Source organism: Ochotona curzoniae, unplaced genomic scaffold, assembly GCF_017591425.1.
Source record: "Ochotona curzoniae isolate NIBS_2020 unplaced genomic scaffold, NIBS_Ocur_1.0 scaffold_4937, whole genome shotgun sequence".
In the NCBI taxonomy this organism is placed as follows: Eukaryota; Metazoa; Chordata; class Mammalia; order Lagomorpha; family Ochotonidae; genus Ochotona; species Ochotona curzoniae.
In genome coordinates, this window is record NW_024467126.1 from 6,152,110 (window position 1) to 6,213,057 (window position 60,948).

A 60,948-nucleotide genomic window follows, 5' to 3' on the forward strand; every position below is an offset into this window, starting at 1 on the left:
GCCCCACTATCAACACATTAACAGTCAGGGCAGCAAGCCCATGATTTGACTCCCCGAGAAAAACCAGTGGGGAAAGTGACAGGGTGAAATACCGTGGAGTGTATCCCGGTCACTGGTGGGGTTGGACACCCTGCTCCCCAGAAGGAACCAGGTCCTGGGAGCTGACCCGGGAGAAATGGAACCAGTTTGCACAGAGCTGAACTGTGACTGTCCCTATGGAATTGCCCATTTTGGCTCTAACCTGCTCAGTGCAGCTGCTGTACCCTTGCTTGCTTGCTTGCCAGCGGAAAGGCCCAGATGTGGGTTTGTCTTTTTTGCTTAAAAGCTCACTAGAGCGACAGCTCAGGGCTGTCTCCCGCAGACCTGCTCTAAATGGAAGCAGTTGCCGGCTGGCTAATAAAGACTCCCCAAATTCTAAATTGGCTTTGGTGGTCTTTTATTCCATGCACCCTACAATACCTTTATCCAGTTCAATGTCACGCACGCCTGTACCAGGGGCTGGCTTAGCACGACGGGGAGAAGCTGTCTGGGAACCCACAGCCTCACAGCAGATACAGCCTGAGCACTTCGGAGCCACTGGTGAGGCAGGCGGCCACAGCCCTGACGCGGTGGGTGCCCGCGTGGCCCCGTAGGTGCCCCTGTGCCCCAGCCCTGTATGCAGACGCCCCACACCCGATGCTCCCAGAAGCACCTGGAGGTTGAGGTGGGGATGGGTTGGAGTGCTGGTGCAGGTCAGGTCCCACCGCCCGGCTGTCCACCACGACCCTGCCCGCCACGGGAGGCACTTCCTCGGCCCCACCGTCCACCCGGCCTTCCTGGGCAGGTGCCTCCCCGGCTCCTGCGGGCTCCGCCCCCTCCGCACACCTTGTCGCCGCCCGGGAGGAGGGGCGGGGCGGGGCGAGCCCCACGCGGAAGTCCGCGGCCGCACCTGGCGCGCACTCCGACCCGCAGACCCTGGCAGCCGCCAGCATGCAGGTGAGTCGGGCGCCCAGGGCCCGCACCTGCGGCTTCCCGCCTGCCGGGGCTCCCGGCAGGGCGGGTGCTGTGTGGGCGTCCACCCCAGCAGCTCCCTTCCGATGCCATGGGCACCTGGCCTGAGCGGCTGCGCGTGGTACCCCACACATCCCGGCTGGCACCGGGTCGGGGAGTGGCCGGCGTAAGGGTGGGGTCGCGTGTCCCCTGTTCCCCAGACCTAGGGGGGACCTGCTGGGGCTTTGGGGAGCAGGATAGGGTCCCAGAGGGAGGCTCTGCCTCTCCCGCCTAGAAAAAGCCCCCAGTCCTGGGCCAGGACCAAAACTGCCTCCCACTGGGCTCCCAGGGCCGCAGGTGGAGCTGAACTCTGCCCCTCCAGACTCCGCCCGGGCCCTCCGACTGCTCCAACCAGCACCCGGATGCCTAGCCTGGATCTGTGGTGTCAGGCGGGCGGAGGACTCGGCTGCTGCAACATGGAGGCCTGAGCCCCCATGCCTGACCTGCGTCTAGACAGCCCCATGCCCACAAGCACTCCACTGTGGCCACAAGGGTTGGGGGACAGGCCAAAGTGCAGAGGGTGGGCGGTGCACGGAGGGGTTTGTTGGGGTACTCAGGTGTGGCAAGGTGGCTCCTTGGAAGAGAAGGGGTGGGAGGGGGCTGTTCCCCTGGGCACTGAGCCCCACAGGCGCCAGGGCTCAGCTGTCCTCCTCCTCCTTCCCTGCACATTGTCAGCTGTGTGACACCCCAAGTCCAGACGGCCGTGGGAGGAAGATAGGAAGGGCAGGGCCCAGCCAGAGCCACCTGCCCCACCTGTGAGCAAGGGGCTGGGAGGGCATAGTGGCCCCTGCCCTGGGTGTCCTGTCTGGGCCCCACTGGTGAGGATCCCTGTAGGCTGGCTGCCCTGGGCACCAGTGGGATGTGGGGCTGTCAGCATTGGGCCTGGGGCACAGCAGGCAGGTTGATGGTGTGACTTGGAGCCTGAGGGGGCGGGGCTGCAACGTGGCTATCTTGCAGAGCAGAGCCCCGTGTGTGTTGCTTTACTGGGTCAGTCCCCCAACCCCAGTGACCAGTGGTCAGTCATGTGGGGTGACTGTGGGTGACCCCAGATCCTCAGCTTCTGGGTGTCTTGTTAGGAGAGGCTGGGATCTCCACGTGCCCCTCCCTGCCTGTGCTGGGGGATAGGGAGTGTGGCTCCATCATGTGTCCCATGGGAGACTCCAAGGTGGGCACGCCCAGGGCTGCTGGGGCGTCACCCCGGACCTGAGCCATCTGTCTCGGGAGCAGTGGTACCTGCCCCGCCCTGTGTGTCATGTGAGCAGTGCCCCGAGCCAGGGAGAAGTTTCAGGTACCAGGGCCACACCCAAGTGAGGTGTCTGTCCCTGGGCAGTCAGGGGCAGTGGGGTGCGGAGCATGAGCACTGGGGAGGCAGCTCGGCCAGGACTGGCCAGCCCTGGACTACCCAAGGGTGGGGTTGGAGCAGGGAGCAGTTGGCACCTGGTGCAGGGGGATCCCAGGTAAACAAAACAAGCTCAGCATGAATGGGTGCCCAGCAGTCACCTCCTTTATCTGCCATCAGAATGTGGGCCTGGCTGGGGCAGTCAGGGGAGGCTTCCCGGAGGAGGAAGCAGGAATGCTGCCTGGGAAGGGGAGTGAGCGCACAGAGGATCTCTCTGTCTCTCTCCATCTCTCTGTCTCTCTCCATCTCTCTGTCTCTCTCCATCTCTCCATCTCTCCATCTCTCTGTCTCCATCTCTCCTTCTCTCTCCATCTCTCTGTCTCTCTCCATCTCTCTGTCTCCATCTCTCCTTCTCTCTCCATCTCTCTGTCTCTCTCCATCTCTCTGTCTCTCTCCATCTCTCTGTCTCCATCTCTCCTTCTCTCTCCATCTCTCTGTCTCCATCTCTCCTTCTCTCTCCATCTCTCTGTCTCTCTCCATCTCTCTGTCTCTCTCCATCTCTCTGTCTCCATCTCTCCTTCTCTCTCCATCTCTCTGTCTCTCTCCATCTTTCTCCATCTCTCCTTCTCTCTCCATCTCTCTGTCTCTCTCCTTCTCTCTCCTTCTCTCTGTCTCCATCTCTCCTTCTCTCTCCATCTCTCTGTCTCTCTGTGTCTCCATCTCTCTTCCCATCACTTTGCTTTTCACATACACACATCTTCAGAAAAGCAAGCCAGAGTTCTGCCCTCTGGTGCCACCTTCACCTGCGACCCTGTGGGTCCTGCCCTGACCACTCCCTGCCTACAGCCCCTCGCCGCCCAGAAGGGCACCGGTGAGGATGCCTACACGGGTCTCTCTGGATCTGGGGAGCTATGTCACCCCAGCCCCATGTCTTTGCCGCTGTCACATCAGGCATGTGGCTGGAGCCCCCAGTCCCCTCACTGTACCCCTGGTCACTGTGGCCCCAGGGGTCTAGGAGTGTCCAGTACCTGAGGCGGCCGCTCCAGTCCGGCAGCTGTGCCTTCAGCTATGATGTGTGCAGCTTCTCCAGGGTGTCCAGTTCTGGAGCTCTCAGGTGTTCCCCAACTGCCCACTCCACGGCCCTGTAGGAGACATGTGTATGGGAGGTTCTCACCCCACAGCCAGCATGTTGGGGGCTCTGGGTGGCAAGGCACAGGCCCGCAGCATCTCCCCTCCTCCCTGTTTTGTGCCCCCAGGAGGAGGAGGAGATCCTGGCGGGGACAGAAGGGGACAGCTTCCCCCTGATGGACATGTACAAGCAGGAGGTGAGTCTGCGGGTACCCCCACTTCACCCCAGCCTCACCATGCCTGAGTCTCACCCCAGCCTCAGACCTGCCTCCCGCAGACCCCCGATCCCGAAGCGTGGGACTTTGTCTTGGTGGCCTCCCAGAGCACCCAGAGCAACCGTGAACAGATGGCGCGGCAGCAGCGCTTCCTGGATGAGTTGAGAAGGAAGGGCTTCCGGGTTAAGGTGGGCTGGCACCAGGCACTGGGCGCAAGTCGGGGCGAACGGGGGGGTAGGGTGTGGCCAGCGCCAAGACCCGTGGCTTCACTCCCAGGTGCTGGAGACCAGCAGCCAGATGTTCTTTGGAATTGGCACCAACAGCAGGGTCTTGGACCTGTACCATGCCCTCCTTCTGGAGCCCAAAGGCTCCTTCCCCAGCCCCAGCAAGGACCCCAACTTAGCCGCCACAAGGTGAGAGGGATAGGCTGGTGACCCTGAGCCCCCATAATGCCCTGTCCAGGCAGCGTATGGTACATCCGGGTGGCCATGGCCTGGTGGGTCAAGCCGGCACTTACAGGGTTGGGCAGAACTCACATAGGCCACTGGTGGGCCCTGGACAGCTACCCTGGACTTTGGTCCCCAAGAAGCCGCTTCTCCAACAGGTGCGCCATCCCAACCTCCTGACTGGCCCCTTCAAGCCCCTCCGCCCTGGGCTGGGGCTGGCTGGAGGGCCCTGGTAAAGGACTCTGAGTCTGGCCCGAGGCCTTGGAGGCCACCTCTGGATGCGGAGTGGCCACTCCAGGACTGGCTGTGCTTTGAGGGCTGGGCTGTCCACTTCCTGGCCCTGAGGCTATGGGGGCCCCATGCTGATAGGAAGCTGAGCTGGGTGTGGGGTCAGGTGTGGGGTCCAAGGGTCAGGTGCAGGAACAGGTGTGGGGTCCAGGGGTCAGGTATGGGATAGGTGTGGGGTCCAAGGGTCAAGTGTGGGGTTAAGTGTGGTGTTCAGGGGTTAGGTTGGGCTTAGATGTGCCCTGGAATGTGGAGTCTCTGGGGAGGCTGGGGGCACAGTGTATGGGAAGGGAGCCCCCAGCTAGGGCCTCACCCTGGATGGCGTGGGCAGGCCTGAGTGAGAGGACTAGGGTGGTGGGCTCTGTCAGGTCAGTGAGTACTGGGCCTGGGCCTGGCCATGCCTGAGGGGTCAGTCCCTGCAGGGCCAGGGTGACGTGACCCTACACGTGGGTTTCAGAATCCGAATCATCAACTTCATCCTGAACAAAAAGACAGAAACTGGAGGTGAGCTGTGACTGGTGGGTGACGTACGGATCACTGGGCTGTGTGATGGGCAGGGGTCCTGGGGTGTTTGTGATGGAGGAGTCCCTGGGTGTTTGTGATGGGCAGGTCCCTGGGCAGTGTAATGGAGGGTTCCTGGGCTGTGTGATGGGCAGGGTTCCTGGATGGTGTAATGGAGGGGTTCCTGGGTGTGTGATGGATAGGGTCTCTGTGGTGTGTGATTGGTTGTGTCCCTGGAATTGTAATGGGTTTCTAAGTGTGTGTGTGTGATGCAGGTGGTCCTATCCCCTGACCCTTGCCACCTCTGATCCCAGACACCTTTGATGATATGATGAAGGACGGGGTCTTTGAGGCCAAGTTCCCCCTGCATAAGGTGAGCCCTGAGCCTGCTGGGAATGCCAGGGATGGGACCCCGGGGTAGGGATCTCACTGTTGCTTGCCCCAGGGGGAGGAATACCTGAAGAGCAAATGGGCCCGGTGGAGAGACATTTTCCAGAATCAACCGATTGACAAGATCAGGTAACTTCTCCAAAGGCAATAGCCTCGGCAGCAGACACAGCAGTACCCACAGACACACCTGTACACATGGACATCCTTGTACACAGACACACCTGTACACATGGACATACCTGTGTCCACAAATACACAGTACCCACAGACACACCTGTGCCCACAGACACACCTGTACACACAGACACCTGTGCTTACACACACACCTGTACCTCCATAGGCACCCCTTGAACCCACAGACATTCCTGAGTCCCATGCACCTGTGTGACCACTCCCCAGGAGGCACTGGTGCTGCTGGTGTACCTGTTCTCTCACTGGACAGCTCTAATGGGGACTGTGTCATAGGGACTACTTTGGCGAGAAGGTGGCACTGTACTTTGCCTGGCTAGGCTGGTACACCTACATGCTGGTGCCTGCCGCCCTGGTGGGCCTTATCATCTTCTTCAGTGGATTCGCCCTGTTTGATGCCAGTCAGATCAGGTGGGTCTGGGTGAGGGGGGAATCCTGGGATACGGTGGGGGTTCCAGCAGGTGCTCGGGGTCCCTGGCCTGGTGAGAGATGGCACAGCACCTGTGCACCTCCAGCAAGGAGATCTGCAATGCCACCGATGTCTTCATGTGTCCCCACGGGGAGCGCCAGCACACCTACCGGCCACTCTCTGACACCTGCACCTTCGCCAAGGTTCATCCCCGGGGTGGGGGCTGGGGGCTAGGGGCAGGGGGTTCCCCCTTTCCCAGGATCTGGACACCAGCCCTGCTTCCTCTCCAGCTCACCCACCTTTTCGACAACGAGGGCACTGTGTTGTTCGCCATATTCATGGCGTTGTGGGGTAAGTCACTGCTGGGCAGGAACACGAGTGCTTAGCTCATCCCTTGGGATATTCTATGACTTGTCGCGCTCTACCACAGCCACCGTGTTCCTGGAGCTCTGGAAGAGACAGCGGGCACAGGTGGTCCTGCACTGGGATCTATATGGCTGGGACGAGGATCAGGTGAGGAAGAGGGAAGAGAGGAACCCACTAGTGCTAAGAATCAGGAGAATTTCCCATGACTAATGAGTGTGTGCCGTGTCTGAGGCCTGTGTCCTGTGTGTGTGAGGAGTGTGTCCTGTGTGTGTGAGGAGTGTGTCCTGTGTGTGTGAGGAGTGTGCCCTGTGTGTGTCTGAGGCCTGTGTCCTGTGTGTGAGGAGTGTGTCCTGTGTGTGTGAGGAGTGTGCCCTGTGTGTGTGAGGAGTGTGTCCTGTGTGTGTGAGGAGTGTGTCCTGTGTGTGTGAGGAGTGTGTCCTGTGTGTGACGGGTGTGCCCTGTGTGTGTGAGGAGTGTGTCCTGTGTGTGTGAGGAGTGTGCCCTGTGTGTGTGAGGAGTGTGTGTCCTGTGTGTGTGAGAAGTGTGTCCTGTGTGTGTGAGGAGTGTGCCCTGTGTGTCTGAAGCCTGTGTCTGTGTGTGTGTGAGGAGTGTGTCCTGTGTGTGTCTGAGGAGTGTGCCCTGTGTGTGTGAGGAGTGTGCCCTGTGTGTGAGGCCTGTGTCCTGTGTGTGTGAGGAGTGTGTCCTGTGTGTGTGAGGAGTGTGTCCTGTGTCTGAGGCCTGTGTCTGTGTGTGTGTGAGGAGTGTGTCCTGTGTGTGAGGAGTGTGCCCTGTGTGTGTCTGAGGAGTGTGCCCTGTGTGTGTGAGGAGTGTGTCCTGTGTGTGTGAGGAGTGTGTCCTGTGTGTCTGAGGAGTGTGTCCTGTGTGTGTGAGGAGTGTGTCCCGTGTGTGTGAGGAGTGTGTCCTGTGTTTGAGGAGTGTGTCCTGTGTGTGTCTGAGGAGTGTGCCCTGTGTGTGAGGCCTGTGTCCTGTGTGTGTGAGGAGTGTGTCCTGTGTGTGTGAGGAGTGTGTCCTGTGTGTGAGGAGTGTGCCCTGTGTATGTGACAGGTGTGTCCTGTGTGTGTGAGGAGTGTGCCCTGTGTGTGAGGAGTGTGTCCTGTGTGTCTGAGGAGTGTGCCCTGTGTGTGTGAGGAGTGTGCCCTGTGTGTGTGTGAGGAGTGTGCCCTGTGTGTGTGAGGAGTGTGCCCTGTGTGTGTGAGGAGTGTGCCCTGTGTGTGTGAGGAGTGTGTCCTGTGTGTGTGAGGAGTGTGCCCTGTGTGTGTGAGGAGTGTGTCCTGTGTGTGTGTGAGGAGTGTGTCCTGTGTGTGTGTGAGGAGTGTGCCCTGTGTGTGTGAGGAGTGTGTCCTGTGTGTGTGAGGAGTGTGCCCTGTGTGTGTGAGGAGTGTGCCCTGTGTGTGTGAGGAGTGTGCCCTGTGTGTGTGAGGAGTGTGCCCTGTGTGTGTGTGAGGAGTGTGCCCTGTGTGTGTGAGGAGTGTGTCCTGTGTGTGTGAGGAGTGTGTCCTGTGTGTGTGTGAGGAGTGTGCCCTGTGTGTGTGAGGAGTGTGCCCTGTGTGTGTGAGGAGTGTGCCCTGTGTGTGTGAGGAGTGTGTCCTGTGTGTGTGAGGAGTGTGTCCTGTGTGTGTGTGAGGAGTGTGCCCTGTGTGTGTGAGGAGTGTGCCCTGTGTGTGTGAGGAGTGTGTCCTGTGTGTGTGAGGAGTGTGTCCTGTGTGTGTGTGAGGAGTGTGCCCTGTGTGTGTGAGGAGTGTGCCCTGTGTGTGTGAGGAGTGTGCCCTGTGTGTGTGAGGAGTGTGTCCTGTGTGTGTGAGGAGTGTGTCCTGTGTGTGTGAGGAGTGTGCCCTGTGTGTGAGGAGTGTGTCCTGTGTGTGTGAGGAGTGTATCCTGTGTGTGAGGAGTGTGTCCTGTGTGTGTGTCAGGAGTGTGTCCTGTGTGTGAGGAGTGTGTCCTGTGTGTGTGAGGAGTGTGCCCTGTGTGTGTGAGGAGTGTGTCCTGTGTGTGTGAGGAGTGTGCCCTGTGTGTGTGAGGAGTGTGCCCTGTGTCTGAGGCCTGTGTCCTGTCTGAAGTTGCCTCTGACCTCCTCAGGAGGAAATGGCGCTGCAGCTCATCAACTCTCCTGAGTACCAGCCGCGACGCCACCAGCACTCGTACGTGCGCAGCACGATCATCCTCGTCGTGTCCCTGCTCATGGTACTCCCTGGGGAACGAGGCCAAGCCCTGGGCGGGGGCGCCTGTCCACTCTCCCCGCCCAGCTGCTGACCCCCACAGATCTGCCTGCTGATCGGCATGGCCCACGTGCTGGTGGTCTACCGCGTGGTGGCTGGCCCCCTCTTCAGCAGCTGGACCTCCGGCATCCTGAGGGAGGAGTATGTGACCACAGCCGTGGTGGTGACGGGGGCCGTGGTGCACTACGTCATCATTGTCGTCCTGACTAAGGTGGGTTGAGGAGCAGGGCCGAGGGCGGGCCGGGCCGCGAGGCCCCGGTGACTCCTCACGGTGACACTCCTGCAGGTCAACAAGTATGTGGCACTGAAGCTCTGCGACTTCGGTGAGAGCATTCGGGTGGGGTCTTGGAGCTGAGCCGAGGCCTGGGGAGGGGGCCTTCCCACGGTGCAGGGTTGGCAGGGATGGGTGAGGGACAGGGGAGGCCCAGCCACATGTCCTTGCAGAGAAGCCCAGGACCTTCTCAGAGAGAGAGAGAAAGTTCACCATTAAGTTCTTCATGCTGCAGTTCTTCACCCACTTCTCCTCCTTGATCTACATCGCCTTCATCCTGGGCAGGTAGGCCCTCTCCCAGCCACGTGGTCAGTGTGGGCCTTGGCCCAGGCCTGCTCTGGGTCTTTGCCCGTCAGTTCTCCCAGAGAGGGGCTCCGGAGGCCTCTCAGCCAGACTGTCCGCACAGCAAGTCCGTGGCTCTGTCTTCTCCAGGACCCTCCCCCAGACGATGCCTGGCCACGTGTCAGCCCCCGGGGGGAGTGCAGAAGTGGACACAGCAAGGGCAACCTGTGGCCCTGTGAGTCCACTCCCATGGCTTTAACTAAAGCACCTAAGAGGCCTCGGGCAAAGGGCTCACTCCAGCTCAGAGCTGGGTGGTCAGTGGCCACTGGACGTGGCAGATACAGGGAGAATCCAAGCACCTGAGCCAAGCTGACACCTCCAAGCTGTCCAGGGCCCTTGTCTTAGATATGCCCCCACTGATCCCCACCGACCCCCACTCACTCCCATCCACCTTGGCCCTCCCAGCACTGTAACCAGCTCAGGTCTCCCCTACTCATCCATCAGCCCTCACCACTGAATGTAAGCGTCTGTGTGAATTCTGGGGAGGCATTCCTGCTTACCCCACAGGGCTGCTGCCTGCTTCCATATGCCCAGTCAGGGCTCCAATGGGAGCCTGTCAGATCCTACACAGCATTGGTTCCACCCGCTGCAACTCCCAAGGCTTAATTATTTTTACTTGAAAGGCAGAGTTACACACACATACATACAATCTACCTGCTGGTTCACGCTCTTAATGACTGAAGTGGGTGGGGCAGGACCAGGTGAAGTCAGGACCTTCCTCCATATCTGCCACATGGGGGCAGGGTCCCAAAGATTTCGTCCAACCTCCGCTGCTTTTCCAGGTGTATTAGCAGGGAGCTGGATGGGAAGGATGGGAAGTGGAGCAGCTAGGACTGGAACTGGTGCCCAATAGGATGCTGGTGCCTCAGGCAGAGGCTTAGCTTGCTACCCAACAGCGCTGGCCCCACCCCCAAATCTTAGCTGAGTCCAGCATTGATTTAAAACTCCAAGGTCCAGAGTCTGATCTGATACTCAAGGCAAACTCTTGGCCAAGAGCCCAAATAGACAAAAACAGATTGCACTAAATGGATCGGTGAGGCAGACAAGCGTCAGGTGGGTGAGAGATGGGGAGGTGGACTGGCTTCACGGGGTGGGCAGACTTGTCCAAAGGCCCACAACCTTCCCCTGTCCTGGGGGCTGGCTACGCCAGGCCTCTCGGCTCTGCCAGCCCTGCCCCTTGTGGTGACTCTCCCCCTGGAATCACCCTAACTGGGTCAAAAGACCCCTAGAATCTAGGGGTGACCCAGCACTCTCTCCCGCCATGTCAGTTTTTGCTGGCCTGGCTGGACAGCTGACAGCCCTTGCCAGCACCATCTCCTACGGCTGATGCCCCTGCTGCCTGGGCCAGTGGCTCTCCTTGGCCTGGCCCCCACCTTCTCCTTTGAAACAGAAGGGGCCAGGGTTGGCACATCTAGTCCATCTATGCAGGGCAAGCAGGGAGACCAGCAGTCTTTTATCCTACCTTCGTCCCCTGACCAGACTTTCGCCTGTGGCCTGAACCTGTGTATGCTGCCCTTGCCCGCAGCCCGACCCAGTGATGGCTGCCCTTTGCCCACATCCTGACCCCTGCCGGCTGCCTCTCACCCACTCATTGCTGCTCCAGGCATGTGGCTCTCTACCACCCTCCTCTGGCCAGGCCGTGCTGTGGCTTCCTCTAGCCACGCCCCTACTCTCTGGGTAAGGAACCTAGCACAGCCCAGGCCCTCACCCCGAGCAGCAAACATGGCCTCCTGGCCAGTTCCCTGGTTCCCTGGCCTCCTGGTCTTGCCAGGAGCCTCGCTGGCCAGGCCTGTTCTGCCCACATGCCCAACCTGTATCTTACCACACGTTCAAGGTGCCCTCCAGCCTGCTGCCTGCGCCCATCTGAGGTGTGGCTTGCAGCAGGAACCCTCTCCTGCCCTTACTTCCTGTGTCGCTCAGTTGCCATGCACAGGAGCGGTCATGAGAGCAGGGGAGGGTTTGTCAGCTTCCAGTGGGGAGGCATCAGGTCATGGAGGCAGCTCTGGCATCCAAGGATGAGCTGGGGGGCAGAGCTTCCACTTGGAGTAACCCAGACTGTCCCTAGGACCAACACACCTTGCAAGCTAAGCTTCCCTCCAGACACCCTCCCACCACAGCTGCCCCTCAGCGTGTCATGGGGAGACAGGCCCTGGGTCAGAAACTGAATCCTATGGAGCTGGGGGTGCTGGTAGGGTAGAGTGCTGCCCGCCCCTGTGCCCTCTGTGTAAAGCTAGCCTCATGCAGCGCTTCAGGATGGTGACCCCGGGGTAGCCCAGCGGGTCAGTCTGTGACCACAGGCTCTCTCATACTCATACTTTGCATCCGGGCTGCTTCCTGGGTGCCTGGCTGCTTCCTGGGTGCCTGGCACTTCGTCCTTGCTGGGTTGGGTGGCTTGCCTGTCCCCACCTTTGCCAGGCCCGTGCAGTCTCTCCATGGTGCCCTCTCAGGAGGAGTCCCCAAGCCTTCTTTGCGCCTGGGTTTCCTCGTGTACCTGAGCAAATACGCTGGGGAACGAGTTTTCTGAGTTCTTGCATGATTACCACGTGTTGGCTCTGCTGTCCCACAGGCTGGCATGCATGGCATGCCTCAGTTCACATTGCCTTCTTGGAAGTCACTCCTGTGCTCACTGCTGCATCTGTTGCCCTGGAGACCGAGGCCAGGGGCTGCCACCTGCCTCCATGTGCCCAGCCAGGGCTCCAGCTTCCCTCCTCCAATAATTCCCCTGGGCTCAGCTGCTCTGCTTGGAGTCCTGCAGCCCTGGCCTCTGTGACCCTGGCCCCCACCGTGGCCCTGGCTCCCATGGCCTTCCCCCTCCCGTGGCACTGACCCAACACCAGGATCCTTCTGTCTTCCCAGAGAACTTTTCAGTTAAGGCCTTAATTTCTACAATTTCAAATCTTTCTTTATAAAGATTTGCTTGAAAGAGTTATATATATAGAGAGAAATACTGTCCACATGCTGGTTTACTCCCCTCACTCCCCAAATGGCTGCAACAGCCAGGCTGAAGCCAGGAGCCTCTTCGATGTCTCCTACGTGGGTGCAGGGTCCCAACCACTTGGGCCACCCTTTGCTTTCCCAGGCCATCAGCAGAGAGCTGGATAGAAGTGCAGCAGCTGGGACAACTGGTGCCCGTGTGGAAGGCTGGCATTGCAGGGAATGGCTGCTGGGTCTCAGCACCAGCCCCTACTTGTTTATTAAAAAAAAAAAAACAGTTTATTTATTTTCTGAATTTATTTGTTAGAAGTGGGGCCAGAGCCTGGTGTCATAGGTAGACTAAGCCTCCGTCTGTGGCACTGGCAGGACCGTCCCTTGTTCTCCAGTAAAGCATGGCACTAGGCCAACATACCCAGTCAGGCTGTCCCTGCCCCCCACTTCCCGCGGCCCCAGGGTCTGCCTGCCGCCCCCTCCTCGGGTGCAGAGCTGGGCTCCCTCTCGACTGTCCTGATGCCCTGCCTGCACCTCGGCATTGTCGGCACTGCAGACCTGGGAAAGGACAGTGACACTAGGGCACTGGCCAAGCCTGCTGACCCACCACCTCCACTGTGGGGGTGCAGACATAGCCACACCCTCCTGTCCCATTTCTTTGTGGTACTCACCCCCTATAGTCCCCACATCCACCCTGTGGCCACTGGGCTCTCCCCCCAGGCCTGCTTCTCACCCGCAGGATTAATGGCCACCCTGGGAAGTCCACGCGCCTGGCTGGCCAGTGGAAGCTGGAAGAGGTCAGTTGGCCCCAGCTCCAGCTCCCGCCACCCGGCCCCTGCTGCCCTCCTGCCCCCTGTGGCTGACCACCTGACCACCTGTCCCTGCTGCCCCTCGCTCCCCATGGCTGACCACCCAGTTCATGCTGCCCTCCCGCCCCCGTGGCTGAGCGCCCTGACTACCCAACCCCTGCTGCCCCTTCCTGTGGCTGACCACCTGGCCCGATGCCCTCCCGCCTGCAGTGCCACCTCAGCGGCTGCATGATGGACTTGTTCGTGCAGATGGCCATCATCATGATCCTGAAGCAGACCTTGAGCAACTGTGCGGAATACCTGAAGCCGTGAGTGCCCCACGCTGCCCACTGCCCTGCCACCCCTCATGCCCTCTGTCCCGGCCCTGCCCTATGTGTCCCTTGCCCACAGGTGGCTGACCCATAAGTGGCGCACCATGTGTTCAGGGTCCCATCGCCTGGCCCAGGACCCTGAGCTCGCACACTGGCAGTGCAACTATCTCCTGAACGAGGTTACCCCCTTCAGCCTCTTCGACGAGTTCATGGAGATGAGTGCGTGGGCAGCGGGCAGCGGGGATGCGGGTGGCATAGGGTGGGGCAGCTTTCTGTGACCCACCACCCTCCGGCCACCCACAGTGATCCAGTACGGCTTCACCACCATCTTCGTGGCCGCCTTCCCGCTGGCGCCACTGCTTGCCTTCTTCAGCAACCTGGTGGAGATCCGCCTGGACGCCATCAAGATGGTGCGGCTGCAGCGGCGCCTGGTGCCTCGCAAGGCCAAGGACATTGGTCAGCGCTCATCCAGGCGGGCTCTGGGAGGTCCCACGGCTGGCACCTGACCCAACATCATGGTGGGGGGCGGGTCACCCAGGTAGGGCACACTAGGATGGGTGGGGGTCAATGAGAGACATGGGGGCAAGAGGGAGGTGGGAAGCAGGTTCCAGGATGGACGTCCATGGCAGAGCTGAGGCCAGGGTACTGGGGACCACCCCACCTAGCCTGTCAGCAGGACTTGGGTGGCCACTGTCGGTGTCACCTCCAGCTAGCCAGCCTACTGTAGTCTGGAGGAGCTGGCAGCTGACGGCCGCCTCCACCCAGGGACGTGGCTGCAGGTGCTCGAGACCATCGGAGTGCTGGCCGTCATCGCCAATGGCATGATTATTGCCTTCACGTCTGAGTTCATCCCCCGTGTGGTCTACAAGTACCGCTATGGCCCCTGCAGCCGGGGGACCCCCACCACCCAGGAGTAAGCAAGGCCTTCTCGGAGAAGCCCCTTTCCCCAACCAGCTCAGCCCTGGGCGAGGCCAGACTCCTGTCCTGATCATGGCCTGGGCTTCCTCAGCCATGGGGTCCTACCTCTGCTGTTATTAAGGAGGCCCCAGGGGGGAGGGACAACTGCCTGCCCTGCCCCATCCCATGGCCTGGTACATGGAGAGCTTTCTGGTACCTGCCCCCAAGCCTCAGCTCCGGTGGGGGTGTCCATCTCCACCCCAGGCTGACGGGAGAAGTGGAGGGGGCTAGCCCCACTGCCCCCAGGGGACTGGGCCAGCCCCCACACTAGCCACTCCTCCCCCAGCTGCCTCACGGGCTACGTCAACCATAGCCTGTCCATCTTCTACACCAAGGACTTCCCACACGTGGCGGGGACTGAGAGTCCAGAGAACGTGACCGAGTGCAGGTCTGGAGCCCCCACCCCTGCTGGCCCCACAGAGGCCTGTGATGCCCGCACCCCGGACTGACCCCAGCTGTCCCACCCCAGGTACCGGGACTACCGCCATGCCGGGGGTGACTACAACCTGTCCGAGCAGTTCTGGTTCATTCTCGCCATCCGCCTGGCCTTCGTCATCCTCTTTGAGGTGAGGACCAGGCCAGGGCTGGGCCAGACTCAGCAGTCCCCTCTGCGGCCACGGTCCAGCCGGCCCTGATCCCGCTTCTGCTGCCTGCAGCACGTGGCCCTGTGCATCAAGCTCATCGCCGCCTGGTTTGTGCCGGACGTCCCTCAGTCGGTCAAGAACACAGTCCTTAGGGACAAGTACCAGAAGCTGCGGGAGAAGCTGTGGTAGGGGCGGGGCCTACGACTGGGTGGGCGGGCACTGTGCGCAGGGCAGGGCCTGGACTCTCACCCACCAACCCCACCCTGCCTCCAGCTCCATTTCCAAGAGCACTGAGGTGTAGAGCCGAGCTGGAACCAGAGCTGCACTGCTACCTCGCACCGGCCCAGGCTCGGCGGGGAGTGTGTGTGTGGGTGAATGCGTGGTTTGTGTGTGCTGTGTGTGCACAGGGTGTGTAAATGTATAGAGTATTTCTATGGGCTGTATGTGTGGCGTTGTGGACCTGTGTGTGTATATGGAGGGGTGCGGCCATCACAGAACTGCCACATCTGTCCGGGACCTGCTCCATCGTGTGGACACCGTCCTGACTTCACCTCTGGGGAACCCGGAGACACATGACCTTGGGGAACAGGGGTCCTTGGGGCAGTCACAAGGCAGGACCAAGACCCCTGGGTTCTCCTGCCCTAGCTGGGGGCAGTTGAATGTGCATAATAAAATCATCCCTCTCTGTCGACTTCTGCTCTACTGGGTATGCTCCGGGGTGGAAGAAGGACAGGCCCCTGGGCCCCTACTAAAGCCCTCGGAACCTGCAGGTTGGCAGGAAGAGGCCGGCTTGGTCGTGGGAGAGGGTCAGGACTGGCTACTCAGGGGCAAGGGGCAGAGGCCTCCCGCGGCCCTGAGCGTCGGCACGCTGGCTGAGCCGGTTTGGCCTCTGCCCCATGGGTCAGGCGGCCACTGAGACCTGCGAGCGCACTCCAGCCTCCGGCGCAAAGCGGCACCCTGGGGCCCGCCCTGGGCCTGGCTGCGGGGCGGGGCTGCACCTGCCGCCGGCGCCGTCGCCTGCGCACCTGGCCCAGGTGAGCTGCCCCGCCCCCGCGGTCGCGCGACCGCGGAGGCCGGCGGCAGGTGCGTGGAGTCGCGACTCTCACTTGCGGAGGTCGCCGGCCCGGCGCCTCTTCGGCTCGGAGTGGGGGCGCAGGGCGCAGGGCGCACAGGGCGCGCGGGGCGGCGGCGCCCCGGGAACCGGCTCTGAGCGCCGCGGGCTCCTGGCGTCCCGGAAGCCCGTGCTTGGCTGCGTCCCGGCCCCTTCACGGCCTTGCTGGGCTCCGCAGGTGAGCGGGTGCCTCGAGACCCTTACTGCGGAGAGCGAGGGGAAGGAGGAAGTGGGGACTCCAGCTACACCCCGCAAGGTCGGTGTCTAAAGCGCTGGGGGCGGGCGGAAGCACTGGAGGGACCTGGGCTCCCGCGGGCGCCAGGCGCCGCTTCCGCCAGGCGCGCTCCGAGCCTCGGTGCGCGCTCACCTGGCGCGCGTTCCCGCCTCCGCGAGCACCCACGAGACGCCCGCAAACACGCGGGGTGCCGAGGCCGTGTGCCCCAAGGAACGACGGGGTCAGCAGAGAGTCCGGGGCGCTAGAGGCCCCTGTCCGCTCCCCCGGGCGCCGACCGGGGCTCCGCGCGCTTAATCGGCCCCGGGACTCGTCCTGGAGGAGCGCGAGGCGCTGAGGGGCCCCCCCGAAAGCGCGATTAGGTCCTGGGCCAGGTGATGGAGGTGCCAAGGCGCAGCTGCGGACAAGGCAGGACTTTCTAGGAACGGCGGCGAGGTGTGGGACGGAGCGGGTGCAGCACGGGCTCAGGCAGCGCTGCCTCCCCGGGCCCCAGGAAGCGGGGTCTGGAACTCCAGCCGGTTCTCCTTGCTGCACTGCCCGTTCTGGGGCCATGGCTGGTGGATGGGGGGCGAGGGTCAGAGAGCCCTGCTGGACACCCCAAGCCTTCCAACCCAGCAGCTCAGAGGTCAGAGACACTGAGGGTGAAGGAGTGTGTCTCCTGGCCAGGACCCCTACAATCATGCTGATCACCCACACAGTTATGCACACACGTGTGCTGCCCCCATGCACACACATGTATGCGCACACACACGATACACCATCCATGCAGGACTAAAGCACATTTACACGCCCCACATGTGTGCACACTGCTCAGGAAGTGTAGGGCCCTGTTGACTGGGGCGGGCCCAGAGGAAGCCGGGCCTGACTCACCCACAGGAAGAGCTGGCGGGTGGAGCGGCACCTCAGCCCACCCCCAGGGGAGGGGGCTCGGGTGGGGTGTAGGTCTGAGAGGATGTGACCGCAGTGCAGGAAGCTGATGGCACAGTAAACAAAGGCAGGCCCGGCGCTTGGGGATGTAACCTGGGCCCCGCTGAGGGGAGAGGTCGCCCCCAAGCCTGTCTGTAACCCCAGTGAACGCTGCTGGCCCCCAGGACAGGAGAGCTGGGACCAGGTGACTACTGTGGCCCCCCTGAACCCGTGGCTTTGAGGCCGGGCCTGGCTGAGGAGAGGCGTGGGGAGTGGGGCACGCATGCATGTGTGTGTGGTGTGTGTGTGAGGTCTGTGTAGGGGTGTGTGCGTGAGCTGAGCTGCGCATGTGTGTGTGTGTGAGCTGTGCGTGTGTGTGTGGAGGAGTGTGTGTGAGCTGTGAGTGTATGTGTGGAGGGGTGTGTGAGCTCATGTGTGTGTGGAGGGGTGTGTAAGGTGTGCATGTGTGTATCTGTGTGTGTGTGGACTGTGAGCTGTGCATGTGTGTGTGTGTGGAGGGGTGTGTGAGCTGAGCTGTGACCTTCTGCCCTGGTGGAGCTGTGTGTGCACGCAGCAGACACAGCGCAGGAGTTGCAGCAAAGATCTGTGTGTGCAGGAACAGCACGCCTGCCTTGGTGCACGGCTGCAGCCCGTGAGTTGCATGTGGGCTGAGTCAGCCTCTGCAAGGTTCTAAGGTCTGGGGATGCGGTGGAAAAGGGAGCCCCCATAGCCTCAGGGACTCTCCTGGACCAGCCCCCCCCAAAGGGTTCTTGAAGGACCCCTACAAGCCCTATGGGCAGGGTCAGGCTGAGAGGAGAGGTCACCATTGTCCCAGCCCCAGGGCTTCAGGAGAGGGGGAGTTGGGGACCCAAGGCCCTGAATCCATGTCCCTTGGGGAAGGGAGAGGGGCTGAGCATACCGAGTGAGGACAGGGCCCCACTCAGCACTCACCCGTCAGTCATGGCACCACAGGGTGGCTCCTGCAGGGCAGACAGGATAGTGGGGCTCCTGGAGGCTGCTTGGCAGCTCCACGTGAGGGTACCAGGGTGACCCAGGCGCGACCCCAGGGTGACCACTGTGTGCGCAAGCCCAGAGCCAGGCAAGGGATGTGTGTCTGCAGGCACTGACACCACTGCTTAGGGCCTGCCCTGTGGCAGCCCCCAGCACTCATCGCCTGTGCATGTCCATTGTAGGGGACAGTGAGCACTGGGATACCCATCACCACGTGGCCCCAGGGTGGGTGGGCATGTCCAGGGTTCCAGGTCTTGGGCTCACGGGTGCCTGCTGCTGATCATGGCACCCACAGCCCCCCAGGGTGCCCTCGTCAGATCACTATTCCTGTAGGGATGGTCACTGTCTGATCTATCCAGGCGCCCTGCCCAGCTGGCCACAAGGACAGAATCGAGTTCCATCCAGCCCGTGGGAACCAGTCTGCTTGGAGCCGAGGTGGCACGGGAGTCCAACCTACCCTCAGGAGGCCCCGGCAGAACATGGCAGGTGAACCCTCACTCCCAGCATGCCAGGGACTCACCCACAATCCTGGGTTGAACCATCTCCTGCCATAGCACCATGGCACAGGACCAGGGTTCAGGTACATGGGAGTGGGGTGAGTGACCCCCAGGACTGCACGCCCTGTAGCCTCACCCACAGCATTGGCCTGGCTGAATACAGCTGCACCAGGGTCAGAGGCCGAATGCCATCAGGAAAACGGGTACCTGGCCCCTAGAACTCACAAGTGGACACGGTGTGACCACGAAACCCCTGCGGCTCAAAGCTTTTGAGTCCTGCCCTGTGAGTGGGGGACCTGGTGCCATGCGGCTAACCTGCTATGCCTTCTCTCACAGGCATCTGCAGTGGGGACCCCCACTTCCTCTCCCCACCTGATGATCAGGTCCTGGGGCCAGTGCTGGGCAGTGCTGTCCCCTTGAACTGCACGGCCTGGGTGGTCTTTGGGCCCTCCTGCCCCCAGCCTGTGGTCCAGTGGTTCAAAGATGGACTCCCACTGGGCAATGGGAGCCGCTACAGCCAGGAGGACTTCTGGTGAGAGCCTGGGGTGTCCAGGGTCAGACAGCTGGATACTGCCTGCCCAGAGCGTGGCCTGGGTGAGATGCAGTGGCCTGGCCAGGACAGTGGGCTGGGTGAGATATACAGTGGGCTGGCCAGGGCGGCGGGCTGGCTAGGGTGGCAGGCTGGGTGAGGTGCAGCGGGCTGGTGAGGGCAATGGGCTGACTGAGGTATAGTGGGCTGGCCAGGGCAGTGGTCACCTTGGAGTTGGATCCACCCCCACCCTTCTTAGCTTGTGTCCCAGAGTGTCCAGGAGGGGATGTGAGGGGGCAAAGCTTGCTTGGAGCCTCTGGTGAGTGGGTGGGCATGGGTCCTCCCAGGGTCAATGCCAGCTTCTCGAAGGTTCTGGTGTCCAGCGTCCTGGGCGTGAACCTGACCAGTGCAGAGGACTATGGGGTCTACACCTGCTCCATCCAGAACGCCAGCTCCTCCTCTTTCACACTCGGCCGAGCTGGTGAGGAGGGCACCTGGGGCGGGAGGACGCGCCGCGGCGGGGCCGAGCACGGCTCAGGCCTCGTGCTCTCCCAGGTCCTGCAGGCCACGTGGCCGCGGTGCTGGCGTCCCTCCTGGTCCTGCTGGCCCTGCTGCTGGCGGCGCTGCTCTACGTCAAGTGTCGCCTCAACGTGCTGCTCTGGTACCAAGACGCCTACGGCGAGGTGGAGATGAACGGTGCGTGCGGGGCGGGAGGGCCCGGGGAGGACGCGGGGCGGCCGGAGGGCCGGGGGAGGACGCGGGGCGGCCGGAGGCCCAGGGCTGGGCCGAGGACCACGGCTGCCCTGCGCCCGCAGACGGGAAGCTCTATGACGCCTACGTCTCCTACTGCGACTGCCCTGAGGACCGCAAGTTCGTCAACTTCATCCTGAAGCCCCAGCTGGAGCGGCGCCGCGGATACAAGCTCTTCCTGGACGACCGCGACCTGCTGCCGCGCGCAGGTGCCGCCCGCGCCCCGCCCACCCAGCGCCTGGTCACGCCCACCGCGTCTGACCCCGCCCACCACATCCTGTCCGTCACGCCCCCGCCCACCGCGTCCACGCCCCTCAGCACCCCGCCCACCCAGCGCCCGGTCACGCCCACCGCGTCCACGCCCCGCCCTCCCGCGCCTGGCCCCGCCCCTCACCGCCCCGCCCCGCAGAGCCCTCCGCCGACCTCCTGGTGAACCTGAGCCGCTGCCGGCGCCTCATCGTCGTACTGTCCGACGCCTTCCTGGGCCGGGCCTGGTGCAGCCACAGCTTCCGGTGGGTGCCGCGGGCTGGAGGGCTTGGGGGTCGGCACGGTCCAAAGACGCTGACGCCGCTGCCGCCCCGCAGGGAAGGCCTGTGCCGGCTGCTGGAGCTCACGCGGAGACCCATCTTCATCACCTTCGAGGCGCAGCGGCGCGGACCCCCGCACCCCGCGCTGCACCTGCTGCGCCAGCACCGACACCTGGTGACGCTGCTGCTGTGGAGGCCCGGCTCGGTGGTGCGGGGGCGGGACCCACTGAAGAGACCCTCGGGTGGAGCAGGATTCCGTGCTGTGCAGTGGGGGACCCTCGGGTGGAGTAGGGCTCTGTGCCGTGTAGGGGAGGGACCCTTGGGTGCAGCCAGGCCTTGTGATGTGCAGTGGGGGACCCTCGGGTGCAGCCAGGCCTTGTGATGTGCAATGGGGGACCCTCGGGTGCAGCCGGGCTCCGTGCTGTGTAGGGGAGGGACCCTAGGGCAAAATCCTGGTGTGAGCAGAGCAGGACCCCTTGGGTGGGTCCGGTTCCGGTCGCTCAGGACCCCTCTTTGCCCCTAGGCGCCATCCTCGGAGTTCTGGAAGGAGCTGCGGCTGGCACTGCCACGGAAGGTGCAGTACCGGCAGGCGCAGGGGGACCCCCAGACCCAGCTGCAGGAAGACGAAGACCCCATGTTGATTATGGGTGGGCGCCGCCGCCAAGGCCGTGAAGGAGATGCAGGTGCACCTGGCAGCCCAGCGGAGACCTCACAGGGCGGAGGGGAGCGCGCCCTCTGGACACCTGCCTGTCCTTCCTAGCCTCAGGCCTCGCTGTCCCTCGCAGGTGCCCGGGGCCGAGTCTTTGCAGAGCCATCAGCCCCAGCGCCCACGCCGGGAGAGGGCCAGGGCAGCGAACTGGACGTGTCGGACCTGGGCTCCCGGAACTATGGCGCCCGCACCGACTTCTACTGTTTGGTGTCAGAGGGCGACGTGTAGCCCCAGGTGCTCCAGAAACCCCAGTGACAGAAAATAAAAGTCCTGGACTGCCCTGGTCTCTCATGGCCCCCTGTCACTGGGCCGGCCCAGCACTGTGTGAGGCCCTGGCCAAAACCCCGGGCCGGCCAGGGTGAGCAGAAAGTGTTGTCCAGTGGTGCAAGGACAGCCCTGCACCTGTCCGTGAGTGTCCATGGCCCCACTGCCCACCACCCCATCACCTCTCCCTCAGTGTGCCGGGACCCCCCATTCCCTCACTCTGCCAGGACCTCCCACCCCAGAGGCTGTGTGAGCTCTGGCGGCTGCCAGAGAGTGCGCGGGCCGGATGTGTTCAGAACCAGCTTTATTCCCAGCACGGCCGCCATCCCCACATCTGCCAGTGGGACAGCCCCTCCCCAGCACCAGAGCAGCCTCGGGCGCTGCCCACCCCTGCCCTGCAAAGCCCAGTCCCCAGCTGCAAGCCCCAGCCCCTGTCCAGGCCTTCCTGGGAGCCCCTGGGCCTCCGGCCAGGCTGGCCACTGGGCCTGTCCCTCGAAGGTCTGTCTCTCATAGTCCGGCCACACTGCCTTCTCCTCAGGGTGCCCTACGGGCCCAGGAAGTCCTCCTTCCGATAGCCCTTCTGCAAGACAGAGACCGGAGTCAGGGGCAGCTTGGTGGCCAGCCGGCTCCCTGAACCCAGTCCGCTGGAAGGACTTGCTCCTCCCTGGCCCTGCCCTAGGTGCAGGCTCCTCCCCACCCCATCCCCATGCAGGCTCCGCCCCCACCCCATCCCCCATAAGGCTCCGCCCCCGCCCCATCCCCCATGCCCACTTACCGCCCTGAAGTCCCGGTGGAGCTTGTTGTACTGCCACAGATTGGCCAGGAGGCTGGAGGCCGCCCGTGAGGACTTCTCACTGTCAGGACTGGGGGGACAGGGCAAGGGTCAGGCTCAGGGCTGTGGGGGAGGACTGGGCTGTGGGGGCTGTGGGGTAGGACTGGGCTGTGGGGGAGGACTGGGCTGTGGGGGAGGACTGGGGCTGTGGGGGAGGACTGAGGGCTGTGGGGGAGGACTGAGGCTGTGAGGGAGGACTGGAGCTGTGGGGAGGACTGAGGCTGTGAGGGGAGGACTGAGGGCTGTGGGAGGACTGAGGCTGTGAGGGAGGACTGAGGGCTGTGGGGGAGGACTGAGGGCTGTGGGGGAGGACGGGGCTGTGAGGGAGGACGGGGCTGTGAGGGAGGACGGGGCTGTGAGGGGAGGACTGAGGCTGTGAGGGAGGACTGGGGCTGTGAGGGGAGGACTGAGGGCTGTGGGGAAGGACTGGGCTGTGGGGGCTGTGGGGTAGGACTGGGCTGTGGGGGAGGACTGGGGCTGTGGGGGAGGACTGAGGGCTGTGGGGGAGGACTGGGCTGTGGGGGAGGACTGAGGGCTGTGGGGAGGACTGAGGGCTGTGGGGGAGGACTGAGGGCTGTGGGAGGACTGAGGTCTGTCGCGGCTGTGGGGGAGGATTGAGGGCTGTGGGGAGGACTGAGGGCTGTGGGGGAGGACTGAGGGCTGTCACGGCTGTGGGGGAGGATTGAGGGCTGTGGGGAGGACTGAGGTCTGTCGCGGCTGTGGGGGAGGACTGAGGGCTGTGGGGAGGACTGAGGGCTGTCATGGCTGTGGGGAGGACTGAGGGCTGTGAGGAGGACTGAGGGCTGTGGGGGAGGACTGAGGGCTGTCACGGCTGTAGGGAGGACTGAGGGCTGTGGGGAGGACTGAGGGCTGTGGGAGGACTGGGGCCGCCCTCACCTGTCCCGCTTCTTCTTGATGAAGACCAGCTTCCGCAGCCCGTCGAAGTAGAGCAGATCGCGGGCTGCGATGGGGCTGGCCACCACCAGGTTGTTGAGGACGGCTATGATGTTGACCAGCACCTCTGCGGGCGGCGCCTTCTCGCCCACGCTGCCCGGCAGCTTCTCTATGAGGTGACTGACCACCTTGGTGGCTGCAAGAGGCACGGTGACTTAGTTCTGCTCTGGCCGCCTCCCGAAGCAGCTGCCCCTGTCCCTTCAGAGCCCGGGAGGGGCCTTCCGTCCCCTGTGTGGCGCACCTGCCTCGGGCAGAGCTGGGTGCCAGCACCTAGTCCGCACCCCTCACCGCCCCCCCACTCACACATCTCGTCTTTGTTCCTGGCGTTCCGGGACAGGTTCCGGATGAGGCCGGTTAGAGAGCGCAGCTGGTGGTGGTCAGCGGTGCGCACGCGGTCCAGCAGCGGGTTCAGGATGCGCTCTTGCTCCAGGGCCAGGCGGCTCAGCACGCCCGCCCACTGTGGGGAGAGCGCTGTGAGGGGGCGAGCCGGCCCCCGGGCCCTGCCGCCCACCCCCCCGGGGCCGACCCCTGGCTCTGCCGCCCAGCCCCGGAAGCCCCCAGCGCCCGCGCAGCCCACGCGCGCTCACCCTGCGGTCGCCCGCCGTGATGTTCTGCAGGGCGCCGGCCGCAGCCTCCGTGGTGTGCCGGTTCAGCTCGCAGCGCTGCAGCAGCCGGTTGTACAGCCCCACGACCTGCGGGCTCCACAGCCACTCCAGGCCCTTGGGGTCCTTGGACACCTCGGCAAAGGTCAGCGCGTCCGCCGTGAGCGGCATCTGGCGGGATGCGTAGGGGCGCACAGGGTCAGCACGGCCGAGCAGGACCGGGCAGGGTCGCCTGCCCCACCTCCGCGCCCCGGCGGTGCCCACCTCTCGCAGCCTCCGGCTCTGTGGCGTGAAGCAGCCCACGGCCTCGCCGGACGGGGTCCCGGCTGCGTCCCTGCGGCCACGGCCCTCCAGCCGCTGCAGCGCCGACGGCGGCATCTCATCGTACAGGCGGTAGGACAGGTTGCGCAGCACGCACACGGCGTTCTCCACGCTCTGCGGGGGAACGGGGGTCAGCGAGCGCCGTGCCCCGGGGCCCCCTCTGCACCGGCGGCCCTCACCTTGTCCTCGCACTTGCCCACGTCCAGCGCGTGGTTGATGTAGGTGACCAGTGCGTCCACCAAGCCGTGGCACTCACGCATCTTCTGGCGCGTGGCCTGGGACGCCGAGCTGAGGTTCCTGGGGGCAGAGGCCCGTGAGACCCCCGCCACCAGGGCCTGAGGCCCTGGGGCACCCTCCCAGCTCCTGGCAAGTGGCTAAGTCCAGGCTGCAGCCTGGGGCCGCGCATCAATAATCAGGTCCCGGATTTCAAAAGCTTGTGCTGGTCCTGCCTTGGGGTTTGGAAGTGGGATCCTGGGGTTCCAAGGCCTGGGAGTGGGATCCTGGGGTCCCGAGGCCTGGGAGTGGGGTCCTGGGTCCCAAGGCCTGAGAGCAGGGTCCTGAGGCCCGGGAGCGGGGTCCTGAGGTCTGGGAGCAGGGTCCTGGGGTCTCCAAGGCCTGGGAGTGGGGTCCTGGGGTCTCCAAGGCCTGGGAGCGGGGTCCTGGGGTCTCCAAGGCCTGGGAGTGGGGTCCTGGGGTCTCCAAGGCCTGGGAGTGGGGTCCTGGGGTCTCCAAGGCCTGGGAGTGGGGTCCTGGGGTCCCGAGGCCTGGGAGCAGGGTCCTGGGGTCTCCACCCCTAGGAGTGAGGTCCTGGGGTCCTGAGGCCCAAGAGCGGGATGCTGAGGCCTGGGAGTGGGATCCTGGCGACCCGAGGCCTGGCCTCCAGTGCCTGCGCACCTGAGGAAGCCCGTGGCGTTGTAGAAGATCTCAGCCTCGGATGCGTTTTGCTGGATGAGTGGGGGGCCCCCGGCCCCCGACAAGGGGCTCAGCACCAGGTCCGTGAGCTGCTCCAGCGTGTCCCGGGCCAGGCGGTCCTTGAGGTGGTCGCTGGACGACAGGTTCCACAGGATCCCTGGACAGGCAGCACGCAGTCAGCACCCACCTACCCACCCACAGGGCTTCCAGGGGCCGGGCCAGTGGAGAGCACCGCGCAGGTCGGGCATGAGGCCTGAGGTGGAGAGGCGCCCTGGGGTCCCTGATGGCGGGACAGCGGGGGCGTGGCCAGGTGGTGGGCGGGGACAGAGGGCAGGGACAGTGACAGAGCTGGTGGGCGGAGCCTATGGGCGGGGCAGCTGGGGCGGAGTCAGCAGCTGGGGCCTCCACTGGCCTCGAACCTGTGACGTTCTTGCGCAGCTCATCGTCCTGCTCCCGCAGCGTACGCAGCAGCTCGAAGATGCCGTTCTCCTCCACCAGCGCCAGCTTGTTGTCGGCGTTGTCGTAGATGAGGTTCCGCATGGCGCCCGTGGCATGGCGCTGCACCTCCTGGTTGGCGTGGTTGAAGAGCTTCACAAGGCGTGGCACGGCCTGCAGGCTGCGGGCCTGTGGGCAGGGGAGGGCGTGGGCTGCAGCAGGTCCAGGCCGGGAGCGTGGGGTCTCCGGCCCCCCACTAGGCGGTGTGCCGCGCTTCACCCCGGAGTGCGCGCTCACCTGCCCCTCACTGCACCCCGGGGTGCGCGCTCACCTGCCCCCACTGCACCCCGGGGTGCGCGCTCAGCTGCCCCCACTGCACCCCGGGGTGCACGCTCACCTGCCCTCACTGCACCCCGGGGTGCGCGCTCACCTGCCCCCACTGCACCCCGGGGTGCGCGCTCACCTGCCCCCACTGCACCCCGGGGTGCACGCTCACCTGCCCTCACTGCACCCCGGGGTGCACGCTCACCTGCTTCTTGGCGGCTGCGTCGCTGTAGCACTTGTGCTGGATGTAGGCCGCTCCCAGCACCTGCAGGTTGGGGTCTGAGGCCATGAGGTACTTGACTGCGGAGGGGAGGTCGATGTCATCGAAGCTGCGGGGGCAGGGGCAGGGGTCAGGCTGGCCCAGGGGCGCGGCTCGGGCCGGCACGGACGCGCGGCTGCGGGCAGGCCCCGGGGCTCACCCGCTGCTGAGCCTCTGCAGGGAGCGGTGGCCCAGGTAGCTGTCCAGTCCGCGCACGTCCGGCAGGTGCCCAGAATCGGCCAGGCTCAGGCTGAGGCTGCGAACGGAAGGTGCGCGCGCGACGGGGTCCAGCACGGGACCCCCGGCCATCCCCCGGCTGCGGTGGCTGCTCTGGAACCGCTGCAGGGTCCGCATGGCCGGGGCCCGGATGGTGCGGCTGGGGGCGCCCTCCAGGGCCTCGGGCCAGTCCAGCCCCGCAGCGCGGCCTGGGCCAGCGCTGGCCTGGCGCTCGTAGGCGAAGGCCCTGTAGGAGGCGGTGGCCGCAGGCTCCAGCTGCTCGGACACCACGCTGTAGCGGTCGTCCAGGCCCCCAGAGCCCAGCCGCAGCGAGCGCAGGGAGAGCGTGTCGTAGTCGGCCCGGCCCCCTGTGCCCCCGCGCTCGTGGAAGGACACGGGGCGCGCAGGCATGGCGTGGCCGGGCGGGGCGGGTGCAAAGGCGCTGCCCCCGTTGTGGGCCGAGCTCAGCCGGCGGCTGCAGCTCAGGTCCACAGCCGAGCGGGAAGACCAGGTGGCCGGGCCGTAGGCTGGCTTGGCGAGCGGCCGGAAAGTCTGTGGATAGAGACAGGGCAGCGAGGGGTCACAGGGGTCCCCAGACGCTCTGCCCTGCCTGCGCCCCCTCCAAGCAGCCGTCACTCACCGAGGTCTTGTCCCCGCTCAGGCCCTGGGAGCGGGAGCTGAAGCCAGACTGGAGGGTGTGGAACTGACCCCTGGACGGGCCTGCCAGGAAGCACAGGGATGGCTCAGCCTGGCCACACAACTGCACGCTGCCCACTGCCTCCCCTCTTATGCCCCCCGGCTTGCTCCTGTCCCCCACCCCACGACCTCCTCTCCCCAGTGAGCCCTAGCTCCCAGGACTAGCTCTGCTGACCCAGCCAGCCCCCTCCCTCTGAGAGCCCGCCAGGCCTGCAGAGCCACACTGTTGCTGAGCTGCTCCTGGGTCCAGACCCTGTCAGCACCTGGTCGCAGGGCAGTGTGGCTGCCTGGACCAGCCTGCTCCGTGGGCACCAAGTGCCCGAGGCAGGGACCACACCCGGCCCATCCAGCCACGCACAGACTGGCGCCTGACTGCTCGGTGAGTGGACAGACAGGTGTGTGGGTGGACGGATGAGTGGATGGGTGAGGGAGTGGGTGCTAGAGAAGTTGGCATGGAGGGAGTGGATGCCAGGGTCCCTGGCATCCCCCAGCAGGGGAACGGTCTCCCTTGTGCAACTAGCCTGGGTCCCAGGGGCCACGGGGGTCCAGACAGTTGGCCAGGAGTGGGGAGTCCCCCACCTGTACACACCCCAGACCCACCCCGGTTAATGAGGCTTTTGGACAGACTATTAACCCTTTGACTGCGAGCTGGTGGCCTAGGGGCCTGACCCCCACCCCCAAATTATAATCCTCCTCCCCCTAATTGGCAGGGTAGCCAAGTGGTAATTAACCCCCTCTCCCACCCCATGACCCCTGGGACTGACTCGCTGCCAGCTAGGCCGAGGCCCGGGGAGGGGCCACCCCCTCACTGGCTGACCCTTCACTCAGCCAGGGCTGGAGGTAACTTGGGAAGGAGCCAGGAGAACTGGTCCAGATCTATGTCCGTGTGACCCTAATTCCTGTCACCTACATGAGCCCCACATGCACACACACAGCAAGCAGTGGCCAGGACTCCTGCCAGCTGGCCCCCAGGGACACCCCCGCCCAGCGTTCCCACGGGCAGCCTGGGCTGCCTGGGCTTCCACAGGGGCCCCAGTCCACCCCTCCTCTCTGGTCTCTGCTCTCAGGCAGGGGGGCTCAGGTTCAGGCTCAGGCTAGGAATGGGCGCTGCCTCCAGCTCCCAGGTTCCGGGTTTGCCAACCCACTCCCTGTCCGTGGCCTCAGCCTGACCTCCATGTGCTGGTCCCACACTGCGTCCCCCTCACTGTGGCCCAGGGGCGTGTAGGGAAGAGCAGAGGGGTCCCTGCAGGGGTCCCCAGGGAGGTGGCTCGCCCCGCCCTGGGCCGCTCCCCTGGCTGCGCTGGTGGTGACTCAGAGCAGGTGAGACAGGGCCGGACCAGGGCCCAGCGGCCTCTGCCCCCGCCGCGCCCGGCACACCGCCCCCCGCCTGCCGGGCTCACCTCGAGCTGCCTCGGCTGCACCCTCCGTCTCGGCCGCCCCGTTGTGCCGTGGCTGCTGGCCCAGCTGCAGCAGGCGGGCACGGACCTGCTCCTGGACGCGGGCCGCCCGCAGCCGCTGGGCCTCGGGCCCCTCAGCACTCCGGCGGTCCAGCTGCAGGTCGGAGGGCAGCGCCAGGGAGCACACGCCGGCCTCGGGCTGCAGGGCCGACAGCAGGAAGTTACCGTCCTGCATGGCGCCGCGCTGGCCTCAGGATCTGCCTGGCCCGGGCCTCGCCGGGCCGCCTGGGCCGCCGGCACTGTCTTCACCGTCCTGTCCCCAGAGTCCCCTCCCCGCGGGCGCGCCCAGAGCCGGCCCGGCCAGCCCAGCTCGCGAGGGGCGGGGACACCTGGCCAGGTGGGAGGGAGGGGCCGGCTCTGGGTTAAGGTGGAATTTGGCGGAAGAACGGGCCCTGCCTCCTTCCCTCCCACCCCCGGGCAGGGGTCTGGGTCCTTCCGTCTCAGGCCTGGCAGGGCCCTAGCGAGGTTGTTGGAGAAGTGAGGGGCTGGTTGGAGCCTGGTGAGGACTGCGGAGTCCCTGATGGGCAGGGCATCCAGGGCTGCAGGATCAGTGGGAAGTCCAGGACTTGCCTGAGGCCCTGGCCTTGGTTCTTGGAGCTGAGAGACCCCCTGACCTGGCCGGTCCTGCAGGGGGCCCCTTGGCCCCCTCGTTGGCTGGTGCCCCAGGGTCTGGGCTGGGAGCCCCATTACCAGCCATGAGTCAGGCCCAGGCGGGGCTGCCCCAGGGGATTGACTCAGAGGGGCCTGGGCTCCTGTCAGCGCCTGCCAGGCTGGGGGAAGGGGGACAGACAGAAGCCGGGGGTTCAAGGAGGAGCCAGAAGTCTGGGGTCCCATGGTCTGAGGGTCTGAGGAGTGGGGGACAGCCCCCAGGTTGGGGGAACAGGAGGAGCTGTCGCCACAGCTGCACCCTCTGCTCTCCCTTGCCCAGGCTGGAGGGTGGGGTGCCCTGTGGAGGGTGGGGCTAAGGGCAGCGCCCTAGGGGGTCCAGGTGAGGAGGTGGGGGTCAGGGGGGCTGGGGAAACCTACCCCGCTGTTGGTCTGGACCCCACAGGCCCCTGCTGCTGGCCGCGGCGTTCTGGGCTCCATTCCGGCCCTGCTAGAGCAGGCACAGTGGGGCTGGAAGGGCGGAGTGCGACGCCGCACGCCCAGCTCATCCAACCGGTTGCTTCCCTGGGAGCCAAGCTCCGTGTGGAAAACCCTGGGAGACAAGTCTGTGCGGAGCTCAGCGCCCAGGGCGCGCCTGCAGCAAGCTCCCCCCCCCCCATGCCCGCACCCAGGCTGGCCCTGCACCGCGCCCTGCATCCCACACTCCCAGTCCCCAAACTCATACCCCCAGCACCCAACTCAGTCCTTTGTCCACTCAGCTACACACCCAGGCCAGCTCTGCGCCCTGTCCTGCACCCCTGCACTGTGCCCCTACACCCTACTTCTCTGTGCTTGGCACTCCCTCAGGAATCTGGAGCCTGCTGGGCTCCTGGGGGTCTCCAGGTGGGTGTCACCCTCACCATGGGTGGGAGGGGGGTATGGGACAGACCTTGGTCAGGATAGGGCTGCGAGGACTAGGGCTTGGGTGTGAGGGCTGGGGTGATGGGACCTGGGCTGGGGTGAGGGGACCAGGACTGGGGTATGATGACCAAGACTAGGGTGATAGGACCTGGGCTGCGGTGATGGGACCACAGCTGGGATGTGAGGACCAGGGCTGGGGTGAGGGGACCAGGGCTGGGATGTGAGGACCAGGGCTGGGGTGAGGGGACCAGGGCTGGGATGTGAGGGGACCAGGGCTGAGGTAGACTTGCCCAGCCTAGACCCCTGAGGTACTTCCTGTCTACTTCCCTGCACAGGCTCCAACTAGCATTGGCCTGATACTTGGGCTTTAGCATATCCCCAGTGGGCCGGCCCAGCCTGCAGTGGGCTCCCTGCCTCTAGTTGGTTCTCTTTAGCCAGGCTCTCAGCTGATGGAGGGTACCTGAGGCAGCTCCACATCTTAGCTGACCACAAGTCAGCGGCCAATTGGCCATTCTTCTTTGTTTCCTAAAGATTTATTTGAAAGGCAGAGGGACAGACACAGTGAGAGTGAGCCCCTGTTTCTCGCCACAGCTGGGACTGGGCCAGGCTAAGCTGGGCATCGGGGCTCCCAGGTCTCTCTCAGGGGTGCGGGGCCCAGCTCTGGACCTGGGAGGCCGGGTGGGAGGCAGGGTGTTGGTGTTGCCATGGCAGTGTGTTCACAGGGCCAGCACAGCACAACAGAACTGGTTTGGTTCTGTTTCGGTTTTGAAGGTTGGTTTATTTAGGAGACTGGCTATTGCAGTCTGCGGAGCACAGTGGGGTGGACAACTTCTCCCTGCCTGTCTGTCACTGCCCTGGGGTACAGCCTCTACTCTCCCTCAGCACTCCCAACCCCCAGCTCCTGCAGTGTGAGCAGGCAGGCCCTGCCTTGGCCAAGCCCTGGCCACCCCGGGCCCCTTCCTGCAAAGGGCCTTCTCCTGGGGGCTGCGAGGCCTATGCTTTGCAGCAAAGCTGATCCGCTAAGATGGGATTCTGGAGGGGTGTGACTCGCGGTGCCAGATCCCACCCAGGAGAGCCTGTCTGAGCTGGGCCAGGCTGAAGCCAGGAGCTTTCTCCAGGTCTCCCCTGTGGGTACACTTGGCCATCATGTGCTGCCCCTTCCCCTCTGGCCATCATCGGGGGATGGATCAGAAGTGGGACAGCCAGAACACCCACAGGCCCCGTAGTCTGGGATGCAGGGTCTCTGTTGACTCTGGTGCCACTGCTCCTGGGAAATCATCCATTTGAGTGGACCGTGCCTGGGACTGAGCAGCCATGGGCCTCAGGACCAGCAGGGCATGCCAGAAGTGGGGTCTGCCCTCTGTGGCAGTCAGGTGCCCCCACCCCTCATGGCTTCAAGAAGATGGGGTCCACTGCAGAAGGCATGTGGCATGAGGGCTCATGGGAGGCCCTTGTGGTCATGTGTCCAGGGCTCAGGTTGGTCCTATCTTGGTGCCCTGGTCAGGCCTGGCCTCTGTCCTACCTTGTGGTTTGGCCCATATGCCATCCCTCCTCACCCCTCCTGGCGACTGTGTCTATGGAAGCACCTCCTCTGGCCCCACCTGAGGTCCCAAGTGGTCGGTTTTGGGGGGTCCAGGTGTGGCCTCTGTACTGCCTGGAGAGAGGAGACAGACTGGAGCCCAGGAAGGAGCTGGGGCGGGGCAGGTCCCTCACAGGAGCCTGGACAGGTTGAAACTGTCGCCGTGGTCTAGGGAGACAAGACAAGTCCTGGGCCCTTGACCCTGACCACTTCCTGTCCGCTCCCTCCCCCAACAGTCAGCGAAGCCAGGAGCACAAATCCGAACTAAAAAAAATATTTCATTTCATTCTGAATAAAAACCAGAACAGACGGAAATCCTGAAAACAATGTCATCACTACGCAAAATTTCACAGAAATCGTCGCAGTGCGCAGGAGGCCAGCTCGGCGCTGGGGTGGCCAGACAGGCGCAGTGGTGGGGGGCTGCCGGGCCGGGGTGCGTCGTCAGGGTCCCCCAGGACGGGCGCCCCACATGCCACGCTTGGAGTGGTAGTGGTGGTAGAAGTGCCGCAGCCTCAGCCGCTCCACCTCCAGCCCCGCCTGCAGGACCCTGGGGAGGGCGATGTGGGTCAGGGTCGGGTGCAAGGGGGAGCTGCCAGTGGAGGTGGGCCGGAGGGGCTCGCAGGAGTGGAAGAGGCTGGAGGTCAGCCTTGGGGTAGGACGGGGCTCCTGGTGCTGGGGTGGGGACGGGAGGGGTATTCTGGCGGGTCTCCTGGGCCCTAGACAGGCACCTGTCCAGCAGCTCCCAGTCCTCGCCGCCCCACTGGTCGCGGAATTCCTCTGTGTTCATGCCACCCACGCGGTCGAAGTCGGACTTGTAGATCCCGAAGAGGCCGAATCCGTTCACCTCCCAGTAACCTGGGGCGGGGACAACCTTTAGGGGGAAGGAAGCCACCTGGGGTTACAGCCACCCGACGGGGCTGGTGGGGGCATGTTACCGCGGGGGTTCCCTGGAGAGCTCCCGCAGCCCAGGCGCATGACCACGGGGGCGAAGGCCAGCTTGCCCTCCACGCAGTGCTTGCGGATGCTGTCTAGGATGCTCGGTGGGAAGTGGATGTGCAGGTCGCAGAGGAAGACGATGCTGCGGGGATCCTGTGGAGTGGATGGTGTGAGCTGCGCGCCGGGCACCCGCCCGGGCTCCCTGCCCCTGCATGGCCCACAGCCTGACCTCCACAGCGTCTACTCCAGCCTGCAGCCCAGCCGAGCGCTCGAAGTTCCCCGTGCGTCTCAGATACTGGTACCTGAATAGGGGGAGGGGAGGCATCGCCGGAGCCGATCTGGGGGCCACACGTGGGCTGGGGCGCCCGCGCAGGGCCCTTACCGGGGCAGTCGTGCCATGCGCAGGGCCTTCTCCACGTCCATGTCGTCGCTCTCGAAGTCCACCAAGACCACGCTGAAGTGCGAGTCCCCAGTGCGCGCCTGCAGGGCGGCCATGTCCGCCAGGAACTGTGCCACCCAGCGCGCCTGGTTCTTCACTGCAGGATGAGGCGGGGGGGGGGGGGGGGTGCTCAGCCAGCCCTGCGTGCTCCCACGCACCCTCGGCTGGCCTCCAGGTGCCCTGACCCCCAGGTCCCGCCCCGCACCTGGCACGATGAAGTGAACCGTCACGTCCTGGCGCCAGGACAGGCGCAGTGGCCGGCACAGCTCAGGGCGCCCGTCCGGGCGTGCCGAGGCAGCGGCGGGTGGCGCGGGGCTCTGTGTCTCCGCGCCGTCGTTGGCATCGGCGCTACGGGCCCCGGGCAGACGCAGGAAAACGTACTCCGACAGGCGCAGGCGGCCACCGCCACGCTCCTGTAGCTCCAGCTCCAGCAAGAAGCGGCTCCCGCGAGCCGAGTCCCGGCGTTTCTCCACGTTCACGATGCGCAGCAGTGCGAAGCGCCTGCAAGGCGGCACAGATGGGGTCAGCCCTGGAGGCCTGCATGGGGTCAGCCCTGGAGGCCTGCATCTTGCCCATCTTGCCTGCTTTCCCTCCATTCCGAGCCTCCTATCCCCAGAGCAGACCCCGCTCCGGTCTGCCTCTCAGAGGAGCCTCTCTGCACTTCTCTGGAAACACCAAGACAGAACTTCTGTGGGACTCAGGCACCCAGTCCTGCACGCCCCACACATCAAGGGCTCCTGCTCCCCCATTTGCAATTGGAGCCGTGACCCCTGGCTGGGCAGGTCGCTCGAGGCCAGGACCCCTGATCAGGGCTCAGAAGTAAGGGTAGACCATGCTGCCCCCCAGCTCCAGGGTCCCGGCCATTGGCTCCCTGCTCTGAACTGGGCCCACTGGGTCCCTCCCATAGCACACACTGGAGTATGTGGCCATGGGGCAGCCCCTGACTATGCCGCCTTCCCCGGGGAAGCCACCCCAACAAACCTGCATGGGCTCCTGGGCCTAGTCCTGCCTGAGAAAATGGCTGGGATCCCTCCTGGGGCCATGCCCATGGCCACGAGACGACATCCCTAACCTGGGCCAGGGTCCTCAGGTCTCACCCCCGTACCCGCCATGGCGCCCGTTGAGCCGCTCCATGTACTGTGCCACCACGTCCACGGCCTCGGCCTCAGCCAGCTGTAGGTTCCCAGACACATTGCAGCGCAGGTCGTTCCAGTCGGAGCGCAGCAGCTCGAAGTCCACGGTGCCCACGCTGAACGTGCGCTGCCAATCAATGGCCGCCTCACGCCAGCGCCCCGGGGCCCGGCCCATGGCCGCCTCCGCGCTGTCGCCAAGCGCTGCCTCCTCTCCATCATCCTCCTCCTCGCCCTCCCTCAGCCGGGTCGCCTGGGATAGGCTCAGGAAGGAGGTGACGGGCCGCGTCTCTGAAGACCAGTTGGAGGCTACTGGTGTTGGGGGCCCTGGCGAGCTGGCCTGGCCCTCCCAGGCCCCTGCGGTGGGTTCTGCGTGGGTCTGGGGAGCACCAGTCCTGCGGCCACGGGGATGGGGCGCGTGTGGGGGTGGCCGCAGCCGCACTCTGGGTAGAGGCCTGGGGCGCAGGAAGACACCTGGAAAAGGCGGCCAGGGCGGGCCACGCAGTGCAGATGCCCCAGGGCTCCTGTGACGGCCCAGCCGCACCCGGGTCACGTACACCCGTGGGGGCGGAGGCGGGCGCTGGCGCTCGGTGTTGCGGGGCGGCGGGGCGCGGCCCAGGAAGAGGGGTAGGGGGCGTGCAGCCCCTGCGGCCCAGCTCAGGGCGCGGGAGCGCCGGGGCGTCAGCTCATCCGGGGCGCTGGGGGGCGTCGGGGAGGCAAAGCTGCCGGCCACCTCTGTGGGCTCTGCGCCGTCCAGCAGGTCCCCCTCGCCTTCATCTTCCAGGAGGTCTGCAGGGAGCGCGGGCTCAGCAGGCACGCCGGGGGCTGGCTAGCGCAGGGCCGGCCCGGGGTGGAACTCACCCTCCGGGTTGAGAAAGAGAAAAGCCCGGCGCTGCACCTCCTCCTCCTCGCCCTCCTCCTTGTCCATCTTCATGTATTTGTAGAACCCGAACCTGGGCGAGTGTGGGGCCTCAGACACCTGCCGCGGAGGCCCCGCCCTGCCCCAGTGGGAACCCCCACACCTTTCCAGGTAGAGTGGCGACTCGCGGTAGAAACACTTGTTCTCTGTCTCCATGTGGGTGAGGCGCGTGTGGTCGTTGGGGTACACGAAGGACAAGTACACCTGTGGGGGCAGAGTTAGGGCGCAAGAGCCGCAGGCACCTGGGGGGCGCAGGGTGAGGATGTGGCATCCGCCGACACTTACAAACTGCAGGCCCTGGTATCTGGCGATGGGGAAGTCCTTGACAACGTAGGTGGGGGCGTAGGCGCAGGGTTCCAGCACATTCTCCACACTGGCGGGCTCCACGCGTGGGGCTGAAGAAGAGGCTGTCATGGGCGGCTCCACGGCCCCTCACCCAGCGCACCCTCCCGCCCGGCCCACGCCTCACTGAGGAAAAAGGTGTCCCTGGGGTCCGGCCGCAGCATGTCGGCGCTCGGCTCCTCCGGCGGTGCGCGCCCCCCAACGTGGCTGGCTGGAGACTGAGGCACGTGGGCCACATAGTCCATCTTCAGCGCGGACTCGTCTGCGGGCGCAGGGGTGTGTGAGCCCCAGCATGGCCTACCTTCACACAGGTGAGCCCACCGCTCGCCCCCAGCTCAGCCCGCACCTGTGTACAGGGAGATGTGGGCGGAGCCGATGACCTCAAACTTCAGGCCAGGCAGGAAGGCGCGCCACTGGGGTGAAAGGCGAGTAAGGCAGTGCTGGCTGAGTCGGTCCACACCCCTCCAGACACACGCCCACGGCTCCTCCCTGATCATCTGGAGCCCAAACCCACAGCCCCTGGAGGTCCATTTCCCACACACTGTCCTCTGCATGTCCTGTGCTGGCTGCACCCGTGGGCATGTATACCCCAGCACAGGCTCCCACAGGCCCCACTCACGCCCACTTCCACGTGGTCCGAGCCACGGTCGTCCTGCTTGTGCAGCAGCTCGAAGTAATACCTCCGGGAAGCCATGAGCCTGGGGGCCAGAGGAGCCGCTATGGGGCTGCAGTGTGCGGCCATGGCCACCCCCACGCATGTCCCCTGGCCAGAGCATGTTCTCACACACGTCATCCCCCACGCATGTCACTCACCGCCTTGGCTTTGACACCTGCGAGCTGAACTTGGTGAATTCTCCAGGAGCCGTCCACTCAGAGCCAGTCTGGGGGAGACAGCAGGGCTGTGGGGGCAGCAGGCCTCTGCAGACCCCATTTCCAAGGGGTCAGGCAGAGATCCAGGGTGGGTAAGGGCAGGGCAGAGTACCTTGCCCACAAAGGCCACCAGCCGGGCAGCCGCTGGGCTCTCGTCCACGCTCAACCAGAACTCTGAGTTGTCGTCCGAGGCCACAGAAAACTGGACATCACCTAGTCCAAGGACAAGGGTTCAGGGGGGCTGATGCATTGACACTCCCACCCTGCACCCCCCACACACACCATCTCTCGCTGGGTGGAGGAAGCCGAAGATCCGAAGGCCATAGTTCTTCCACTTGGGGGACACGGCAAGCTTCTTCACTGTGGTGCGAATCTGGGGGGCAATGGCTGTCAGGTCAGGCCTGCCACCACACTGGCGCCCATGTCAGGCCCACCTCCTGCCTCGCCCACCCATGTCAGACCCACTGCTGTCCTTCCCACCCCAGCAGGCCCACCTCCCGCCTCACCCATATACATCAGGCCCACTACTGCCCTTATCACCCCCAGTAGGCCCAGCTCCAGACCTGTTCACACAATCAGGCCAGCACTTGCCCACAACTCATATCAGGCTCAGTGCTTGCCTTGCCAACCAAGGCCAGGCCCTTGCCCACTGTGTCCCACCCACACAGTTCAGGCCCATCCCATCGGGCCCAGTGCCGGCCTGCCTGCAGTACTCACATGGGGAAACAGTGGGAAGTGTAGGTTCCTTCGCAGGTGGCCCACTGCACCTCCACACCAGTCCTCAAACACATGCAGGTTCACCTGCCCTTTGTACTGCGGACACAGAGGGCTCACCGTTGGCTTAGCCCCACACCCTGTCCCTGCCCTGGGCCTCGCCAAGCAGACCAGGGCTCACCTCCTCCCGCCATGGGGGCACCTGGTGAGTGAGGTTCACGGGGAGTGACCTCCTAGCACCCCCAGGAAACAGAGCATCCGGGTTGTGACCATCCAGCTATGGAGATAAAGGAAGGCAGAATCAGAGTTGAAAGGGCAAAAAGAAGTCACACAGCCACACACAGCACACAGATGTACACTCAAACACACACAGGTGCACACTCAGATACACACAGGTGTACACTCAGATAACACACACAGGTGTACACTCAGATACACACACAGGTGTACACTCAGATACACACACACGTGTACACTCACTACACACACAGGTATACACTCAGATACACACACGTGTACACTCAGATACACACACGTGTACACTCAGATAACACACACACGTGTACACTCAGATACACACAGGTGTACACTCAGATAACACACACAGGTGTACACTCAGATACACACAGGTGTACACTCAGATACACACACAGGTGCACACTCAGATACACACACAAGTATAAACTCAGATACACACGCAAGTATAAACTCAGATACACACACAGGTGCACACTCAGATACACACACAGGTATACACTCAGATACACACACAAGTATAAACTCAGATACACACACGTGTACACTCAGATACACACACAGGTGTACACTCAGATACACACGCAAGTATAAACTCAGATACACACGCAAGTATAAACTCAGATACACACACAGGTATACACTCAGATACACACACAAGTATAAACTCAGATACACACAGGTGTACACTCAGATACACACACAGGTGTACACTCAGATAACACACACAGGTGCACACTCAGATACACACACAGGTGTACACTCAGATACACACACGTGTACACTCAGATACACACAGGTGTACACTCAGATAACACACACAGGTGCACACTCAGATACACACACAGGTATACACTCAGATACACACACGTGTACACTCAGATACACACACGTGTACACTCAGATACACACAGGTGTACACTCAGATAACACACATAGGTGTACACTCAGATACACACACAGGTGTACACTCAGATACACACACAGGTGTACACTCAGATACACACACAGGTGTACACTCAGATACACACACAGGTGTACACTCAGATACACACACGTGTACACTCAGATACACACACAGGTGTACACTCAGATACACACACAGGTATACACTCAGATACACACACGTGTACACTCAGATACACACACGTGTACACTCAGATACACACACAGGTGCACACTCAGATACACACACAGGTGTACACTCAGATACACACACAGGTGTACACTCAGATACACACACGTGTACACTCAGATACACACACAGGTGCACACTCAGATACACACACAGGTGTACACTCAGATACACACACGTGTACACTCAGATACACACACGTGTACACTCAGATACACACAGGTGTACACTCAGATAACACACACAGGTGTACACTCAGATACACACACAGGTGTACACTCAGATACACACACAGGTATACACTCAGATACACACAGGTGTACACTCAGATACACACACGTGTACACTCAGATACACACACAGGTGCACACTCAGATACACACACAGGTGTACACTCAGATACACACACAGGTGTACACTCAGATACACACAGGTGTACACTCAGATACACACACGTGTACACTCAGATACACACACGTGTACACTCAGATACACACAGGTGTACACTCAGATACACACACGTGTACACTCAGATACACACACAGGTGCACACTCAGATACACACACAGGTGCACACTCAGATATACACACAGGTGCACATTCAGATACACGAGTACACTCAAACACACACACAGGTGCACATTCAGATACACACACGTGTACACTCAGATACACACACAGGTGCACACTTAGATACACACAGGTGTACACTCAGATACACACAGGTGTACACTCAGATACACACACAGGTGTACACTCAGATACACACACAGGTGTACACTCAGATACACACAGGTGTACACTCAGATACACACACAGGTGCACACTTAGATACATACAGGTGTACACTCAGATACATACAGGTGTACACTCAGATACACACACAGGTGCACACTCAGATACACACACAGGTGTACACTCAGATACACACACAGGTGTACACTCAGATACACACACAGGTGTACACTCAGATACACAGGGGTACACAGCACCCAATTGCTTTCAGTGAAGTCCCTCCATGTATGTCCATGTCACCGTAACACCCTGTGGCGTGCAGTCTTGCCCACCCCCATGTGTCCACCTAAAATGCACCCTTTGCACACCTGCCCAGCACACTCATGCCCCTGCACCTGTAGCCATGCAGCCCAGGCTGATGCTCCTCTAGGCTGAGCTGGATGCTGGGGCACACACAGGCCATTCCGTGTCTGCCCATGCACACAGCTCACACCGACTCCCTGGAGCACTGCACACCCCCAGCTCTGCTCACCCCCTGCTCCTCTTCCTGACTCTCACTGGACTCCTCCGTCTGCTGTGGGGACGGCACGGTCTGGACACTTCGCCCCTCAGTCACACCCACTGGCCGCTCACTCTCTGTGGGCAGTAGGGAAGTCCAAGGCTGGGGTCAGTGAGGGCCGGGGTCAGTTGAGGTCTGGGGTCAGCGGGGGCTTGGGGCTGGAGCCTGCTGGGGCTCAGGGTCTGCTGGGTCATTGGGGGCCGAGTCCCTTACCCCACAGGCTGTGTAGGGCGGGAAAGCTCCCTGGTGCCGTCCTGTGCCATGCCCAGCGTCCAGGCCTCCCTCCCACCCAGAAACAGGTGCAGATGCCTTCAGGCAGCCCCAAAGCTCTCTCCCGGTTTCCCTTCAGGGACCCCAGGGGAGGCTCTGGAGGATGGACCCCGAGTCCCTCCACTCGGCCCCTCCAGCCCCATCCACATCCTTCTGCTATGCAGATACCCTGCAGGCTGGAACCTGAACAGACAGATTGTGGGGGAACGAGAGCATGCTGCCCGTCCCGCGGCCAGGACCTGGGACAGCACCCACTCGTCCCCTCCCCCAGGGCCGAGGCGTCCTCAGGGAGGGGTGCTGGGCCCCCAGCCCGGGTCAGGCGAGCCCAGGCAGCCCGTGGGTGCCAGGGTGCTCCACTGGGAGGCCTCATCCCTGCACAGCGCAGACTCGGGAGGGACCCCGCAGGTGCCGGCTCTGCCCCATTGTCTGTCGCTTCCCACAGCTGTGCGGGTGGGTTTCCGGCGCCGCTCTCTGGAGCGCCCGCCCGCAGGGTCAATGGTCGCCATTCCCCAGGCCTGGCCGCGGGTTGTGTGCGTTCCGGGACCCGCCACCCCTGTCCAGGACCCACTCCAGGCAGCTCGGTGCGCCTCGGGGAGCTCCAACGCGAGGCTGGGGAGGGGGCGGGATCTCGCTCGGGGACCCCGTTGAACCCTGCACCCCCGGCCCCAGGCCCAGGCCTGCGCCCACCCGGGTCCCGGACGCTGCCCAGGGAGGGTCGCGCGCGTCACGGCTGACGTCACCCGGCCGGGCCCGGGGGCGCGCCCCTCCCCCCGCCGCCCTACCTCCCGGGAGTCCCGGGCGCCGGCGGGGCGCGCGGCCCGGGCGCGCCAGGCTCAGGTGCACGAAGGTGAGCCAGGCGGCGCCGGTCAGCAGCAGCAGCAGCAGCAGCAGCTTCGCCTGCTTGCGCACCTTCTTCACCGGGAAGCGCGGCATCGCGCGCCGCTCAGGGCTGCATGCCCGGCCCGCCGGGCCCGCGCTCAGCGCCCGCGGCCCCGCATGGCCCCAGGTCCGCCGCCCGCGGCCGCCATCGCCGGCTGCCCGGGGCCGCGGGCGGGACCGAGCGGCATCCGCGCGCGGGGCTGCCCGCCGACAAGCGCGGCGCGGCCGGCGTGCCCGAGCCAGTCCCGCCCGCGGCCCCGGGAGCCAATCGGCGGCGCAGGCGGGCGGCGCGCTCCGAGGCGCCGGCCCCACGCGCGCACCCACCTGGCTGCGCGGGGCCGCGAGGACCGGGCCCGGGCACCCGTAGCAAGGGCGGTGGCGTGCGTGCGTGGGGCTGGCAGGCCAGGGCCGAGCCCCGAAACCCGGATGGATGGAGACCCTTGTCCGTGTTTCTGCATGCCACACTCCGGTCCGTGTTCTGCAGCCCATCCCGGCCCCGGGTCCAGGCCTCAGGTCGGGAAACGGGAGTGGCCAGTAGTGACCGCTGGATTTCTCGGGTGGCCTCTTTGTTTCTCCCTGCCCCCAGCAAGGGGCAGCCACGCGTGCAGCGGCTGGGAGGGCAGGCACCTGCGTTCCTCCTGCCGCGGCTTCTAACCCTAACCCTGCTGACTGCGGACGGATGCAACCTTTGCGGCAGGAACTGGAGTCGTGCTGTCTAAGCCTCCCACGCCCTGCGGGGGTCGAGGTCCTGCCTGATGTCTCTCCAGGGACTTGCTATTGTGTCCTGAGACATCTCTGCGTGGACACCCCAAGAGAGATCCGGGGTGATCCTGGAGTGTCCTGCTCTTCCGATTCTCTTCCTGACCCGGTGCTGGAGTGAGCCCCTCAGCACTCCATGGCCACACCCCTGCGGGGCAGAGCTCCAGGACAAGGGACTTGTCAGAGGCCACACCACACACCCTGTCCCCTGATGCGCGGCATGTGGCGACCACGACTGGAGGCGGCAGGTCACACAATGAAGCCGGTAGGCAAGGGGTCCCAGGCAGCTCATGGTCCTGCCAGAGGCTCTGCAAACCAGGACACTCCCGCCCCGACACTGTGTGGTGATGGAGTGTTTGGCCGGGGGTGGGCACAGCTGTGAGCCCATGGGTGGCTGTGAGGCCCCGCAGGCGTGGGAGGCCCAGCCTAGGCTGCTTTCCTCTGCTTTTCTAACCAGATGAAATTAGGGACCTGTGGTGTACATGAAGCTCCACTCCGACAGGCTCCCCAGGCAGCCCCTGGGTGCTGTAGGAACAGAGGCCAAGGCCAAATATGCAGACAGGATCCAGGACCAGCAGCCAGAGCCCACAATAGCAGGTTCCTGTCCCCAGTGACCCCGTCACTGGACATCAGTTAAACTTGCCACCGGGCAGCTGCTGGGCCACAAAGTCCACCACGCCTAGTAGCAAGCCAGATGCAGTACAGGGTGGTGGTCAAAACTTGCCAGATCCCAAAATAAAAATTATAAAACATTTATGGAAAGTATATATTTTTTTAAAATGTTGTAAAAATTGTTTGGGAGCCAATGCTGAGTTGTAGCAGGTAAAACCAGCCCCTACAGGCGCTGGTTCGTGTCCCGGCTGCTCCACTTGCCATCCAGCTCCCTGCTGTTGCACCTGGGAGGGCCGGGGAGGACAGCCCAGGTGCTCACGGTGGGAGACCCAGAAAAGTTCCTGACTCTGCCTTTGGGCTGGCTCAGCCCTGGCACTGCAGCCATTTGGGGAGTGAGACAGTGGATGGCAGAGCTCTCTCATTTTCAGGTAAATAAATATTTTTGTTTTTTAAAGATTTATTTATTTTTATTGGAAAGGCAGAGAGAAGGGACAGAGAGGAAGATCTTCTGTCCATTGATTCACTCTTCAAATGGCCGCAACAGCTGGAGCTGAGCCCATCCGAAGCCAGGAGACAGGAGCTTCTTCCGGGTCTCCCACGCGGGTGCAGGGTCCCAAGGCTTTGGGCCGTCCTCCACTGCTTTCCCAGGCCACAAGCAGGGAGCTGGATGGGAAGTGGGGCAGCTGAGACTTGAACTGGTGCCAACAGGTGGAGGATTAGCGTGCAGTGCCACAGCTGACCTCTGTCATTCTGGTTTTAGAATAAATCAATCTCTGGAAATGCATCAGTGTTGGCCCATTCATTGTGGCAGACCCTGGGAAGGCAGTGTGTTGGCACCAGGGCTGTGGTGGTGGCCACAGCCCAGCCCAGCCCCACCGTGTGGCAATCGGGGGGATAATCCAACAGGTGGAAGATCTCTCCCCCTTGTCTCTCTGTAACTCTACCTTTCAAATAAATATGTAAACTTTTTTAGTTTGTGGAAATGGAATTAGCAATATCATAGCAGTTAAAGTCCTCACCTTGAATGTGCTGGGATCCCATATAGGGGCCGGTTCTATTGCCGATGGTCCCGCTTCCCATCCAGCTACCTGTCTGTGGCCTGGGAAAGCAGTCAAGGACAGCTTAAAGCTTTGGGACCCTGAACCTGCGTGGGAGACCCAGAAGAAGCTCCTGGCTCCTGGCTTTGGATTGGCTCAGCTCCAGCCATTGGGGTCACTTGGGGAGTGAACCATCGGACTGAAGATCTTCCTCTCTGTCTCTCCTCTGTATATCTGACTTTCCAAAAAAAAAAAAAAAAAAAACCTAAAAAAATTTTTAAAAGTGGAGCAGCCAAGACTCGAACCCGTGTCCATAAGGAATGGGGTTTCTGTATTAGCCCCATGATGTTAAGATCAGTGAGGAGTGAGCTGGACCAGTAGGTGCAGCTCAGTCCACTGCACACTGGGCATGGGCGACTGCCATGTGTCCATTTTGTTTTTTCTTTGTAGACTGGCTCTCTGGCTACAGCCTGTGCATCCCATGGATCAGCCTGTGTGTGCCCCCAGATCCTGGGCATGCAAGCGTGGGCTGCAGGTGATAGGGGGTGCAGTAACAGGGGCAGGCCCAGGGGTGATGCCTGCTCCTTTTTGGGGCTCCCCACCCCCAAGGCCAAGATTTGCACTAGCGGACAGCCTAGGGGTTGGGGTTGGGAAGGAAAGCGTGTGTTCAGGCCCACCAGGGAGGATCCCGGTTTCCCATTGTTCCTAGAGCTCGGCCTGGGGCAGGGCAGTCTGGCCGGTGCAGGGTGCAGGGGGCTCCCTCCCGGGGAAACGGTCCAGGGCCCACTGGGGCTGGGTAGGTGTTCCTGGGCAGGAGCCTCACCAAGGACGTGTATTGCCAGGTTCGTTCCTGCGCTGTGTGCCTACTCCTGGCCTCACCACAGGGGTGGGGGTTCCCACTGGGTGGCTCTGTCCAGGACCCCAACCCAAGCAAGAACTGTGTTTACTGAGACCAGGGCAGGGCGGGAGGGGGAGCTGGGGACTGCAGCACCACACCCCAACTCCCAACAGTTGACTGGTAGAGCCAACCCTAGCATCTCTGGGAAAGGCCACAGTCCAGGGGTCCATCTGGCTTTCTCATGGCCAATGGAGGTCACACACTTCTCAGGGGTTCCCGGGGGCAGGGTGGGACGAGCCAGAGGAGCGAGGGTAGCGGCCCAGACTGCTTGCTTGTGAGCACAGACAGGGGTCCCCCGAATTCACCCAGCAGTAGGGTTGTTTCTTATTGGTTTAAAGGCAGAGAGGTTAGGGAGAAGTTTCTGCGTGCACATATAAGCACACCTACATTCACACACATACACACACACATACACTCCATGCACTCCCTGGGGCTGTAGATGAACAGGAAGCTGGGGTCCAGGGTCCAGGTGGGACTCCAGGCTGGGCACTGCTGTGGGGGTTGGACACAACACATGTGTGGCTATCCCCAGCCACAGCTCAGCTCTGCTGGCTCCTCCCAGGATGGCAGTGGGCTGTGCCCTCACCCAGATCTGTGGTTGCCCTGGTTCTTTGCAGGAACAAGGCCTAGGGTCCAGTAGGGCCATGGCTGAACTCACGTGTCAGGATCAGGTCCAGTGGCCGGCACTGTGGTGCAGTGTGCTAACCTACTACCTGCACTACCTGAGTCTGTGGGTGCTAGTTCAAGTTCTGGCTGCTCCACTTCCCATTCAGCTCCTTGCTTATAGCATGGTAAAGCAGTGGGAGACCCTGTTGGAGCTCCTGGCTTAAGTGTGGCCCCTTGTAGCTGTTGTGGCTATTTGGTGAGTGAACCAGGGGATGGAAGATTCTCTCCCTCTCTGTGTCATCTCTTGCTCCCTGCTGTCATGTCCTGTACCAACTGCCCTGCCTCCCAGAGCTTCACAATGGGACACAGGCCTCTGTCAGTGCCCAGCACTCCCAGCTCCGGAAACCGCAGGTGCCTGTGTACAGCAGGGTCAGCAATGCCCCACATCCCCCACAGCTGCACCTGCCTGAGGGACTGCAGCTGGGGAAGCCTCCGGAACATCTGCCCAGGCCAGGTTCTTCCAGGAAACAGGTGTATCCCCCTGGCTATTTTTACTTCTCTATTTGAGTCACAGAGAGCTGACAGAGCAAGCTTCCAATAGCTGGTGGACGTCTGTAACACCACTCCGGTCATTGCCAGGCCAGGGAGCCGCACCTGGGTCTCCCACATGGATGGAGGACCCCACACGTCCTAGGAACTCCAGGATCCCTTTACCAACAGGCCCTGTCCTTGAGCTGTCCGGCGCAGCAGCCCAGGCGGTCGACGATCTCCCAGCCTGCTGCACCCGCAGGGTCTCAGGGCCCGAGGTCTCCCCTGGTTTGTAGTAACCTGCCCTGCGCCGGCAGCGGTTCCCTGAGACCCTGCACATGTGGGGTGCATCCTCTTGCCCCGGGCTCTGAGAGAAGATGCCCAAACCTCACCCCTGCACGGGATGCTGGATGAGCAAACCTCACCCCTGCAGGCTGCGACCTGCCCCGGCTGTGCCCCTCATGGCCACTCCCTCCAGGTCTGCTCCTTAACGTGCACCAGGAGCCTCCTTCTCTCCCCGCACCCCGTCTTCTTCCACAGCTCCGTCTCCTTCCCGCACTCTCCCCAGCCGACGTCTGCGTGAGTTCAGACTGGATTCGGCAGCTCTGGGACTCCTCCCGGGCCACACTGGACCTGTGTCTCCCGGGCCGGGCCGGGCCTGACCGCCCCCGACGGACCGGCCGCCATTTCCCGGGGACAGACCCCGCCCCGTGCGTCAGCCGGGACAGACCCCGCCCCTTCCTTTCAATCCGGATGTCACTTCCCGGAAGCCCAACCTCCGGGGGTGCAGGGGGGTGCTCGGGGCCGGCCTCCAGGGGTGGTGCCTGGGCTGGCCTCCAGGGGTGCAGGGGGGTGCACGGGGCCGACCTCCAGGGGTTCAGGGGGTGCTCGGCCCCCTCCTCAGCTTCCCGTTGTGGCCCGGCACCCTGGGATGCTCTCAAGAGAACCTGGGTCCTTGCCAAATTCATAGTCTTGTCCACTGGCGGCCCTGGGGGTGGGTCGCAGAAGGGAAGCCCGGTCAGGGGACCCCCCTGGCAGCCATGATGGTCTGGGCTGGTCCCCGCTGCTCTGGAGGCCGTGGGGTGTGCATAGCTGGGTGGGGCTGAGACCTGGCATTCCACGCCAGGCTTGGCGGCCCAGGGAGAGGCCAAAAAGGGTAGGCTCAGCGCTCAGGGGTTGTACCTGGCCTGCGGGGTGGGTGCCCCAAGGAGACCACACCTTAGTCCCCAGAGGATGGGTGGACCCCAGGCCCTTGCAGCTGCAGCAACCACACCCTGATCCCCAGGGAACCAGGGCATAGGTGGACCCAGACCCTTTCCACTGCAGCTACATTGGCACACCCTTCGGGTTTGCAGGACGGGGGGTCCCAGGATTCCTTTCCTTCAATTGGGAAATGGGGTTCTCCAGGGTACCCCAAGCTGTGGAGGGATGTGGCCTGCTTCCCTGGAATCTACATTGCCCCCACTGTCAGTAGGGCTGTGTGTGCAACCTGCCCTCCCCAGCTCCAGGGCACCCTGCACCGACACCCCCACACGCCACTGAGTGCCTGGCTCTGCCAACCCCTTGCCTTGTGGGGATGGGATGTGACTGGGCAGCTCCTCCAGTTCCCTTCACACAACTGGGAGCTTCTGTAGGGAGCACCAGCGACTGTCCCCTCGTCCAGCTGAAGGAAACTGCAGGCCTCCGAGGGTGGCCCCAAGATGGGGCACGGTGGGCCACCTCTCTGCTTTCCTAGGTAGGACAGCACCTGCCCACTTTTTTTTTTCTGCCCACTGCTTTTTTAAGTGGCATTCGATTAACAATTTTCCTTCTAGTTAACTCTGCAAATGGCCACAATGGCCAGAGCTGAGCCGATCAAGAGCTCCTTCCAAGTCATGTGGGTGCAGGATCCCACGGCTTTGGACTCTCCACTGCTTTCCTAGGACTCAAGCAGGGAGCTGGACTGCAGGTGGAGCTGCTGAGAACAGAACCAGGGTCCATATGGAATGCTGGCAGAGGCTTAACTCTACCATGAGCTGGCCCTGGGAGCTGTCCTCCTGGGCCCCTCCCAACAGGCTCCCCTGAAATTCAGCTCTAGCCAGTCCCTGGCTTTCTCCTGTCCCAGCACTGTACACCCACCCCACCAGAGCCCCTCCCCCAGGGAGCTGTGTGGGGTGCACAGGCAGGAAGCCTGGCCAGCAGTCCATCCAGAGGATGCCCATCCCAGTGCCTGCCATCTGGCTCCAAGTCTTTCTCGGACCTGGCCACCAACAGGTTGCAGGGGAGTGACAACCTGGGGCTCCTCAAGGACTAGGAAAATGCTAGGTACAGGGATCCCTTTTTCGACACCACCTGGCCAGCACAGGTCAGGAACCGGGCCTGCTAGAGCGTGGGGAAGGGAGCAGAGCTGAGTTGCCTGGGATGGGCTCTCTCGGTCACACACTTAAAGCCCAGGACTGTTCCAACCGGCTGAGAGCAGGCATTCTTTCCTGGAGCCCCCAACCCCTACCCAAGATACGACTGTGCTCTAGCTGCTGCCTCCAGCAAGACCCCCGGCCCTGCCCGGCCTCCCTCTGAGCAGCAGAGCTGCTGGGTGCCACCCCCAGACACATCTCAGCACCATTGCAAACACAGGCACTTTATTGAAACGTATGGTGGACAGGTGTGGGGGCAGACACGTGTGAGAGTGGACAGGCGCTGTGGTGGATCTGCAGTAGGGCACACAGGAGTGGCAGTGGACATGCGTGAGGCTGGACAGTGCCCGGGAGGTTGGGGAGGGGCAGGGGCGGGCTGCCAGCACAGGTGTGCACTGCAGGCCTGGCGAGGCTCCTCCTCTAATGAGGAATTGCCTGGGCAATGGCTGCTATGTTGAGCACAATGATGACAATGGTCGCCACGAAGAGAAGGATGCTAGTCACCAGGGCACAGATGTTCAGGCACTTGGCGGTGGATGCGTAGGCCTGGGCTCCAACTACGTCACCCACCATCTTCCTGTCCCTTGACTGGGAGAAAAGAAGCAGGAAGGGGAACCCGGTCAGGGCAGTTGAGAGCCAAGTGCCAGCTCCTGGCCAGAACAGGCTCCACCCGCCCTAGACTTCGGCCCCGTGAGAAGTGACTGGTGTTGACCAGAAGGGAAGATTCCTGTGGCCGGAAGAGATTGAGTCCAGTCCCAGCTGACCAGGTCAGCCCATGCGGCCAGAGCCTAATCCTGCACTCAGAGGCCTTCTCAGTCCCCTCCACACACACGGAGACACACTCACACCCAAGGTCCACAGATGCCACCTGGCAGAGCCTGAAGGCCACCCACTGCCCATGACCCCGGCACCCCACACACCTTCACCGAGTAGGCATACGCCACGAAGCCCAGGCAACACCAGTTGAAGAACAGCGTGTTGAAGAGGGACCAGACCACGTGGTCGGGCACAGCGGTGTCGCTGCGAATGTTGATAACGGTGGAGGACACCGTGCCCTGGCTGGAGGGTGCCCCCAGCACGGAGATCTCATGGTCCTCCCTCAGAACCTCGTAGTTCTGGGGGTGACTGGCGCTGGAGAAGACGGTTTTCGCAGAGCTGTTCATGTTGCAGGGACTGCTGGCTGAGTGGAGTGTGCGCCCCTCCTTTCACCTCCCCTCCTGGCCCGCAGTTTCGATTTCACTTCAGTTTCTATTTCCCAGAGATCCGGGATTACGAAGAGGGAGGAGTCGTTGATAAAATCTGGCTGTTACCACAATCCGGGAAGTGGCTGGTGGGGGAGGCCAGGATGGTCTCCTCTCCCCTCCCCGCCAGTGCTTAGCAGGAGGAGCAGGGGACCTGGGCCCACCCCAGCCAGCTCACAGCCGCCCCCGCGAGCGCCTGGGGAGAACCCCAAACCCTGCCCCGGGGGAGGGTCCTTGGCTCGAGACCCCCCAAAGGAGTCATGGACCAGGCAAGGAGCCCAAAAATTGGGTGGAGAAGGGCACGGGGCGTGGCTTCCGGGAATGGGATGCGCAGCAACCAGACTCTTACCCGCGGGCTAGGGAACAGAGACCGCCACCAGCGGGCGCTCGCTACATCGCTGCACCTCAATTCTGCATTTCCAGGTCTGCGGAGCAAGACCTGGCTAGGCGGAAATGACGGACCTCACACCCTGACCCCATTTCCTTGGATTCTCCACCGTTAGGAACACCCCAAGAGGCCTAGGTCTCTGCCACGGGGTCACCCATCTCCGCCCAGGCGCGTGGCCACCCCTTGAAATTCCTCACTCTCCGTTTCTTCTCTCCGGTGCCACTTTCCTAACAAGGTCTGCTCCTCCTCTCTCCTTGTTGACACACCCCCGGTTGGGCGGCTCGGACCTTGGCGGGGCGCGCGGCTGGCGGGGCTCCGTGCTCACAGAGCTGGATTAGGGGCCTGGTTCGCGGCTGTGACGGCACGGGGTGTCCCCGGGATGGGGTGCACCAGGCGGTTACCCGACCCACCTGCGCCAAAGCCATCTTCCGGCCCGTGTACACCTGCTCTCCTTGCCCCTGGCTCCCACACAGCAGCCCAGCGGCCAGAGCTTCCGGCGTGTCTCCTGTCTTTATTTTTATTGAAAAGGCAGATTTACAGAGACAAAGTTCTTCCATCCATTGGTACCCTCCCCAAAGGGCCGCAGTGCAAGGAGTCAGATGGGCTAATGGCAGTCTCTGGTTCTCGGGGAAAATATAAAATCTTGCCCCCCTTTATTTCTGCCTCTTTTGGAAAGAGGACCCCAGGTTTCTTCTTTTCCGGAGGAATAGCGACTGGACAGCAGGAAGTGAAGTCTTCTGGCTGAGTACCGGTTTCCCCTGATTGAAGAAGGCTGAGGAAGTCTGGCTGTGTTTGCATTCCCCTCCAGACAGGGCAGAGACGGCATCCTGGAGGGTTTGGTGTGACAGAGCACAGCAAATTTGCTTCTTCAATTTTCATGTGGAAAACTCTAGATTGCAAAGCAAGATTTTCTTTTTACTTTTTTAATTGCAAAGTCAGATATATAGAGGAGAGACAGGAAGATCTTCCGTCCATTGATTCACTCCCCAAGTGGCCACAATGGCTGGCGCTGAGCTGATCCGAAGCAAGGAGCCAGGAGTTCTTCCAGGTCTCCCACGTGGGTGCAGGGTCCCAAGGCTTTGGGCTGTCCTGGACTGCTTTCCCAGGCCACAGGCAGGGAGCTGGATTAGAACCAGCGCCCATATGGAATCCCCGATCATTCAAGGCGAGGACTTTAGCCACTAGGCCACGGTGCCGGGCAGCAAAGCAAGATTTAAGAGAGAGGTTTTCTGCCATAGCGAGAGGCGGTGGCTCTACAGAAGGAACTCCCGAGGAGATGCTGTTCACCATCTCGGGGAGTGTTAGGGTTTAGACACACTCTAAGTTCTTATGCCAATTCCCACAGCCAAGTCCTCTCGTGATTAGCTTACCACAAGCCCAAATTGCAGACGCAGCAAGGTGCTTCGCAGGCCCTTCATTCCATCAGGTAGGAATGGGAGCCAGGGTGGAGGGGTAGAGAACCTGCCATGGGGGGCGAGATGGAGGAGCACGGGGAAGAGCCAGGTAAGACGGGAACGGGAAGCACATTTTTACATTTTTAAAATGATATATATTATTTTTATTGGAAAGGCAGATATACAGAGAGGAGGAGAGACAGAGAAGGAGATCTGGCTGATGGTTCACTCCCCAAATGACTGTAATGGCCAGAGCTGAGCCAATCAGAAGCCAGGAGTCAGGAGCCTCTTCTGGGTCTCCCACATGAGTACAGATTCTAAGGTTTTGGGCCATCCTGGACCACTTTCCCAGGATACAAACAGGGTGCTGGATGGGAAGCGGGGCTGCTGGAATTAGAACTGAATCCATATGGGATCCCCCTCATTCAAGGTGAGGACTTTAGCTGTTAGGCTACCGTGCTGGGCCCTACCTTTTTACATGTTGAAGGGTAACTTTACTGGTGATCAGAGACCCTAACTGCCTCTTCACATGCCCTCCCCATGCCTGGGGGTCCAACCTGTCAGGAAGTGGCCAGGTCACCTCTGCAGAACAGAGGCTTCGACCCATCTGGTGGAGCTTCTGCCCCGCCAGTTGTTTTCCTGTGGGCACTTGTGTCCGCGTTATGCTGGGAAGCTGAGGGTGTACCTTCAGTGCCCAGGGGCACTTAACTTAGGTGAGGGCAGCCTGGGAGGGGTCACCTAGGCACTAGATGAGCTGCCTACCCAGACACAGGCTGCCCATTGCCAAGGGAGACCTACCCAGAGCTACCTCCCTTCTGTGGAGCACTGGATGACACAGACCAGCAGGCAACCTTGACTCCCAGTACTGGCACGACAGGAAGTCCACAGTGGGCTCTGAATGGATTGGAAGTCCACATAGTGGCAGGCTGTGAGCTGGACAGGGAGTCCACATGGTGGCAGGCTCTGGATGGACAGGAAATCCACAGTAGGTGGGCTCTGAGCTACCTTTTGTCTAAGCCTGGCTTCCTACACGGAAAGCAGTGGATGGCCAAGCTGTGTATCCACCTGCGCCGCCTGCCTGCCTGCTGCCTCTGGACAGACCACCGCGTCCACCCTTGTGTTCTGTAGCTTTCCTTTACTGTCAGGCCACTAAGAGTAGAGAGACAGTCCTGGCCACCTCTGGCCTTTGTCCCTGCAAGTGGCGATTGTGCCTGCAGCCTACATAACGGCGGCCACTCTAAGTTGTTGGAATTCCAGTAACACTCGCATCCCCCTGCCTGCACCGTTCACTGCACCTGCTGCACCTGCAACGAAGCAGACCGAGCTATAAAACCCTCAAAAAAAAAAAAAAGAAAGAAAGAAAGAAAAAGAAAAATAAGAGCTGCTTCTTGGGCGGGGTTTCGGGCCTCTGGTTCACCTTGTGCCCAAGTGGTGTTATGAGAAATACTGGGGCAGGGGCTCAACAGGCTGGTCGTGCACTCCTAGTACCAGGATCCCATATAGGCTCTAGTTTGTGTCCTGGTGAGAGAGGAGTTAGACTGGGTAATAGGCAGTTAGGGCATTCTGGGTCCCCAAGTCATTTTTTTCTTAAATATAAAAGGGTATTTCCCCACCGCGTCTTGGATTCACCAGAGCATGTCTCTCCCAAGAGGAGTGCATATCTTATCAGGAACGCGCTTCCCCGAGATGCAAGGGCGACATTAACACAACAATTCCCCACCTGAAGCTCAGCCGGATTCTGTCTCTGGCCATTGCCAAGGGGGAGGGCTTCAGACTGGCTTCTTTACAACTAGAAAGGGACCAAGAAAGTTGGCTTGTGACACCTTTCTGGTTTTTTTTTTTTTTTTTAATGAAAATAAAGACTCTTTTTATTATTACTATATTTTTGACAATCTTTACCTAGTTAATTGGGGTAAAAAGGTTCAAGGGCTACAGGAAAGTGGGTAAGACTATTATTTCCATATTGTTTCCTTCATGTTTAAAGGGGGGTATTAAGGGAGAAGGCCCACCCAATTTCCCACCCTCCCCAGGTCCCGCATGTAGGGCATGCTCCAAGGTTCTTGCTCAAGTGGTTTTGATAGTTCACCAGTTATAAATTGCTGCCATCTTGCCACTCCAAGCACTATGAGGTCCTTGAAGAATCCACTGATTGACATAGTCCATCATAGAGCCTCCTTTTGCCCTGTATTTCGCTGCCAACATATAGCTGAGATGGTTGACTGACCTGTTCTGTCTTCTCTCTTTTCTTGGTTAAGATTCTGAGTCCAGCATTTCGATTGGGGAGATCTCCAATTAATTTTGTCTGAGGTGTTCTTGGTGGTGACACCTTTCTGGCCTTTTGTCCCAAGCCCAGGTACCATGGAAACCAGGAATTTTCTTTGTTTATGGAGAAACATCTTTGAGGGGAACCTTTAAAAGATGCTCCCCCCATTGTTAATATGGGCATTTTTCACTTGTCCTCCTGCCACTATGGCAGGGGTAAGGGTCCTTTCTATCTCAGAACCCCCTCCTGTCACCAGGATGGGACACTATGGCAGGGGTGAGGGTCCTTTCTATTTCAGAACCCCCCCCCCCCCGTCACCAGGACGGGACACTATGGCAGGGGTAAGGGTTCTTTCTCAGAGCCCCTCCTGTCACTAGGACGGGAGTCTCCTTTCTCAACTTTTCTAATAAATCTTGCTTTAAAACTAAGCTGTGTAAGCACAAAAATTCTTTCCTGCGAGACAAGAACTGAGGTTGCTGCCGTATTCAGGGTCAAAAACCCTACTAGCAGAGTCTGTGGGTGTGCAGTCCCACTGAATGTCACAGCTCCCTGGGGCAGGGCTGGGAAGGACCCCAAGCCACCCTGTGACTGTAGCTGGGAGTGTGGATAAAAACTGTGCGGAAACACAGAAGGCTGAAGAACTCTTACACATGCTTCCTCATTCAACCGCATAGTACCCCCCCGCCCTTGGCTTCCAGCACACACAGGCACATGTTTTCCAGCTTGGTGACAGGGGAACTAGATCGGACCACCAGGGAGGGCAGTGCTGCTGAACCCAGGGGAGGGTGGGCCATGTGGCCAGGTGGTCACATACCCTCCCAGGGCAGGTGGGCCATGTGGTTTGGTGGCTACACTCATCGCCTCACAGCTGTGCCCAGATCGGCCTCCGACTCCGTCTTCCATCCTGCAGATCTAGGAGGCAGTGGTAATGGCCCAAGTCCTGGGGTCCCTGCCCCCCTTGGATGTTCTGTATTGAGACCGTAGCCCGGGTTTCCACCCCAGTCTGGCCACTGAGCAGGCACCAGATGGGCTCTCCAGGCCACGGCCCTGCCCTGTGACCATGGCTCATTGTGGGGGAACTCGGCGAAGGTGCTGCAAGGGCTAGAATGCTGACATCTGCAGGAGGCTCCGGATGGAGACCCAGAACTTGTGATGCTGAGAACCTGGACTTGGGGACTTGGCCCAGCGGGGCAGTGAATGAAGGACACTACTGTATATAGTGTTCCTGGGCAGGACATGGCCGCCCACCACAGGACAGTGGCTTTCTAACCATTCACCGCAGCTCCCCTCCGAGCAGGGTGGATGCCACTGTTGTAGGGTTTCAACTCCAAATTCGGCAGCAACCTCAATTCTTTTCTCACAGAAAGAATTTTCATGCAGACACAGTTTGGTTTTAAAGCAAGATTTATTAGAAAAGCTGAGGAGAGAGGCTCCTGTCCTAGTGACAGGAGGGGTCTTCAAGACAGGAGAGAACCTATATCTCCTGCCATAGCAACAGGAGGAAGAGAGAAAAAGGCCCTAGGCCTCTGCCGGAGTGGCAGGAGGAAAGAAAGACCCAAATCAATGGTGGGAATCACATCTTTTAAAAGTTCACCTCAAAGATGTTTCTCCATAACAAAAGAGAATTGCTGTTTTCCATGGTACCTGGCCTTGGGAGAAAAGGCCCCCAAAGGTGTTACTGCTGAACTTCCTTAGTCTTTATGATAAAGAGGCCAGTCTGACACTGCCCGTTGGCAATGGCCAGAGACAGGCCTGGGCTGACACTTTGCTGGGGAACTTGTTATATCAAAGCATCCTTGCATCTCGGGGAAGCGTGTTCCTGATATGTTAACTATGCACTTGTCTCTTGGGAGAGACGTGCTCTGGTGAATCCAAGACATGGTGGGGAAAATACCCTTTTAAATTTGAGAAAAAATGATGACTTGGGGACTCAGAGTAGTTTAACTGCCTATTACTCAGTCTAACTCCTCTCTCAGTAGGGCTGTGTGACATGTGTGGATGTGTGGTGGGGTCTGTTAGAGTCCGGGCTAAAGCCCCCGGATGTCAGGGTGCGAGCTAGTCAACCCCCAGAGAACGACAGAGTCTCACTGGTAATGCAAACAGCAAACAGAGTTTATTGCGCCAGCATGCTGGGGCCAGACCGCACTTGGGGCACACAGGCCAGCCAAGCGGGCCGGTCGGACCCCGAACAGCCCAAGACAGAAGCTTATATAGGCCCTTTTGGGCTGGGAAATGCATCAAAAGTAGCAACTTTAGACATGTTCATTTTTATGGCCTTCAGGCACAGGCAGCCTGTTCTGTTCCCATACCCATTATCTGTACGGCTCATCCCATTCTCACACCCTTATCTTCCTCCTGTTCCTGGGACCGGAGAAGAATTGTGCCCTTGCCCCCCTGCACCTGGGTTCACAAAGTTGCAGGACAGCAAAGAACAGATTTATCTCTAAAGCGGAATCCTCCCAAAGTGCAGGCGCCTCCTGGCCTGGCAAAGTAGCAGTTATTTCAGCACAAGGGAACCTCACACTGCCCAACAATAGCATTTCATTCTAGCATTCTAATACACTATCATTCTAACAGAGCATTTTATTATTCCAACATTTACCTACTCTAACACTCCCCCGTTTCTGTTTCATGCTGTGGAATGGTTGCTGTTGGAACTGTTAGAGGCAACCAAAATGTTAAAAGGCCTAAATGCTAGAAGTAGTTTGAATAAGTCAGAAGCAGCTTGAATTTAAAGTAAAAAGGAGAAGTTTTACAAATAACGGGCCCCACACCCAGGCTCAGGCTGTAAGGGTCAGTGGGTCTCTGCAGGCCGTGATAAGAGTTAGAGCAAACAGCCTCGTGTCCTGTGTTGCACAGCTATGTTCCCTCCTGGTTATGATGAACAGGGACTTAAGGCATTTCACGGGCCTTTAGTCTTGCCTGTATTTAATTGGAGTGTTCTGTATTTGTTTTAAAATGTTAGGAGTGTTTTTCAAGTGCACGGGCTTTGCTGTAATGGCCAAACCGGCCTACAAGAATCTGGTTTGTCCCTGGCTCGGGGTCTCACTTCATCCACCGGTTCTGTGTGTCCGTGTGAGGAGTTCAACCCTGGCTAGCCAGCTCAATAAACTCTGCTTACTGATTGCATCCACATTTGGTTCTTTGCTGTCCAATGGTGGGACAATTTTGGACCTTTACAGAACTGCTGTCAGAGCACCAGCAACTGGACAGTACTGATACTGTCCTTTACGAATCTTATTAGTCTCTCAGGATACAGGGCTCGATTGTAACTAATAGAAATAGGATGACTATAGGCCAAGGAGGACAATAGTGTAGTTAGCCATGGGCTCATGTTGAACCATGACTCAAACCACCTTTGCTGGGATTCTCATTTCTTTTTCCTTTGGGCTAGACCTTCCTGGAGCTCAGCCATGGAGTTTCTCACTACCCCAGTGTGGTCTGCATAGAAGCAAGGCTCCTCTCCCAGGGCGAACAAAGAACGCTTTACCTTAGGAATGACAGGTCCAATCCCCTACGATTCTGTAGGACCACCTCAGATAAGGAGATGAGGGACTTCTCTAAATGGCAAATGGAGCGTTCTATGCGCTCTAGGTCTTCATCGATTGCTGTTCGTAGAGTTGATCTCTCTGGTCTGGGTGATTAAGGGTGCAACCCCTGTATCGTGCCCACCAGTCCCAGACCTAACAGGGCAGCTATGGTCAGGACAGTCATGGGCTCTCTCTTATACCTCAGGACAGAGTCAGGTTCCCAGTGTTGGAGCACATCATTCTCAGTGTGATACAGGACACGAGGAAGAACTGTCACAATTACACAAAATTCAGTAGTTGCATTAAAAACAGCAATAGATAGGTGCTGACTTAATCCAGGGCGAGAGCAAAACCACCAACCCTCTGAGGTGGGAGATAACCAACCAGTTTTAACTGAACCAACAAGGCTTGTTATCGAGGAGCAAAATCTGTGCTTGTCTTTAGGGACGGTGCCAATGCAGGACCTCTGCCCACTGACTTGGGTCATAGTCAGAGGGGGGCTCCTGTCAATCTAGTTAGTTGGGGCTACTGCTGAATAGCTCTAGGTAGAGTTGGCACGATAGCCTCATAAAAGGGGGTAGACACTATAACATAACCAACATTATTGGGTAGTAACAGTGCATAGATCAGCTTCCACAGAGGCGCGTTCTTTTCTTGACCCCGCAGTGGGAGAGGGGAAGCTTCAGTCTGCTCCTCTCATAGTGGGAGTGTTGGAAGGAAGGAGGGTGTGGGGGGCTGCTGGAAGAAGAAAGTGGGGCAATGGGCTTCATCTGAGACACAAGGAGGTTCCACTGGGGTTGCGGGTGTATGTGTGATATAACACCACACCCCAGGTCAATCTGGATATTCACCTCTTATCTCTCTCCCTTAGCTTAGTGAATCTAACTTTGACTAAGTCACACGGGGACTTGCCACACGAATTCTTAACCTAAGGAGGTGAACGCCACATTTTCTATGTCGATGGGTGAACAAAAGAGAGCTGGATTAAATCCGACTTAGCAACGGCCCACTTCTGGGGCTCATCATTAGAGGTTACACAGCCCCAACTCCTACAGTAATAGTCATTCACACCCCGCATGCACTGTAAGTCTTTGTGGTGGATTCAGGGCAAGCATAGAAACCTGCCACACGTGCACAGCTCGAGGACCAGTTCTTTGTGGTCAAGTCTGTCAGGCTGAAGTATAAATCTGGCCACCACGAGCTGAGAGGCTGTAAGGCTGACGTCCAGGCAAAAACCTCATAGGTGCAGCCATCTCTGTTTCCAGGTGATGTTGTAAGTTGTGGATTGTCAGCGGTGGTCTCTCCGACTAAGGCTGCAAGGACTATGATGATGAGTTCAAGGGATGCATAGACGGAGTGCTTGTCTCGGAGTTTTTCACCAGCTTCAGTCTTAGCGGGTTGCTGGGATGCCATTGTGCTTTCCACGAGGAGCTGGTCTCCCGCTCAGGGGACGAGGCTGTGGCCTTTCAGACGTGTGAGTAATGCGCCCATGGTCCAACTCCGTCGACCTTTAGGGCAGACGGGGTAATAAAAAGTACAACAAAAGGGTCTTTCCACTGTGGCTTGAGAGTTTTGGCTCAATGATGTACCCAGACCCAGTCCCCCAGGACAATGCCATGCTCCAGGCTTGGAGATTTATTTTCATAATAAGACTGCAGCAGAGGCCAATCTCTTGTTGCACTGTAAGCAATGCCTGCATGCTGGCCAAGTAATTTGGAGCCACCTTGGTCTTGTCCATAGAGGGAGCTCGTTGGACAATAGGGGGCGGAGCCCCGTACATAATTTCGAATGGGGTCAATCCATGCACATAAGGAGAATTCTGAGCTCGGAAGATGGCAAAGGGAAGGAGGGTCACCCAGTCTCCGCCAGTCTCGAAGGCCAATTTAGATAAGGTCTCCTTAATGGTTCTGTTCATTCTTTCTACTTGCCCTGAGCTCTGTGGGTGGTATTCACAGTGCAGCTTCCAATCTGTCCCCATGGCTCGGGCCAGCCCTTGTAGGTCTTTATTAATGAAAACCGGGCCGTTGTCTAACTGGAACCTTATATCGAGGTATAATTTCTCCAAGCAATACTTTAGCCACCACCTGACTGGTTTCCTTCTTAGTAGGGAATGCTTCTACTCACCCTGAAAATGTGTCTACAAAGACTAGAAGATACCGGTAGCCGAACTTTCCTGGCCTTACCTCTGTAAAGTCTATTTCCCAATTACGTCCCGGTGCCCGCCCCCGAACCCGAGTACCTGTGGGTGGGAATCCCCTCTTGTTAGGTTTCATCGCCGGCATCCTGCACATGGTGCCACTATTAGTCTGGCCTCAGAGTTCTGATGTGGAAACCGGAGGGAGGCAGTGTTGAATGGATCCAGCAGTTTCCTCCACCTCAGGTGGGTGGTTTCATGCAAATTGGTGATGAAAAATTTCCCCAGCGGTGTAGGCAAAAGCAGTCTTCCCTTGAGTCCCTATACCAATTGTCCAACTTGGTCTCCTGGAGGTGTTGGCGTTGGATCCACTCCAAATCTTTTGAGGTGTAGCGTGGCTGGGGTGGCAGCGTGGGGAGCTCTGGTATTGGTCAGTCTCCAACAGCCATGGCCAGCCTTTCTGCTTCTTCATCCGCACAGCGGTTCCCCACCGTCTCGGCAGTGTTTATGGACTGTTGACCGGGAACATGCACTATGGCAGCTGCCCTGGGTCTCTCCACGGCTGCCGGCAGGCGCTGTACTTCTGCCAGGTCTTCCAGCTCCCTCCCCCTGCTGTCATGAAGCCTCGCTCCCGGTAGGTGGCGCCGAGAACATGCACAGTACCGAAGGCACACTGGCAGGCTGTGTAAACAGTTATGGCCTCCCTTCCACTAGGTCAAGCGCCTGGGCCAGGGCAATCAGCTCTGCCTTCTGCACTGAGGTCCCCGGGGCAGGGCACGGCTCCAGACTATTTCTCCGTTGTGATCGACCACCGCTGCCCCGCCCTTTGCACTCCATTCTTCACAAAGCTACTGCCGTCCATGAACCAGGTCAACTCACTGTCTGGCAAGGGTGTGTCCAGGAGATCGTGAGGAGCTTGAGTGACTTCTGACAAGATCTCACGCAGTCAGAAGGGGAGTCTCCATGTCCGGGTTAGGCGGCAAGGTGGCGGGGTTCAGGATGGCTGGTTCGAGGAACACAGTTCTGGGAGAATCTAGTCAGAGCCCCTGATAGTGCGTGAGCCTTGCATTGCTCATCCACTTTCTGGGGGGTGTCTCAGGACTCCCTCCACAGCATGAGAAGCTACAAACTTCAAGTCCTGGCCGAAGGTGCATCCCGCACCATGAGTGCGATAGCAACTATGACACGGAGGCACGGAGGCCAGCCAGCAGCTACATGATCAAGTTTCTTTGATAGATAAGCCACTGGTTGCTTCCATGGGCCCAGCTGTTGGGTTAGGACTCCTTTTGCAATCCCCTTTCTCTCATCCATGAAGAGGCTAAAAGGTTTTAACGGGTTAGGGAGTGTCAGTGCTGGGGCTTTAAGGAGGGCGGCCCTCAGTTTCTCAAAGGCTTGCTGGTGTTTCTCCAGCCACTCCCAGTCCTTTTGCTCTTTAGCAGCTTCATACAGGGGCCTAGCCAACGCTGCAGAACTCGGTATCCAGAGTGTGCAATAACCCGAGAATTCTCTCACCTCTCTTGGGGAGGTGGGCACGTGTATCCTGAGAATAGTTTCTTTCATGGCCTCTGTTAGGCAGCGAACCCCCTCCTTGAGTTTATACCCCAGATAGGTTACTGACTGTTTGCAGATCTGGGCCTTCATTACAGTGGCCCGATTACCCAATCTCCCCAGCTCTTCAAGCAAGTCTCTAGTAGCCTTCTGGCAATCTTCCACAGTCGAGTGGCAAGAAGTAAATCACCTACATATTGCAGCAGGATCACTGCGGGGTGTGCCTGCCGGTATGGTTCTAGGTCCTGGCTAAGTGCTTCATTAAAAAGGGTGGGTGAGCTTTTGAATCCTTGGGGGAGCCGAGTCCAGGTCACCTGCCCACTCTTGCCTGCTTCGCACCACTCAAAAGCGAATATCAGCTGGCTTACTGGGGCCAGGGCTATGCTGAAGAAGGCATCCTTCAGATCAAGGGTTGTATACCAAACATGCGAAGGAGGGAGGCGGCTCAGAAGAGTGTACGGATTGGGCACTGTGGGATGAATATCTTCCACTCTCTCATTCACTCTCCTCAAATCTTGGACCGGGCGATATTCCTGCCCTTTTGGCCTTTTCACCGGGAGCAGCGGTGTGTTCCACGGAGAGTGGCAGGCCTTTAGAATACCAGCTGCTGTCAACCGGTGAATGTGGGGCGCGATGCCTTGGCGTGCCTCATCTGGCATGGGATACTGCTTTACCCCTATGGGTAGTGTATTGGCTTTAAGTTCTACCACCACTGGGGGCCGGTGTGCTGCCAATCCCACTCCTGCAATCTCAGCCCAGGCCTGGGGCAGGCCTTGACCCAGTAGTCCATGTCCTTATCCCAGGCTGCTGGGGGTTTGGAAAAGAGGCGGTGCTCATCTGCCAGGGACACAGTGAGTACAGGGAGCGGCTGTCCCTGACTGTCAGTTACTTCTATTCCATTTGGCTCAAAGTGAATGCAAGCCCCAATCTTGGTGAGCAGGTCTCTGCCCAGTAGTGGTGTTGGGTTCTCCGGGACCACCAGGAACGAGTGTGTGACCTGGTGCTTTCCTAGGTCTACCCTTCTATTGCTTGTCCATGAACAAACTTTCATTCCTGTTGCTCCTTGTACTAT

The 60,948-nt window shown here is 60.9% G+C and overlaps 5 protein-coding genes across 8 annotated transcripts; 2 read left to right on the forward strand and 3 right to left on the reverse strand.

Annotated features, from left to right (window-relative positions):
• The first annotated feature begins 969 nt into the window (after positions 1 to 969).
• Positions 970 to 15,140, forward strand: ANO9 (anoctamin 9). The gene is made up of 24 exons (XM_040970835.1): positions 970 to 975; positions 3,625 to 3,693; positions 3,774 to 3,899; positions 3,988 to 4,124; positions 4,900 to 4,946; positions 5,258 to 5,316; positions 5,389 to 5,462; positions 5,799 to 5,933; positions 6,038 to 6,134; positions 6,222 to 6,282; positions 6,362 to 6,444; positions 8,395 to 8,499; positions 8,578 to 8,745; positions 8,821 to 8,857; positions 8,979 to 9,090; positions 12,812 to 12,869; positions 13,092 to 13,189; positions 13,272 to 13,411; positions 13,496 to 13,648; positions 13,958 to 14,105; positions 14,436 to 14,537; positions 14,619 to 14,715; positions 14,806 to 14,918; positions 15,007 to 15,140. Exons 1-24 carry the CDS (start codon positions 970 to 972, stop codon positions 15,032 to 15,034), a joined length of 2,253 nt encoding a protein of 750 aa, XP_040826769.1. The 3' UTR covers positions 15,035 to 15,140.
• A 707-nt stretch (positions 15,141 to 15,847) lies between these two features.
• SIGIRR (single Ig and TIR domain containing) lies at positions 15,848 to 21,284 on the forward strand. 3 transcript variants are annotated; one of them, XM_040970936.1, is made up of 10 exons: positions 15,848 to 16,100; positions 18,353 to 18,479; positions 18,827 to 19,022; positions 19,367 to 19,500; positions 19,575 to 19,715; positions 19,835 to 19,978; positions 20,179 to 20,281; positions 20,354 to 20,504; positions 20,820 to 20,979; positions 21,082 to 21,284. In XM_040970936.1, exons 2-10 carry the CDS (start codon positions 18,473 to 18,475, stop codon positions 21,231 to 21,233), a joined length of 1,188 nt encoding a protein of 395 aa, XP_040826870.1. In that variant the 5' UTR covers positions 15,848 to 16,100; positions 18,353 to 18,472; the 3' UTR covers positions 21,234 to 21,284. The 3 variants fall into 3 exon arrangements, with proteins under 3 accessions (XP_040826870.1, XP_040826869.1, XP_040826868.1); XM_040970935.1 differs by lacking the exon at positions 15,848 to 16,100 and adding an exon at positions 16,879 to 17,187 and having other exon boundaries at positions 18,297 to 18,479; XM_040970934.1 differs by lacking the exon at positions 15,848 to 16,100 and adding an exon at positions 16,879 to 17,187.
• Positions 21,285 to 21,722: 438 nt separating this feature from the next.
• PKP3 (plakophilin 3) lies at positions 21,723 to 28,546 on the reverse strand. The gene is made up of 13 exons (XM_040970933.1): positions 28,221 to 28,546; positions 26,765 to 26,844; positions 26,069 to 26,676; positions 25,855 to 25,978; positions 25,310 to 25,514; positions 24,873 to 25,047; positions 24,158 to 24,275; positions 23,922 to 24,092; positions 23,643 to 23,828; positions 23,359 to 23,512; positions 22,999 to 23,191; positions 22,045 to 22,132; positions 21,723 to 21,849 (listed from the first exon to the last, which is right to left on the reverse strand). The coding sequence occupies exons 1-13, from the start codon at positions 28,450 to 28,452 to the stop codon at positions 21,814 to 21,816; spliced, it is 2,370 nt and encodes a 789-aa protein (XP_040826867.1). The 5' UTR covers positions 28,453 to 28,546; the 3' UTR covers positions 21,723 to 21,813.
• Positions 28,547 to 31,620: 3,074 nt separating this feature from the next.
• Positions 31,621 to 40,599, reverse strand: B4GALNT4 (beta-1,4-N-acetyl-galactosaminyltransferase 4). Its single transcript, XM_040970707.1, has 20 exons — positions 40,449 to 40,599; positions 39,370 to 39,473; positions 36,894 to 36,989; positions 36,716 to 36,811; positions 36,281 to 36,371; positions 36,111 to 36,211; positions 35,942 to 36,009; positions 35,748 to 35,826; positions 35,475 to 35,541; positions 35,256 to 35,390; positions 35,072 to 35,181; positions 34,890 to 34,990; positions 34,729 to 34,820; positions 33,843 to 34,656; positions 32,943 to 33,238; positions 32,681 to 32,834; positions 32,528 to 32,600; positions 32,298 to 32,451; positions 32,091 to 32,217; positions 31,621 to 31,909 (listed from the first exon to the last, which is right to left on the reverse strand). Exons 1-20 carry the CDS (start codon positions 40,597 to 40,599, stop codon positions 31,804 to 31,806), a joined length of 3,015 nt encoding a protein of 1,004 aa, XP_040826641.1. The 3' UTR covers positions 31,621 to 31,803.
• Positions 40,600 to 47,586: 6,987 nt separating this feature from the next.
• LOC121150022 (interferon-induced transmembrane protein 3-like) lies at positions 47,587 to 48,930 on the reverse strand. Of its 2 annotated transcripts, none has more exons than XM_040970660.1 (2): positions 48,299 to 48,910; positions 47,587 to 47,966 (listed from the first exon to the last, which is right to left on the reverse strand). In XM_040970660.1, the coding sequence occupies exons 1-2, from the start codon at positions 48,539 to 48,541 to the stop codon at positions 47,799 to 47,801; spliced, it is 411 nt and encodes a 136-aa protein (XP_040826594.1). In that variant the 5' UTR covers positions 48,542 to 48,910; the 3' UTR covers positions 47,587 to 47,798. The 2 variants fall into 2 exon arrangements, with proteins under 2 accessions (XP_040826594.1, XP_040826595.1); XM_040970661.1 differs by having other exon boundaries at positions 47,845 to 47,961; positions 48,299 to 48,930.
• Positions 48,931 to 60,948: the final 12,018 nt, after the last annotated feature.

What these genes read in the sequence shown, in the direction of transcription:
- ANO9 (XM_040970835.1), top strand. An exon ending in CAACCGATTGACAAGATCAG is followed by an intron (nt 5,463 to 5,798) that starts GTAACTTCTCCA and finishes ACTGTGTCATAG; the next exon opens with GGACTACTTTGGCGAGAAGG. An exon ending in CGACGAGTTCATGGAGATGA is followed by an intron (nt 13,412 to 13,495) that starts GTGCGTGGGCAG and finishes GGCCACCCACAG; the next exon opens with TGATCCAGTACGGCTTCACC.
- LOC121150022 (XM_040970660.1), bottom strand. Translation starts at nt 48,541, where the DNA reads ATGAACAGCTCTGCGAAAACCGTCTTCTCCAGCGCCAGTCACCCCCAG. An exon ending in CGTATGCCTACTCGGTGAAG is followed by an intron (nt 47,967 to 48,298) that starts GTGTGTGGGGTG and finishes CTTTTCTCCCAG; the next exon opens with TCAAGGGACAGGAAGATGGT.
- PKP3 (XM_040970933.1), bottom strand. Translation starts at nt 28,452, where the DNA reads ATGCAGGACGGTAACTTCCTGCTGTCGGCCCTGCAGCCCGAGGCCGGC. An exon ending in AGAGCCGGAGGCTGCGAGAG is followed by an intron (nt 23,829 to 23,921) that starts GTGGGCACCGCC and finishes GCATCCCGCCAG; the next exon opens with ATGCCGCTCACGGCGGACGC. An exon ending in TCACGGCGGGCGACCGCAGG is followed by an intron (nt 23,513 to 23,642) that starts GTGAGCGCGCGT and finishes CTCTCCCCACAG; the next exon opens with TGGGCGGGCGTGCTGAGCCG.
- B4GALNT4 (XM_040970707.1), bottom strand. Translation starts at nt 40,599, where the DNA reads ATGCCGCGCTTCCCGGTGAAGAAGGTGCGCAAGCAGGCGAAGCTGCTG. An exon ending in ACTTCCCACTGTTTCCCCAT is followed by an intron (nt 36,372 to 36,715) that starts GTGAGTACTGCA and finishes ATTGCCCCCCAG; the next exon opens with ATTCGCACCACAGTGAAGAA. An exon ending in TCGCCACTCTACCTGGAAAG is followed by an intron (nt 34,821 to 34,889) that starts GTGTGGGGGTTC and finishes ACACTCGCCCAG; the next exon opens with GTTCGGGTTCTACAAATACA.
- SIGIRR (XM_040970936.1), top strand. An exon ending in CGGCGAGGTGGAGATGAACG is followed by an intron (nt 19,716 to 19,834) that starts GTGCGTGCGGGG and finishes CTGCGCCCGCAG; the next exon opens with ACGGGAAGCTCTATGACGCC. An exon ending in CGACCTGCTGCCGCGCGCAG is followed by an intron (nt 19,979 to 20,178) that starts GTGCCGCCCGCG and finishes CCCGCCCCGCAG; the next exon opens with AGCCCTCCGCCGACCTCCTG.